This window comes from Erpetoichthys calabaricus, chromosome 1 (assembly GCF_900747795.2).
Source record: "Erpetoichthys calabaricus chromosome 1, fErpCal1.3, whole genome shotgun sequence".
In the NCBI taxonomy this organism is placed as follows: domain Eukaryota; kingdom Metazoa; phylum Chordata; class Cladistia; order Polypteriformes; family Polypteridae; genus Erpetoichthys; species Erpetoichthys calabaricus.
In genome coordinates, this window is record NC_041394.2 from 160,198,320 (window position 1) to 160,270,408 (window position 72,089).

The 72,089-nt window shown below is 38.2% G+C and overlaps 1 protein-coding gene and 1 pseudogene across 1 annotated transcript; one reads left to right on the forward strand and one right to left on the reverse strand.

The window, feature by feature from the left end:
- Positions 1-11,198: 11,198 nt before the first annotated feature.
- ppp1r10 (protein phosphatase 1, regulatory subunit 10) lies at positions 11,199-45,378 on the forward strand. Its single transcript, XM_028808075.2, has 19 exons — positions 11,199-11,308; positions 11,423-11,722; positions 19,367-19,484; positions 20,379-20,465; positions 20,915-21,050; positions 21,161-21,212; positions 21,641-21,733; positions 21,915-22,052; positions 28,166-28,268; positions 28,773-28,876; positions 29,013-29,113; positions 29,280-29,412; positions 29,511-29,660; positions 29,810-30,056; positions 30,478-30,553; positions 32,072-32,272; positions 38,718-38,841; positions 40,293-40,673; positions 44,241-45,378. Exons 3-19 carry the CDS (start codon positions 19,378-19,380, stop codon positions 44,345-44,347), a joined length of 2,340 nt encoding a protein of 779 aa, XP_028663908.1. The 5' UTR covers positions 11,199-11,308; positions 11,423-11,722; positions 19,367-19,377; the 3' UTR covers positions 44,348-45,378.
- LOC114641190 (uncharacterized) lies at positions 35,431-35,539 on the reverse strand (annotated as a pseudogene).
- Positions 45,379-72,089: the final 26,711 nt, after the last annotated feature.

A 72,089-nucleotide genomic window follows, 5' to 3' on the forward strand; every position in this document is an offset into this window, starting at 1 on the left:
TATCTTTTTTTCATAGGCAGGAGTAGCAGCTTTGATTACTGCCACAGGATAAAGAGATGAGAAACTGAATAGAGGAGGATCAGTAACAGTTCATAATGATTGGTACATTTTTATTTTTGAGCAAATGATTGACAAGCAAGACTGCAGTATGAAAAGCCTAATCAGCAGCTCTTATCAGGGTATGGCAGACTTAAACAGTTAGTTTGCAGCCAGTGATGGACACTCTGTACCTAGATGTTTGACCTCTGGCAGTAGTTTCATTTATACTTGGAACTCTTAGAAGATCGACATCTTAAAATTGTAATGTACTGTACAGTCTAGAATGTACTTCATGTATTGATAAGTTCTGTTAATTAAATAATACCAATCAATCGAAAGTTTAATTTGTTAGATTAAAGTTTTTGAAATCAGGCCTAAACTAACTGGAAGCCAGTGTAAGGCAAATGTTTCAAATATAGGAGTCATACTTCCTAGTTGTTGTTATTATCCTGGCAGCTCCATTTTGAAATAAACCCCTTCACCTTTAAGAATATAATGTTATAAAATCCACAAATACAGTACATAGACTTGGATTGCCTATGAGTAATGAATTTCTCTGGTCAATTCTACCACAATTTAATGTATAAATTAACCTCTTTCTATACTGCATACTGAGAAAACATCTTTATTAATAGTATATTTATTTTTAGCTAAAAAAACCAGGTTTAGATATTGTTTAAATATATGTGGTAAATGGCTGGTATCAAAGACAATGTCCAAGTTTTGTACTGATTCAGTAAAACTAATGTTTACTTCTCTTAAAATAAAAGTGATAAGTCTTTGCTCTTGTCTTATCATTCTCAACAATCAGAAACAATTCTTTTTTCTGTATTTAAAAACAAGAAGTTATCACACATCCAATCCTCAGTCATTGACACAATTAATTAAAAGAATAGAAGAAATGTCCATAAATGTATTAATTTGATCACCAGAGATGTTACATTTTTAAATGTATCTGAGCAACACCAGGTATTGCTATTATAATTAGTAAAGAAAATTCATTATCATACTTTTCAAGGTTATTGCTTTTGATTTGCTTATTTCTTGAAATATTTATCTGGGAACAATAACAATTTAATTCAAATATGTTGTTCTTATCTCAAGACAAATAAGCTAATACCAAATAAGGGCATATTTTTTCTGATATGAATTTAGCTTCTTATTATTGACTCATAAATATATATCAGTTTGTTATAGGATATTTAAGATATTAAAAAAAAGTAATTGATAAAAAGTGACAACCTTTCTGTATTTATCTAGAAGAAACTGCCAGCATTGTAAGAGACCATAAATCCATGGATACTGTGGAAGACAAATACAATGAAGGAACTCTTTGTTATCCAATAGAACTTTTACATAGTTTTCAAGGTTCAGGATTGTCACAACATATTCTTAAATTCATAACTTAAGCTCCTGATATATGCCTCTAAAAAGTATTTCCCCATTACTTTATAATGAAATAAATCATTTAAATCCTGTTATTTTTATTGATAAATGTATAATAACTGAAAAAGCAGATGGACAAATGTATTTATTTCCAAGGCATTTTTCATAGGTATATACCAGTGGTTCCCAAACTTTTTTTGGCCATGCCCCCACCTAGGCCTCTCTAAAATCATGATGTCCCCCACTGTAACATATACCTTATTCTTATTATTACCTATTAAAAAAGTGAACTCCTACTCACGTGGAGGAAGCCCATGATGTCATTAATTTGGTCTAAACAAGCTTCCAAAGAACATGGAAACAAAAGAGGGAAAGTATAGTTGAAGTACTGACAAAGAAATCACTAAGAAATTGTTAAAAAAAATAATATAATATGAAGTAATATGAAAATACAGCAAATACAGTTTTGAAAACATATAATAAGAGACGTCTGCAAAAGTGGCGAAAGTATGAAACCAAATAATCACCAAAACAGAGGTCAAAACCAAAATGGAAACACAAAAATCATAATCAAAATTAACATTGAAATAATCCACATATAAAATGGAATTCCAGAGCCCTCATTAACTCTAATGATTCTTGTTTTAAAAAGATCCTGTACCAGGATAACAAGCTACTTTACACTACCGTCTTATACTGTATAGGCACAGTGCTATAGTCAAGACCACCTTTCTCAAGATCACAACTACTTGAGATCAAATCAAGGCTGAGTCCAAAGGAGGTCAAGATTAAAGAGTCCAAATGATAGCGAGACAGAGTCTAGGCCGATATAGTAAAAATAGTGTTCTCTTCAAGAACATGCCTTAACTAGAATTCATTGAGATTCAGCTATGCCGTACCCCTTTGGATTCACTTTAGTCAATGGATATAAGCATTTAAAAGGATATCACCAGTCACTGAAATTTGATGAACATGTACATATTGGTTCTAATCCCAATCAAAAAAAAATATACAAATTTTTTTAACAGTTAATTTTTAAAAAATATTTTTACAGAGTGATGTGTGAGATTAAAGATGTGTTTTTTTAGATGTTTCATTTTTATTTGTAACTAGTTAAGTGGGGCAAAGCATGATGCAAGACAACAACAAAAATAGTTGGGATGCCAACTGGGTAAAACCCCATTTAATTCAATGCCACAAAAATAAAGCAAATATTTCAACATAATAAGCATTCACCGGTGCTGCAAAGGTCAGCAAATTGCAGTTGTTTATTAATATGTGAAGTGTCTGCATATTATTCCTTGTGGCTAATCAGGTCCAATATGAGTTGCAACTTACTGGGAGCATCTTTCCTTTATACCAGACGGACCAGAAGGGGTGGAAGGGCTCCATTGCCTTTAAAGGGTGATTTCTCAATGCTGTGAGGGAAAAGGGAGACAAGACTGTAGACAACAGCACCTCCTCGCATCCCTGGATAGTACCGTATACCTTAGGTCAGTGTTTCCCAACCTCAGTCCTGGGGACCCCCTGAGACTGCAGGTTTTTGTTCCAACCAGATTCCTCTTTTATTCTACATTCAGAAAAGCACAGCAGCATGATTTTTACATTTATAAGATATTTAGAAATATTTCTGCTTTTGCTATAGATGTAAATGCTTAACTCTCTTTTGATTTCATTATATTTTGCCCTTTCTCCGTGCAGTTTTTCCCCTTTGTTGTATCTTATTAATGACAATTAAAAATAAGCAGAGCAGACACGTTGGCAAACAACACTGAATAATCAAAGGCTGCAAATACTTTAGCATCCATCCATTTTCCAACCCGCTGAATCCGAACGCAGGGTCACGGGGGTCTGCTGGAGCCAATCCCAGCCAACACAGGGCAGGAAACAATCCTGGGCAGGGTGCCAACCCACCGCAGGACACACACAAACACCAAGCACACACTAGGGCCAATTTAGAATCGCCAATCCACCTAACCTGCATGTCTTTGGACTGTGGGAGCAAACCGGAGCGCCCGGAGGAAACCCACGCAGACACGGGGAGAACATGCAAACTCCACGCAGGGAGGACCCAGGAAGTGAACCTGGGTCCCCAGGTCTCCCAACTGTGAGGCAGCAGTGCTACCCACTGCGCCACCGTGCCACCCATACTTTAGCATCACCCACTAATTAGTAAATAATGGATAATTAAACAATTAGACCACCTAGAAAAGAAGAATGAAAATCAAGATGAAAATATTGTTAAAACTAAAAAAATACATTATACCCATATAACTGCTTGGTACATTTTAATATATATATATATATATATGTTTTTTACCAAACTTAGTTTTCTAATTTCTATATTGTTCCCAAAAAAACAGAACTTGGGAAATAACAGTTCACTTAATTAGCCCAGGAGTCCAATTAAAAACAGAAGCTCTGTTGGAACAAAAACCTGCAGCCACAGTGGGTCCCCAGGACCAAGGTTGGGAAACACTGCCTTAGGTGAACCCTGAAGGCGATCCTCAGGCGCACATAAGTGCACCCTAGCTACATTGAATAAATATAAAGATATTTGAGATGTAATGTTTTCTGCCCTACTTGTACTCTTTGCATTCCTCCTACGCCAGTCCTCAGTATCTTTGTGTGTCCCAGTTTCTCTTACTGTGTGTTTCTTCTCTTTACTGTGTTCCCATAAAACCTGCTTCTCAGACTCTCTCATTTTGATGTTCCTTGCTCGCCTCCTGTCTGCTTTTTGGTAGACAGGCCTTTATTACCTGGGATAAAAATATCATTCATATTCTTGCAAATACTTCCCATCTTTGAAGGCAAGTTGAGTTGGGTTGCAACTCATTACTATTTAGCAACCCAACATTCCTCGATATGTTATTCACTTTGTTGTTGTTGCAATTCTCGATTTTAACTCCTTTTTTTTAAAATTGTCACAGTGAGGAATTGGATTTTGCACCCCTAATGTATCATGTCATCATCCCTACCGCTGAGCCAGCAAAGCAAAACTGTCAAATTAGATTGCTCAGAGGTACCAGGTACAGACAAACACAAACACAGAAAGTAGTGTTTTATTATATAGTAGATAATTGAAAAATCACAGTGTAGGGTCAAATTAGGCTATATTATTTATTTCAAGTTTGGCTTTTCATGTGACATTACATTAAACACTCTTTAAAACATGGAATAATATGTAACCCCACCCTCATGAAGTTTGTTGTTCCGCATTAAAATAATAGTCACATTAAGCTGAACTGAAACTTCACATTGTTAATTGTAATGTACCACCCAGATCCATATCCTCATTTTAGCATGTTCTATCGGTAACATTCTCTATGATAGTAGGAAGTAAAAAGAAACAGACTACAAAAATAGAACTTTGAAAAACACTACACACATGTTAACACATAACGCAATCTATTAATCACTTAAAATGCTGAAACTGTATAAACTAATTTTGCCAAAGAATTTAGCTTTTAAAACAATTTGGTCCCTGCTTTTCGCAACTTTTCTAAATAATTCTTGCACTACTGTCTAATATGTTTTATGACTCTTTTCCCTTGCAGGTAACGTATATGTGTACATCTCTGCCCTAAAATGCCAATAATCCTCAGGGTCCCTTACAGTATTACAGAAGTGCATAGTTGCTCTTGAGAAATAGGAGAACTTATTAAGAGCTCTGTGTACATTTTAAACATTTCATTTTAATTTTTAAATATAATATTGAAAATTAGGACAGACAAACAGATAATTGCCAAACAGCTTGACTTTTTTTCTTTTAATTTACAAAATTAAAAACAATAGGTTAAATTTCAAAATACCTATTTTTATAGCCAAACCATGTTCAAACCTCAAACGTTTTATGACCAAATAGTCTGTACAGTAATGGGAAATATATATCATATCCAGCTAGTCAAAAAGGTTTTGAATCAGTCTAATATTGTTTGTCAGTACTGTACTTATCCCAATCCTGATAACAAAATGCATTTTCAATCAAACAAAGTCACAGTTTTAGTGACTACTGTTGTTTTTAAAAAATTAAGCCACATTTGTAGCAAGGAAGGGACAGATCAAGTTGTACTTTTACAGACTGATCAAGAAAGCAGTGTTCTAATGGGCAGGGATCAGTACAGTTGAAATATACACAGTGTAATTAATAAGGCCAAAAGGCTACTCAAAAATTAAAGTCTTGTCCTAATTGTCACTAAGTTTTTCATTAATATTCTTATCCAGAACAATCCTGAGTCATTCCCTTGTGTTCATAACAATCAGATGTGGTCAGTTCGCTTCTAAGAAAGGTAACAATCAAAATTATTACAAAGAAAAGGAGAATAGTAATAATTGCAAAAGCTAAATAACATTTACCAGGATATTCTCAAATGTGAATCTATCCAGTGAAAGTGAAAGTGCACCAAGAAGTTAAGCATAGCAAGTTCACACCTGTACTAAAGGAGTCCTAAAATGAATGTGCCTGGAGTTCAGAGGGCAAAAAATTGACTTTAAAGAAGGCAGCTGGGCTTAATCATGTCTAAAAAACATATTTGGCCAGATCAATGGCCAAAACCAAGATAGGTCAGAGTAGGAATACTCCCAAACTCAAGACAAGTTTACGACAATAGAAAAAAATGTCTTCAGTCTGGACTATAGCCCTACCTGTATATAGACACAACGTGATGGCACAGCTTATCACATGATCTCAGTGTCATGTGACCAGCAAAAGGCATAGCAATTGTAAACATACATGTTGCAAAAAGTCAAAAAATGCACAAGAAAGGAGTCTGCTATAACTAAAAATAGTTTTTGAAGCACAAAAAATATTGTAAAGTATCTCAAATCTACGATACTGATCCTGCCATGCCGTAATCTGTGGGCAGATCTGAGGACAATATATGTTAATATCACCTGGAAAAGGAATAAACAACTTCAAACAATATGGCACCAGCCATAAAAAAATATTTCAGACTGGCAGAGACCATGTTGTTGATTTTCAATAAATTTGCAAACCTTTCTGAAAATATATTTTCACATTATCATTATTAAGTGTTGATTGATGGGCAAAAATTTTTAATTTATCTGTTTAAAATTAAATGTACAATACAAAAAATGTGCAGAAAGTGAAGGGGCCAACAAACTTTCTGAATCCACTGTATATTCTATTCTATTCTATTATTATCACAGTTCATTCACTCTGGCTCGTCTTCATGATGACCAGGTTGGGGGCACAGGGAAAACTCTAGAGTATGAGCAAAGAACTCATAGATGCCTTAAAGCATATTTTTCTTCTTTTCTCAGGAAAGGTAAAGAGAATGGTATGTAAGGGGGACATCTACTGAGGAATTCATAAGTACCTAGCTGAATGACTGCCCAGTGAGGCCAAACAAAGCCACAAAAGCTGCAGCCATTTCTGGTCAAATAGCCCTGAGACCGGGAATAAAATGAGATACAGGAAGACCAGAGTTCCATTCATTTCCTGCTATACTTGAGTGAAACACCATCTTATGCTAGGTGCCAACCTATGAGTCACTCACAAGGACTAGTGGGACAAGAACTTAGAGCAGTAATCCTTGTAGTGACAGTGAATGTAAAAGAGCCTAGAAGGGCTCTAGAGAGCATCTGGAAGAGCTCAACAAATATTCTGGGAACTATAAAACTAGAATACTGACTGTTAATGTGAACATTGCTAAATAAAGCCTCTTTATTTCTTTTTAGAATTGAATATCTGGTCTATGAGATTTATCTGGTTTGTAGTGTCCTACCCCAATCACATTATTCTGTATTACATTATAATTCAGTTATAAATCATGATATTTTAAAATCTGCAGGATTTCACTAATAAAGAATGTAATTCTGGATCTAGACAACAACATTTGAAGTATCAATATATAAATGCTTCTACCCACTATCCATTTGAAGTTTGTGTGTTTTCTCTGAGTCTGTGTGTTATACCTTTTGTGTCCTCAGGTTTTCTTCTCACGTCCTAAAGACTTGCAAATGAAGTCAAGTGGCAACTCAAAACTAGCTGCAAAATTGGTTCCTGGTTTGTGTCTACTGTTGCTGAAGTAGGCTTCAGCTTTTTGTGTGCAAAACGGATGGATGGATGGGTTTAGATGACGGATGAATCAACTGATTTTTCTGAGATGGTTGTGATCATTGAATATGTAATACAACATAACATAATACAACATAACATAACATCTGCCAACTCACTTTTTGAACACAGCCCCCTACACATTTCTTTTCCTCTGTAGCAGCATGGCAAAAATTTGTAAATATAGTAGCAGTCGCTCACTGTAATCTAAGTGCACATATCTGGCATTTCTGGATCATCCATGTAGATCACAACATATTAAGAGTGATGTAAATTATAGAAAAAATGCACATTTATATCAAGTAACAATGGTGAGAACAGACTTAACTCCACCGCCACTCAGTTTCCAAAATTATGATCTGAGGTAAAGCAGAACATAACATAGTAACATAGTAATAACAACTTAGACAATGTACACATGGCATACGTAACGTTCTGCTACATTCTTCAACTAAGGTAAACTGATATAAAAACTGTAGAACTTCTCTTTTTATTTATTTTAACCAAGAGTTATTTATTTTATCCAAGAGTCAGTTATTACATTTTTGTGTATTAAATAGCTTTGTAACAATGAGACATATTCAAAAGTAATGGTGGTAAAAGAATGCAATTACATGTGTTAGTAGACTACATTAAACATGTGCTTTTTAACAGCACTTTACAATGTAATTTGAAAAGAGTACAAATAGACTTGTGGTAGCTCAATAGTTTTCATACCCAGCAGATTCCAATTCAAATGATGTGAAAATTGCATCAACTGATGAGCGTTAATGCTGGTACATCTGTTGCTAATTGTTATTCAGCTTTCTTAAACATAACATTTTGAAAGTACATCCAATAGACTAGTATCCAATAACCAATACTAGCATAAAATCAGTATCAGTACCCTATGAAAGGAGAAAATGAACTTAAATAAATTCCCCATCTAGCTATTAATACTAGTTAAAACATGGTAATTCATTAAATTTATATTTATAAGTGAGAATTTGGAAATTAAAGATTTATTGTATATTGGGATTATAAATGGTAAACAATTGGCAAAAAGATCAGGAGCTTGCCATGATTGTTTGTGTATATCTGGGATTGAAAGATCAAGGGAGGCCAAGTTATTTCATACGTGCTGACAGACAGACAGACAGACATGGGCTTTCACAATAGGCACTTTATGCATTATACACAAACATACGTAAAAATGAAGATTACCAACCTAAACACTTTAAAGGTCAAAAGAAATCTATTACTCTCTCAAAAAGGTCAGTACACAATAAATATGCTGTATGTATTTTTCTATATATTCAAAAAAACTTAACATTTATAAAACCTTATGTTGCAGATATACAAGAAAATGAACTAGGATTATAACATAACCTAGTGATCTTGGAGGATGCTTCCCTCCATAATTTCATTGGTGAGGCAGTAGTTTTGTTAATTCTTCCTACACAGGCCTCAAGGAGTACTACATTTAAATAGGAAGACCATTTAGGATGAAGAAAAATCTGGTAAGAAAGTTCCTGATTTAAGGCAATGAGACTTTTAGTAGCCAAGGAGCTATATTTTTATCAACCAATAATAATAAAAAGCTCTACCTTCAATAACCTTCACCATAATGAACACATTGTAATAAGGTGTAGGACTGCCATCTCTTTTAATAATTATTATGTTTTACATAAGTTATAAGGGCATAAATAACAATCATATGGTTTTATTTGGGTCCTAAAAATTACATAATTTTATTAACAAACAAAATGTTAACAGATTTTTATCTTCTAACCTTCACCATAATGAACACATTGTAATAAGGTGTAGGGCTGCCATCTCTATTAATAATTATTATGTTTTACATAAGTTATAAGGGCATAAATAACAATCATATGGTTTTCATCAGGTCCTAAAAATTAGATAATTTTATTAACAAACAAAACGTTAACAGATTTTATCTTCTTATTTATTCAACATCAAATATGGCAAAATACAGAAGCCACGTGTTAAAAGGTAAGGGTGAAACCTTCTTTGATTTCAACCATTTATTCAGTTCACCCACACTTAAAACATATGGAACTAAATAATTGACTTAACATATACATCTTTAAGATGTGAGAGTAAAACTAGGTTACCTGGAGAAAAACCCATGCGGACAGAGAGAAAATGTGAAAAAACAACACACAGTACCTGGACCAGAATTTGAATCCAGGAAAACTGGAAATATGAAAATGAAGGATACCTTTTATTAAACAGAGATGGGTGTTTTATTTCATAATTTATTAATAACTTACTTGTTCCTTCAATTATTGAAGAAAAGTGGTGTATGTGCCTGTCATGAACTACAGCACCCTAGATCACTCTGTCAATGTTGCTGCAATGTCCTTCACTGCCGTCCAGTGTCACCAAGACTTTTTTCCTGACAAACATGCTCTGTGCTTGATTTATTCCAAAGACGAATAACGTGGCGCAACAAGCCCACACCTTCAGTCCTTTGGTTGTGTATGACCTGGGGCATTGAGAACCAACACTGGTTCCAATAAAAAGGGAAAGTGAAGGGGGGCCCTGTGGGGTTAATTAATAAACATATATTGGGGCCATCCTTGGGCTCCTGGTAATCATGGGCCTAGGGAATCTTATCATGTTTGGCCTGTATATGATTTTTTGTTCTGCTTGGACTGTATGACCTATTGCCTATCAGTGTGTGTTTCCTGTCAGCCACAGCATGCGCCCATGTCACTCCCTCCCGTGAGAAGGTCCTGAAGGCCAATTTTGTGATTGAGGTACCCCACATGTTCATTTCATGAGTTGTGTTAAATGTATTGTGCATAAGCTGTTGAATGAGACCAAGATCAAGGTCCTGGTTTTTGCAAACGTGTGTGATAGACATACAACATATAGCATTTTACATAGATAAAGCAGATTTTTCTACCTTGGTGGTATAGTTTAATTTCAAGACAGATCCATTTCTGCATGGAGTTTGCCTATTCTATTTGTGGGCATTCTCTGGTTTACACTATTTTGCTCTGATATTCTACACATATTCCTGTTAGGTTGAGTACTTTGAAGCTGACCCATTCTGTGTGGGTATGGCTTTGTGCCCTGTGATGGAATGGCACTCCATTTGGACTTGAGTCTTGCATGGCACCTGAGGCTGTGGTTCCTTTGGGACCTTGCAAGGAGAATTACGTGTTCTGAAAATGAATGGACTTTGATGCCTGTGCCCTTTTGTCATGCTCTTTTTTTATTAATACGGCTATCTCCAATTTACTTAAATTGTTCAAACATACCTGCAGTTTTAGAACACTGTGGTGTATGAAGATAAAGATAATAAAGTTGTCTTATTTTATTCGATCCGTATTGGTGCAGTAATATATGTATTGTGTATATATAACCTTGTGAAAGGTTACGAGTACAAAAAAATTTCAGTATACTGAAATATAGGAATAGTTTGTAATCAAGGCATAAAATAACGACTAAGGTGTAAAACTCGAAATAATTTCCTTGTCCTTGGCCGCACTGGTCCCGCTTATCATGGCTGACAAGAGCCGTCCTTTCTCGACCTATGCAGTGATTTCCTTGTCTGTTACACGTGCTTTTGCGGCATTTCCGCCATAAAGCAGCAACAAGGCGGGCAAGAGTGTGACAGCGAAACAGCAGAGGCGTCGAGGTGGGAGGAGGGCTCTTGTCCCGTGTCTTGTAGGTTGAGGGGAAAACGACCAGTGCGCGACGGACTCGGCGGTAGCAAGGAGGCGTGCTGATGACGTCATCCTTATAAAAGTAGCGACCCGCCCAGTTTTCCGCCATTCTGGGATTTTCTTTGAGGTAAGTAGGGTGTTGCTGATTGCTTTCGAATATGAAGTGCGTAGCGTTTAATTCGGAATTTTTCGTTTCGATGTAGTAAATATAGTAGTAATCGAATTGTGTTTTTCCTTACAGATTTGCTTTGAGTTAACACAAGGACGCAGACCGAACAGACGACAGAATATCATCTTGATCATTTTTTTTTCTTCACCAGCGACGGACATTTTGATTCCACTTTACTTTCTTGTTCAAGAAGAAAAGCTGCATAAAACCCGCCCATTAAACAAAGCAAATTTTTTCCTTTACAAAAGTTTGCTTTATACAGCCATGACAGTTTTCTCTTTTAAACTGTTATAAAAGCAATCAAAATTCGTGTTGCTATAAAGCACAGTTATAAAAAAACAACCTGGGCGCTGAGGAGAAAAGTTTTTGATAGTAAGTGTCAATTTTAAACCAAATTTAAAACCAAATTTTACAGCTAAACAGTTGCATTGAGCAGGAAGTAATCATAATCCAGTGATAATCGAAGAGTGTTTTAAAGGTTAAATGAGCTCACACACAATAGACTGCCTGGCTGATGCATAAAGTCGCGCATCATTGTGTGTGGGACAAGTTAAAACAACGACTAAACGATCATGTTGGTCGTTTCAATGAGCAATCTGTACATAAAGATTGCAGAAGTAGGTATGTGCTAACATGAAATGTGATCGCGCTTTCGTTTGGTGAATAGGAGACCGCAATCTGTACATAAAGATTGCTGTTGAATAGGAAGTAATGCATACAATTGTTTGCTGTATGTCCATCGTACTCCGTATTTAATTTAACTTAAGTTTGCGTTTTTAATGATTATGAAGCGAATGTAGACAACTTACTCCCCAGGGTCAGAAGCCTACATAATCTGATAAAACTGCGGTCGCTGGTGAGCAATACGGACATTACACCGCAGTCTTTGTGCTTTAAAATGGCGGATGGGTTGTCTTTGTGCTATTTTCGCCGGATTGGGATGTAGGAACGACCTGATTTTTCTTTCACAAACGTGTGGACATTTTATATTCAATTGAAATCATTGCTGTCTGACAAATGCTGAACGGTTGTATGTAATTGTGTGTGTGTGTGTGTGTGTGTGTTGTTTTTTTTCTTTTTCCCCTAACATCCAAAAGTCCCAAAATGGCTGTCATGAAGAAGCAGGGAGAGGCCGTGACGTCACCACACAATGGGCGGTACTGCACTGTTTCTATTGAATGCCTAATCCTTTCCGTCTTCATTGACGGTTCCAGGGAATTAATGAAAATCCTGGAGGCAGACCTGCAGACACGGCGCCTGTAAGACAGTCCATTGTGGCGCGCCTCATGTTTGCAACATGATGCATAATTTGTGTGTTTCATATTTTCTTCATTTTGTGTACCCTGTTTAAATGGATATATGCATTTTGTATATTTATATCCTTCAACTTGATCAATGACACTTTACTCCCTTTGTATTTTCTTTTTAAGATGTACACTGCTATGTGTTAGGTGTTTTAATATGTGGGAGTTAACTAGGAAGAAAAAACTTGTAATACCAGTTTAAAGATACGAAATTTCAGGGAAGAATCCATTATGCATTTTAGTTTAAGGAGGGATGTTAATTTAGCATTGTTAGCTGGGAATTTACTATTGGACATGTTGTAAGAGCCCACATGCTTGTTTTAGATCCCATTAATAATTGAGAGTTTAAATGTTCAGTTGGAGTTTAGGGGGGATTTGAATCGTCAGTTTTAAGTTCTTCACAAAGAGCCAACAGTTTCAACTGGTAAGCCAAATACCTTTATAGTATTAATTTTACATTTCACAATTTCCATTCCTGTCTTTTACAATCACTAATTCTATACATTTTCTTTTGTTCATTTTTACGTCATCGGTGGGTAAAAGTTATATGCATGCAGCTTGACGTGTGTACAATATATGATATAAGATATGCCTGATGACACAGGCTCGCATTTTTCCTTTTTTGCAGTACTGGTGCTTTGAGTCCACTTAGAGTGCACTTATTAAAAAAAATATGTATATTTTCTAGAGTAATGGCATATCGCACATACATGCTGAGAATTCTGTTAAGGTAGTGAACTACACTTTAAATTCATATTTGATTATCCTTGTATAAACAGTGCACATCTATCTGTTTTGTACAGCATTATTTGTAATAAAATCTGCCTATTTTGTATAATAGTAATAGTCTGTTTCATTAAACTATCCTTGAAGAAACATCAGGTTAGATTGTGTTGAAAATAAGTTTTTGCCTGGGGGTGTCTTCATAAGTAAGAAGGAAAGGAATGCATTTTTCTAGTTTATGACTTGTAATATGCATTGGCTTAAATGTCATTCATATCCTCCTTACCTTCACAGCGCCCCCCCCCCCCCCAGTGCATAGTGCATTAAATATTGTTTAAGGTCTTGCTTAAAGCATATCTGCTTGCAGCAAAATATGACTGAAGTTTTGCAAGTGAAGGTTGTAAAAACATAAGTGCAGTTATTTGTGCATGTGTGTATTTTTTTAACATGCATGACAGTGTATACATACACATCTTTTATATTACTAGTTTTCAGTAACATTTAGAAGTATGCAAACTGATTAAACAACTCGAGACCTACATTACACAGAAGGTTCACTGAGCTCCATATACCTTAAAATAGAGAATTTCACACCTTTAAGTGTTGAGGTAAGTGGGAAGTTCAAGATTAATGTAAACCAATGAAAAGGCTAGTTCTGTAAATATCTTCATTTTTAATGAAAATCCATAAGGTTTTGAAACTACACTTTCAAGACAAACTTGCAAAACCATAACCTTACAATCTTTGTGGAATTTGGTGTACATCATATTAAATACTAGTGGGCAAAGAAAGGAATATTTTAACAGATTCCTCATAATAGGAACTGCAATAAAAGACTAAAAATGTAAACTAATTAGTTGAAAATCATGTGTGAGATGTTGACAGTTTCAGTCCAAATTGTTAAAACACATTTGATCTGGCAACTATGTAGCTTGTTAAAGTGGGCAAATCCATAGGAAAATCAAATACATTAGGCTTAGGATATTTTTTTGTCTTGACTAGCTTCATAATACCCTTATAAATTAGGGGCCATTAACTTGAGCAATTGCTTTTGTCTTAAAAGATTTCCAAATGCAGCATTTGCGTTACATTTCAAATAAGTTTTGGTTTTATTTTAAAGACATCTGTGGTGAAACATGTTAATTCTCATAAAAAGTATATTTTATCTTTCAGATTACTTTTGACATTTCAAATAACAGTTTTGGTTTTATTTTAAAGGCATGTCCATGGTGAAACATTTTAATTCACGTAAAAAGTATATTTTATCATTCAGATTACTTTTGCTTTGCATTTTACCACAACAGTGTTTTCAATAGTCCTGAACCTATAAGTACTTAATACCATATGTTTACTGCAGTTTTAACACCAGTATGTGGAAGTAGTCTCATAGATTTGCTAGGCATGGATGCATACACAATGTGCATTTATGTTTAAAAGTATACTTTTCCCCACATACTGTTTTTTTTTTTATTGTACTGAATCTGTAGCAAGTGCTTATTTCACGTCCCAAGTTTACAACGGTTACAACTGAAAGTAGTTCAGTATGCATCTAAGCATACTACTGAATGTGTTCAGGTTAGAAAGGACTGCTTTTAAGAAGCACGTTTAATCTTCAAAGGTTGATGTGATGAACCTCCTTGTATGAACTCTGCATTTCATTTCTTTCAGACAAGGTCCATGTGCAACATCAAATAACTGGTATGAGAGATCTAGGGAGGGAACATTTAAAAAAAAAAAATTAAATCCAGTACATAACGTTTTTTTCTTTTATTAGAACTATCCTTTGTCTGCCAGGAATTTTGGCATTTTGCCTATTGGAAGGGGGGGGGCGGGGTGCGGGTGTTGTATTTTGAGGAGAATGTGAAACTGAGGTGTGTATGGTATGCTATAAAATCTGCAATCCATTCAGCACAACAGGCTGAGTTAGTTTGCCAAACCTGGTAGGCTTACACTTAAAAAAACAAACAAAAAACCTACGTGATTTTTTTTTTTTTATGAATGGACATTTGTTTTACACAATTCATATTGCATGATAAGAATGCGTCCCATTGTGCAATGTTCTAAGCTTTCCAGACAATTTTTTGCAACTTGTTTTCCCTGTCATACACATACACCACTTTTTTTTTTTTTTTTTTATCTATAGCAACATCTTTTGACCCTAAATATTACTGCATATTTAAATGGGAAGAAAAGACTCCTGCACTTTGTGTCAGTAACAGTGCCTTGCTCTTTTTGAAAGTTGTAATTTTTTTTTTTTTTTTTAACTTGGATTCTGTTTTCATAAACAACTTTTGGTTAAATAGGGGTGTTATTTGCAAAGTCTGGCCACATTGTACTTTGTAGTGTTTTTCTGTGATGTGCATTGGGCATGGTAGGTAATGAAGCTCACAACAAGTCCTTAATGTTCTTGGAAGTTTAGCACACTTGTTAGATTGGATTAAGATGACTGCAAAGGAGTGCATTACTCTGGTTCTTTTTTACTGATTATAGTTAACATAAGTAGTGTTTTGTATACATTAAAGGCATATTTTTTTAGTAGTTTTCGTTAAAGTAGGTCATTTCAAATTTTTTTTGTACAGTTAAGATTCCTCTAGTATTCCTGGTTGGTCTTTTGAATTTGGACCGTGTTGAAGGTCACACCTATACATATTATGAGAGTTTATATGAGGTCAGCTGATATTTTTAATAGTTTTGTGGTATTTGAGACAGAAGTAAGTTTTTGAAGAAAATCATGAAAATTTAATCCTGTAAAAGACTTCATTTTTTAATTTTTTTTAAACAGATGCCACATCTGCTTATGAATTGGATCAAAGCAACTCAGTTTTACTAACTGAGCTTAAGCTGACATAAGACCCGCAATGTTTAAAAAAAGATGACGGAGACTGGAAAGCCTATTGGCTATAGTGCCATTTTGTGGTGACCTGTTGTGGGAACACTCACTTTTTCTTTTAGGGAGTTTTAATATTGACTTAATTTTAAGAATCCATTTTTGTAATGTTGAATATAAAATTAGTTTGTCTTCAGTTTCACATGGACCGTTAGAATAGTTTTTATATTCACCTGAAGGAGTCTACCTGTAATTGGCAGTTATTTCATTAATACCAGATTTTGTCAGTTTTAAAATTACCTTTAAACACAACACAACCTTTATGAAATAATGTTTACATTCTTGTTAATCTATCCTTTAAAAAGGTAGATGCAGTTTCAGGGTTAATTTTTTTATCATAAAAATACAGGAACTGATGCACGCTGATAGTGTGACCAAACTATGCTGATGGTATCCTAAAACCTATATGCACCATTTATATATATTTGGTTAAGTAAACTTTCCCACTGAACCGCACAAGGATTATAAATCCCTTTTTTAACGTTTAAGAATTGGCTTCTAGATAAATGTACACTATTTTAAATAAGAAGTTAATACACATTGGATAATTTCAGTGAGCAAACCTTCATTTTGTTTATTGGTGGAGCCTGAACTGAACATGTAGGGCTTTCTTTGCAAGCTGTTTTATAAAGCCACATGTTTAAGCATCACCTGAAATTTTTTATGAGTAGCATGTCTCCTTACAACATTTGTGGAGCTTTTGTTTGTCAGATTCCACATTTATGGAATTTTAATCCCAAAGCAGACATTTCTGATATATGGTTAAGGACTAGAATAGAAATAATGAGCAACATAAATTCTTTCAATTTTTTGTTGAAATCAAAGAAGAAATGCTTCGAATTTTTAGTACAATATGATTTCTCCAGGTACGCAGATTGGTTTGAAATTGGTGTGCCTTTGTTTTTTAAACAAGTTGTTCCAGTCTGTTGATCTTGTTTATTCAAACACTTGTTAATATGCATGTGAGCAAATTGTGTTCTCTGTCATGTCCATCTCATCAATAGCTATTTTTTTATGGTGAAGTACTTCAGGAAAATTTTCGAAAGTTTTTTTTTTTTAGCTTGTTGACTTAATGTGCAGTGAGGAAGAAGAAATGTAGACCTTGATTAAACAAGTTTGTTCTGATTGCACTGTGAATTTGCAGCACTTCATTTTAGAGGCAGTATCATGTTTTAGCATATGAAACATTAAAATTAAGGATTAATCTGTATTGAACTTGCTTGTTCAACCACATCTGACTGGTAATATGTCAACATGTTGTAAGGCCTACAGTAGATATTTTCTTGACATCCTGTATCCTTAGAAAAAAGTCTATGAAAATTGTGGGACACAGAGAAACTGGATATTTGTGTTAACTGGTATGTGGCTAATAACTGGTACTTGAGGGCACACCTGTAATTCTGTTTCCATTGTATTCTTTGTCTTACCCATTCTGTAATGGGTGGGGCTACATGGATTTCTGTTCTTCTGTATTTAGGTATTCTCTCAACATTTCGGGTGGTGTTTAAGTTCAAATGGCAACTCTGAATTTGCAGCAGTTTACTGTTAATGTTGTCTGTATTTGTTGTCTTGTATCTAATGTGCTTTATAAAATTGAAGTATAGCTTGCCCCATTCTTGTATAACATTTAATGGTATGTATTAACGAGGTTGAACCTATACGTCATTCACAGTATTATCAATGATATATAGAAAACGTCAGTCATCTTTTATCTAACCTAATGCAAGTCACTGATTGAGTTTATATATACTTTTCATATTCTAAATTAAAAAAAATTAATGTAACTTTTTAATAAAGAATTTTGTCACTTTGGGGAGGCAAAGCACAGAACTTCCATTTTTAAAATTTACTTTAAAAGTTTTTCTTTACATGTATTCCCTTACCCATTGATGCATCAGTGAAGTTGGGTAGAAAGTTATTTTGATTGCATTTGTCCTTTTTATATTTTGTCAGTTTTTATTAGATTTTCCAATTTTAATATCTTTTATGTCCCCACACCCTCCCCTAAAAATCTTTACATACAGTAACTGCATATTGTACAAGTCCATTTTGTGTTTAGAAAATAGATCATGAATAAAGATTTGTTTATAGTGCCTTTTTCTGTAAAGACCAGTATTTAATAAACTGAGTTGATGAAATGAAAGGTTACCCTCGGAACAGTTCTTAAGGAGTATTATGGAAGGATTTTTTCAACTGTTGACAGCCAAGTGATATTAATCCTAAATTGACTCTTGAATCATTTATGGACCTATTCATCACGCCTCAGTCCTAGAGTCAGACCCGATGACAAGTGAACTTAAGATTTTTTTTTTCAGGGTTTCTCACAGTTTTAAATCATTAGAGCTGCCTTCATGCTCTGTTGTAACCTTTGGTAGTAGTAGTTTTAAACAGTTTACTGCTGCTGCCCACCTAGATGGACAGTACCTTTTGACGTTAATGAATTCCTGTAACTTTGATTTAGCCTCTCTCAGCACAGCCACTTCAACCACACATTCCAATCTGTTATTTGATAGTTGTGCATAAACAGTGTAGTGCTTATCCGACAAGCCCATGTTGCAGCTAAACTTTGCAATCACATGATTAATAAAAAAAAGTATTTCTGCATATTTTTTTTTTCTATTTCCATTGTATTCCGGCCACAGTAGCATATGTACAGGTTGTATGTATTATGTTATTTTTATATTTGCATGTGTAATTTGTTGAATAACATTGCATTTGTGCCTTGGCATCTGTAAGCACCTTCGGCAATAAATGTTTTTAGCACTCTGAAGTCCTCCATTTACTAGGTTTTCAATTGTTTATGAGCTAAACTCCCAGTAATGTTAAAGAAGTGCTTTAGTAAGCACCAGCTTGTATGCCAGTCCCTTGTTACCAGTTAGGATTGCCAGAAAAATAAGGCGGTGATCCATGATATTTCAAAACTAAAGTTTTTATAGAGAAGTTTCAATCAAGTTTTTTTTTTTTTTTTTTTTTTTTGATCTTTATCCTGAGCAAGAATGATTTATTTTTGTTGAAAAACAGATTGAAGGACTTGTTAATCTGACTCAAAATGGCAAAATCTATTGTTCATATTTTTTAATCAATAACTTTATTGTTCTGTAGGGTCATAAACCATGGGGACAGGACCTGTGGACCCAAGAGAACTTCTTAAAGCTCTTGACTGCTTCTTGGGCAAGGAAGGAGAAATCAAGTCTGCAGAGGGAGTCTCTAAAATCTTCAAGTAAGGCTCACCCCTTTCCCCCCAACTGTAACTATAAAACTTCAGTAACATGCTGCAATGGCTAGTGCCACTATTGCATAGGTTCTTGGCAGTGGAGTAATGACTCATATTGTTTACTGTGTGTGCAGAGTGCACATTCTCCATTTCTTGGGTATTTTCCCATGTGGGGTACATCCAGCTCCCTAAAGAACGTGTACTTGATACAGTGTGAATAGGAAATGAATAGGTTAATAGTTTTAGATTTTTCTTGCTAAAGCTGTGAAAAGAGACTTTTTTAGTCAACCTATTAAATGTACTGGTGCATAACTTTCTTTGCCAGTAGTGAAAAGTACTGTATATGCTGTTCCTCTGAACATTGGCATATATTAAGGAGAATTGGATTGGTGAATCTCACTCAAGAATGTATTATAGAACTGCTTATTTCATCAGCTAAAAGTTTGGTTCACTTAGTTGTGTTCAGAGAAGGAATTATTTCTGCTTTAAAAAGTACTCCATACAGTACCTGGCAATTGTAAACTAAAATAAATGTCTTATTCAATGCATTCCACTTTTATATAATATAGCACAAAATTGTTCTATGGTGCTCTGAATACTTGTGTATTTTTAAGTACATTCTTGGAAATTGTTTCTCACCCTCACTTTGTACTTTGAGGATTTCCTATAGCTTATGAAATTAATTTTGAGCATCTGCAGTATGTACAGTAGTTGGTGTAGCAGTTTTACATTAGACTTGAATAATTGTTTAAGTACGTGTTCCCAACTTCTAAAATGCATTAAAAATTCATATTAGAATTGTAATTTTTGATGGCGAAAATTTAAGTTTTGTGTAAAATAAAATTTTTGCTTATGAATGCAAATCATTGGGAAAAAAATTTTTTTTTTTTTTTAATGCAGCTTAATGAAAGGCTCTCAGAAGATGGTCAGCAGATGTATTTATCTCAATATACTGCTGCAAACTAAGTCACAAGATCATCTTAACAAGTAAGGAACTCATATAAGTACAGACTTTTTCCCATGCAGATAATACATTTTTACTTAGTAGCTGTGCTGCCAAAGTAATATTGTAATTTTACCAATAAAGTGTACATGTTTGTTACTGAGTGAATTTTTTTTTTCTCCACGTGGTCATTGTATTTTAGTAGTTAAGACTTTGACCTGTTATATCAGACATCTTGAAATTAGTCAATAAAGACCAAACTGTGTGATCCCAAATGGGTAACGTAACATGTATATTCTTAGCAGATTGGCATTAACAGTTGTATTTTCTACTTTTTACTTGTAAATTACTTCTCTGGAAAACAAAAAATTAAGGTTGGTTTGAAGGTTCTTCATTGTAAAAAGTGAATTCTGTTAGTTGTGGTCAGTAACCCATTTGTAGTAGTTGATTTGTGGTCATTAAAACTAAACTTGTTTGTTCTGCTTGATGGTAGGTTTATAAGAGTCGGTGGTTATAAACTGTTAAATGCCTGGTTAACCTACGCTAAATCAACAAACAATGCACCTCTTATGCAGCTGATATTACAGACGTTGCAGATGTTGCCGCTTTCTGTTGACCATCTCAAACAGGTAAACGATTAGTGTTACTTTATTTTTTTGCTCCTGTATTTAATCTACAAGTGTTTATTGTTTAGACAAGTTAATATCCTTTTTAAACTTATGTCTTTAATTTTTAATAGAATAATACAGCCAAGTTGGTGAAACAACTGAGTAAAACTGGAGAAAATGAAGGTATTTTTTTTTTTTTTTTAAGTGGTTTTCTTATTTATATAGCTTCTTTCATGGTAATTGCACTCTTAGTAGAATATTATACCATATAATTAAAAAAAAATTGTAAAATGGAATGAAATTTCTCTTGAAATAAAAATTACTTGATCCTGATTTTTCAAGCTGGAATTTTAAATAGCAAATGTTTTTTGTGAACTTTGTTTTCATATCTTATTGTAAGTAATTGCAAAAATGTTAATCCATAATAAGTAAAAGCATTCTTGTTGACAGTAGATGTAATAATCGTGAATTGTCTGCATGTTTTGTCCAGATGGTTTTTAGCTGCCCAACCATGACCAGGGAGGGTGAAGCATGCAGTATTGTGTTAATTGTAATACATACTAAGTAGTCCACATTTTAAGCACATCCCCTACCCTTGTTCTGTCTGACAGAGCTCAGAAAGCTAGCAGCTATGCTGGTTGATGGATGGATGGCAATTATACGTTCCCAGAGTGCCACGGCAGCAGCATCCAATCCACATACAGGTAGGTTAGCTATTTTCTGTGGTCTTGATGCAGTTTTTATGCCAGTCAGATGCATTTTTAACAGTCATTTGCTGGAAACAGGGTTTCCTGTCTAAAGTAAACTTCTGTCAGTGTCCGCTGAAGAGGACAATGAATTTTCTTTTTTTAATGGATAGTACTGTAACTTTTTTAATTTATACAGATAAGAAGAAGAAAAAGGAAGAATCTAAAGTAAAAATAGTAGAAAAAGTGGAGACAAAAATGGAAGATGCCAACAAAAAAGATAAGCCAAAGACAGTGAGAACAACGGCACCAAGCCATGCGAAGTTTAGGTCTACAGGTTAGTAAACACTGTTTCAAATATTTATGATTGTTCTGTGAAGCTGTGAAAAACCTGTGACCTTCTTCATTCCATAGGTTTAGTTACTGTTTTAGCCTTCTTACAGAAAACTGAGCTCCATTGTAAGGTTTCAGTGTGTGTGGCCTAAATACATGAATTTATAACATGGGGAAAGATTACACTGTTATACTAACTATGAGGAATGCTGTGATCAGGTTTTTTTTTAAGACCAATACCAATCCCTGCTTTCATGTTACTTGATCCACAGATTACAATTTGTTTTTCTTTTATCTCTTTAAAAAACCTTTTTACACTAATCTGCATAACCAGACAAATGAAAGAGTTGCGTCCTATGTTAAAGTGGGTTTTTATAATTAAACTATATACCACGTGTTATCTGCTCATTTATTAACAAAATAAATTCTGTAGACCATAAAATACTAAAATGAAATTTCCTTAAAATACATACATTAATTAAATATACAAAAATATTTCCTTAATAAATACGATATAAAAAAAATGCTTAATTACAAGCTGTCCTATTTAATTTTTTCTCTAATGTACCTACCTAAAACAAGGCATAATACATTAGTTTTCACAATTTCTAACAAAAAAAGTGATATATGTATGTGTGTGTGTGTATTCACGCAATAAATTGATATTAGCAATAAAACACTGCTTAAATGTGTGTATATGTGTGTGTGTGTGTGTATATATATATATATAATACACACACACACAAATATAAAAAATATGCACTTGTAGGTTTAAATCGTTTTATATTAATGTACAGCTTATTTTGCTGTTAAAAATAACTTCATTTATACAGGTTTTTCCTTCAGTGCATCAGATATTCGTAAATCTTGAGGTGTGTTTTTAAAATTTAGATTACTATTTTAATTTACGTAGTACTTGTTTCTTGCCAGAACTTGTGCCGTATAACACACAGCAACAAAAAATAAACACACTACAAATCTTTTCAAATTTTTTTTTTATATATATATTATATATACTAGCAAAATACCCGCGCTTCGCAGCGGTGAAGGGTTTTGCCTTTTATTAGTATAGAGGTATATGTGGATGTATACTGTACATGTGTGTGTACATAAATATATATATATATATGTGTATGTGTGTGTGTGTGTGTGTATATATATATAAAAATATAAATAGCAAAATACCCGTGCTTCGCAGCGGAGAAGTAGTGTGTTAAAGAGGTTATGAAAAAGAAAAGGAAACATTTTAAAAATAACGTAACATGATTGTCAATGTAATTGTGTTGTCATTGTAATGAGTGTTGCTGTTTTTTATATATAGTGGAGTGTGTACGCCTGATGAGCCCAGAACGAGGGCGAAACACGTGTCGCGTACTCTTTGCATTTATTTGACAGTAAACTATTTCAACTATATATATATATATATATATATATATATATATATATATATATATATATATATATATATATATATATATATATATATATATATATACATCCACATATATACATATTACGATTGTTATAGTTCTCTTTGTATACCACGTTGTCAGTTCAGCACTCCGGTTGTAATATGACCAAGCTGTGCAAGCACACTCTTGAGAATGCAATGTATAGTTGTACAGGAGAAAAGCAATCTTGCCTCAAATCAATGGCAACCTTTTGTAGGTCTATGAACTTAATTTAAACTTTAGGTTTACACGGTGCTTTGTTTCCGACGTGCTGCATTCAGTCAGTTCACGTGAGCCACTCTCTTTCGTGATGTTGCAATGTCCACGGCTTTATTTAATGTTAGCTAAGACCCGGCACTTAAAAGTTTCTCGCTACAGCAATTTTAACTCCGTTACAAAGTGATCCAAATCTCGTTTGTACCTCGTGTCTTCTCATTAAACTTGTATCTCGCGAATATGGTATTGCAAACGGCAGTGGGAGCGTTTCTATAAACTTAATTTAAACTTAGGTTTACACCGTGCTTCACTTCTTATTGTTTCGCTGCCTTCTCAATTGTGTAATGAATGTTTTCTTCAGCGCTCTTTGGGACTCTTCCTTGTTTTGTACGTACTGCGTTCACAGTCAGTTCACGTGATTACGTGGGAGGCGTGATGATGCGATACGCAACTCCGCCTCCCACGGCCAGCGAGCTGCAGTCCATTACAGTATATGGACAAAAAAGAGGTTCCAGTTATGACCGTTGCGCTTTGAATTTCGAAATGAAACCTGCCTAACTTTTGTAAGTAAGCTGTAAGGAATGAGCCTGCCAAATTTCAGCCTTCCACCTACACGGGAAGTTGGAGAATTAGTGATGAGTCAGTGAGGGCTTTGCCTTTTATTAGTATAGATGAGCTCCTGCATTTTAAACAAACACTCTGTCCAAACTTAAGACGTGTCCGTTTTTAAGGACAAAGTAAAAGATTGGAATTCCCTGAAGTAGCTTTTCTTGCTTTTTTTTTTTTTTTTAACCGTAAAGGATAAAAGTCAAATTGCCTCTCACTTAATGATAAAATAAGCTTCCACTCACTGATGTTTGTTTACACTGTAGGAAGTTTGCTGCAAAAGAAAGACACGTGCTGGCTTTGGTATGTAACACCTTGTGTAAAGCAGCACTGTAACTAAATTACTATAAACTTTAAAAAGCAGGGGCTGTAAAACAATAGTTTTTTGTGATTGGCCTTGTTACTGATGATCTTTTTTTAGTGAAAATTGTCCAATTTTGAGTGGCAGCCACTGGATCAGAGCATCCCTTTTAAACTATCCATATGTTCATGGATAAAAGAAAAAAATATTGGTGCATCACATAATCCACATGTCTGTTATCCTGTCATATGCCCTAAATTTGCAAAATGCATGCATTTTTTGCTAAAATATTGACAGGAAAGACCAGTGTAAATCGTCAACTGGAAGGTTCTTTGCTGTAATGTGGTTTTGAGTTTAAAAACTGATTCACTGTCATTTTTCACTGGCGAGTTTGTCCTGTCGTCGGTTCAGAACCACTGTGTTATGAAGAATGTGTATTGTTGTTCACTTCATAGGCTGTTTTTTTTACCCCCCAAGTAATTAATATTTTAGCAAAAGACATGTATTTAGCACATTTTGAGCAATATCACTGGATGCTGGACATGTGGATTACGTCAGGCATGTCAAACTCACCACCATTGGTGGGCCGCTTCGACTGCCATACGTGCGTTAGCGGGCCACACTGTAACAAATACTGTTATACAAAGTTACTGTAGCTTTCTTTCCAATACTGAAAACTTTAAAAAATGTAACACTTAAAGTTTAAAGAAAAGCAATTTATTTCCATACAGTCTCCATACAACAGTGTAGAATTAGAGTCTTAGCTTTTTAGCTAGGTTCTTATTATATTATATTCATTATATTCATTGTTTATATAGGAGTCTTACAGTGTGAGATTTATTTCTTTTGTCCCAACACTTGGCATCTCTTGTTAGTAACCAGTTCGTCAATATCAGGCTTGTAATCTTCTGCATCTGCAACTTGTATGAAGGATGAAAAGTGCTCGACAATAAGTCTTGAGCGATGTGGGGTTTTGGTAGCTTTCATTAACGAAAACAATTGCTCACAAAGGTAAATGCTTCCGAACATTGACAGTACTCTCGATGCCAACTTACGGATCTGCACATACGAGGGTGGTAGGTAAGCATACAAGCCTGGCACACCAACTTCGTTGTATTTTGCCTTCAGAATAGAATCTGACTGCAGTTCATTCAATTCCATTTGCATATTCTCAGGCGCATTCTCAATGTTGTAAGAGAACAGCGCAATGCCCTGTTTGTGTGAACTGAAATCACGAAAATGCTCTCTGAATTCATTGCTCAGTAATTCAAGTTGGAAAACCAAATCCTCCAAAAATCAAATTTTACTTTACTAAGTTTACTTCAAAGCTTATATTGTAAAATAAGCCGATATGCAAAAAGCCACCTGACCTACAATAATTTTACAAACTCAAAATCACAAAAGTATGTTAATAACTCACCAACTTCTCGCATCCACTTCAGACCTTCAGCTGTAGTCTGCACTAACTGTTCGTTACAATACTAGCACAAAATTACATGAAACTAGAGCAAAAAAACGTGAAAATATGCGGGCTATTACTACTCGTGATGGTCAGTTCTGCCCAGTGGCCAGTCTCAGCAGCCCAGCCAGTAGTGTAGCCTTAGCGGGGCGGCTCTAGGCTTGTGGTGGCCCTGGGCAGAGAAAGAATCGGTGGCCCCTTCGCCTGGCAATGTCAATACGGTATCTTATGCATGGCGGATGGCCACATCCGTTGCGGACACTGCATAGCCACCTCGTGCTCATGACACGCTTCTATATGTGCGTGTCCGTAACTTGAAAACCAAGTGGCGGCCCATGATATTCTCATTATGGCAAAACGTGTTAGTACAGTAATCCCTCCTCTATCGTGGGGGTTGCGTTCCAGAGCCACCCGCGAAGTAGAAACCATATGTTTATATGGTTATTTTTATATTGTCATGCTTGGGTCACAGATTTGCGCAGAGAGACAGGAACGTTATTCAAACACTGCAAACAAACATTTGTCTCTTTTTCAAAAGTTTAAACTGTGCTCCATGACAAGACAGAGATGACAGTTTCGTCTCACAATTAAAAGAATGCAAAAACGTCTTCCTCTTCAAAGGAGTGCGCGTCAGGAGCACAGACTGTCATAAAGACAGAGGAAAGCAAACAAATCAATAGGGCTGTTTGGCTTTTAAGTATGCGAAGCACCGCCGGTACAAAGCTGTTGAAGGCGGCAGCTCACACCTCCTCCGTCAGGAGCAGAGAGAGAGACAGAGAAAAACAAGCAATCAAAAATCAATATGTGCCCTTCGAGCTTTTAAGTATGCGAAGCAGCATGTCGCTTCACAAAGCAGCTGCACAGAAGGTAGCAACGTGAAGCTAATTTTTCTGCATTTTTAGACGAGCGTCCGTATCGTCTAGGTGTGCGAACAGCCCCCCTGCTCACACCCCCTACGTCAGGATCAGAGAAAGTCAGCGCAAGAGAGAGAGAGAGAAAAGTAAGTTGGGTAGCTTCTCAGCCATCTGCCAGTAGCGTCCCTTGTATGAAATCAACTGGGCAAACCAACTGAGGAAGCATGTACCAGAAATTAAAAGACCCATTGTCCACAGAAATCCGCGAACCAGCAAAAAATCTGTGATATATATTTAAATATACTTATATATAAAATCCGCGATAGAGTGAAGCCGCGAAAGGCGAAGCGCGATATAGCGAGGGATCACTGTACTACATATAGCTTGCTGCTCCAACTCTGGCGAATTTGTAAATACAGCGTACTAATTAACAAGAAACACAATGTTTTTAGGCCACATTGCCGTCAGCTGTGTCGTTATTTTCTCTTTGTTTTATATTTAATATATATTGGCGTGGCGGCCCCTGGGATTTGGCTGCACTGTGCAGGTGCACAGTTTGCACATGCCTAAGGCCACCCCTGCTGCAGCCTAGCACTTCAGTTGTGATGCTGCGGCTCATTAACTTTGGACAAGATTCGTGGCTATATTAGCAGATGATGTTTCCGGTACCGTAATGCCATGGGAAAACGCGCTTTTGTCAGAAGGCAGAAGTAAGAAAAGTCAATAAGTAACGCCGAAGATGCAGAATGATTCAATCACAAACGATAGTAATCATTTTGTACAAGTTCAGGGCTAACTAGGATCTGTCATGCGGGCCGCACAGATTTCTGTTGCGGCCCGTGGGCCGTGTGTTTGACATGCCTGGATTACGTGACACAAGTTAATAGGATATCCTGCCGCAAAGTCAACACTTTGTATACATTGTGAATGACAGCTTACTTTCTTAATGGTGCATGAGTGACGACTCAGACTAGCTGTTGATTAAAATTTCTCAGCATCAATAGCAAGAGAATGTCAGCTTCAGTAAAATTGTGGAAAATAGCTGCCATACAGTATGTATGATTCATTAGAAGTCAGTTTGTTAATTGAGTATTTTTCATTTGAAAATATGGGATTGGGCAATTAAAAGAATATATTTTTTGATGGAAAAGATCTTTTCTGATAATTTTAAAAGCTATTTAGTAGAGTGTTGAATTTGTTTTTTTTGTTTTTTTTCCCTTCCAATGACAGGACTGGAACTGGAAACACCTCCTCCAGTTTTAATAAAAAAGATTCAGCCCCCGCCAATTCAGCTAGGTGACAAATATAAAGTAGCTCCACTAAAAAGGCAAAGGTATGTATTTTATTCTTAGTTTACCAGATTATAAACTATCTTCGTTATTCAGGCTGCTTATTCTAATTGTTTCTGCATGCAGTTTCACTTTGTCAAATGTGAATTTTGAAAGCACTGTAGAACCATCTTTAAAAGACATTACTCTTGGAGGATTTCTGCATATTTAGACAAGAACTTATCGCCTTTGTACACTACTGTTGGGGGCACTGATTTTTAGACAGTATGATTTAAAATGAAGAATTTACAGTAATTATGCTTTTGGAAGTCCTGGGCATGAAGGAGTTAAACAAAGAAGAAATGCTATTTTGAGCAGTAATCAATTAAAATTAGAATGTTCTAATAAATGCTGGTTTTTTATAAGAAATTAACAGTCACATACTATAAAAATACATTTTTGCTTAAGGTAATTCATTGCAACTATTTCTAAATAGATCATTTAGCTTTTAGAACAACAAAATGTTTTTTAGGCCAGCTGTTACATATAGTACATCTTGATTTTGGCAGCTCTGCTCCAGTTGAGACACCTCCAATAGAAAAGAAATACAAACCTCTCAACACTACTCCAAATTCCACTAAGGAAGTTAAAGTTAAGATCATCCCACCACAGCGTGAGTTGTTTTTTGTTTATATATTTCTCTTTTTACAGAGAATTTAGGTTTTGTCTATTTTTATATGCACTTTGTTTTGTGATGTGCGGTCTATTGCTTTTTTAAGTTGACCTCCTCCTTTTGTTAAATTCTACAGCAATGGAATGCAGTGGCTTTTTGGATGCTTTGAATTCAGCTCCAGTTCCAGGAATAAAGATTAAAAAGAAGAAGAAAGTGGTGTCTCCAACTACGCAGAAGGTAAGACAGTGTACTGGTACCTTTCTTGAAAAATCCACTTTATCCAATACTGTAAGCTTTTTTTTTTTTTTTTTTTTTTTTTTTTTTTTTGAGTTTCCCAGAAACCAAAATCGGTAACAGGGTTTGTTTTTTTGTTTTTTTTTTTCCTTCCTCCATTCACTTCTAGCCTTGTCCATTTGAGACCAAAATGCCACAGGATCCCAGTCCTGTAAAGCCACCTTCTCCAGTTGAGGTCATGGACATAGATCAGCCAGGCACTCCAGTTCCAGCAGTGGAGGTACCAGAGCCCATGGATATTGGTATGTTTTTATTGACCATCTGTAATATTAAAAATATTGGCAGCAGTTGAAATTTTTTGAAGTATTTGTTTTGAAATTAATGTTAGTAATCCTTGTAGTTCCTGATGAGACAAAAGCACTACCAGAGGCACGTAAAGAAGATAACACTACGTCAATTCAGAAATCAAAGAAGAAAAAGACAGTACATTGGGCAGAAGAGCTTACTCTGCGGCAGTACTACTATTTTGAGTTGGATGAGACAGAGAGAGGTAACCAGACTTGCTAATCTTTCTTGATACTGATCTAAATAGTTTAGTTCACACTTCTTAAGGGAGCAAAATACTTTATTTAGCAGATTTGTCAAAAATAACAAACATTTACAGCCAGGATTTTTTTTTCTTTTTATTGTAAACTTTAGTTAATGTCAACAAAATCAAGGACTTTGGTGAAGCTGCCAAACAAGAGATGATGAAGGATCGTCGAGCCTTTGAAACAGCACGGCGACTGTCTCATGATGCTATGGAGGAGAAGGTGGCTTGGAGTTGTCCACGTCCTCTTTCAATTCCTGAGAGCCTTGTTGTTCCTGGTAGTGGAAGTGAAGAGAAGTTAATACAGCAGGAAAGGGAAAAGGGGATCCTCCAAGAGATCTTCCTGTATAAAGAAAGGTACATATTAAGTTAATTTCCCTCTGGGGAGAATAAAACTGAATTGAATCGATCCTTTAAGACCAACTTATTAGTGAGCTAAACTTATATTGATTCCATAATTGATAGTTTCTCAATTGTACAGTATACAGAATTTAAACAATTTTTAGATCTTAAAAATACAGTAAAATGCCTTTAATTTCTATAGTGTATCCAGTAAATCATAAAAGAACCATTAACAAATTGTGGTTCTCTTTGTTTTACCTTCTTAATTTTTTCATTAAAGAACTGCTTTGGTATTTCTGAAGTTTGCTAATTTTTTTTCCATCAAGTGGCATATATTCATTTTCTCTGGAAAGTTTAAGTGAATCTTTGTTTATAAATTCAGAAGTCCTTCCCAGCAGATTAATGATCTCCCCCCCACTCTTTTCCTTTTAATCAGTGTCCCAGACAGCCCCCATGAGCCTGATTCAGAAGCATATGAGCCAATACCACCAAAGCTTATCCCCTTGGATGAGGTAAGTCTGGTTTGTAACAGCAATCTAGTTTGTCTTCCAAGAACTCTGCTGTGTTATAGATGTAATATTTGTTGGTACCCTTTAGCTAACCGCATTCTTAGAAGAATGAAAACTTGGTTATGATGGTTAACAGGCAAAGTCAGTTATTTTCGCGACCTAAGCCACATGGCTGCTGTCTTACTCTTGGGCCTTCTACAACATATCTAACAAAGTGGTGAAATCCTTAACTGTGTAATTAATTTAACTGATCCTTGATGCTTTGTGAAAAATGACCAATCTGATGTTACATTCTGTGTTAGTGACCAGTAGCTTGGCAAAGTAGTAGTGGTTTCAGCAGGATATCAAAACCTAAACCAGAATAGGTGAGGGTCAGTGACACAATGGTCATTAATAAAGTTTTAATTTGAGTAAATAATTCATAGTTGCAGTATTACCAGCCTAATCAATCGATCTGGATGGTGAGTCATTTGTCAGGACTCACTAGTATATGCCCTGAACAAAAGAGCAGATTATTCTGCAGTTTTTAGCAGCCTGTAGTTAAAGGTGTTCCTTTTCAGAGTAAGCAATGTCCATGAGGATTACATTTTTTGGGTGTGTGTGTGTGCTCCTTCCACCTTTTGGGGAGGGGGGAAAAATCCACAGTTATGGGTCAGTGTTTTCCAGCCCTTGTCTGCTTCAAAGTCCCCCAAGTTGTGAATGGTTTGAGAATTATTCTCTATGCACTCTAGAAACTCCATCCATACACGGGGGTTTCACTTTGGGTACTGCTTTTAGGCTTTTAATTTCTTACTCTTCTGGTATCTTTCATTGAGTTCTGGGTACTCTTGCACTAACGTTCCACACGAGGCCAGTTTAAACAGTTAAGTTTCTTGCCCCATACCCTGCGCCCCACCCCTCCACAGTATTGAAAGACAGATTGTTATTAACTCCTCAAGTTTTAGCTCTACACATGACAGGAGAACTTTGATTTGGTTTGAAGAGAATACTAACGAGTCAAAGTGAATCTTAGTTTTACATATTTAAAATGTAACAGTTATATTATTGTACTTGAATGGTAATAATTGGTATTAAATATGCAACATAGTGTCATAAATGAGTAATTTGGAATATCTACTGAGGAACATGGTCCAGTATCTGCATATTCCTGGAAGCATTGCATTTTTGTATAACTAAAAGCTTAATGTTTTGTCATTTTTAGATTTACTTATGTTGCTGACAAAAAAAAATCTCTTCACATTTTGAATTCCGTCTTCATAGTCTCATGGGTACCATAAAGTCTTGATTCAGTGCTCTTGCCACATAGTTACGTGTGATTGTTGAAAATGCCTTCAGTTGTTTGTGAGCACATAAAATTGCACAGTGTATACCTGCATTTGATTAACTAGCTTATAGTGTGTGGTCCCGCCCATAAGCAGGTTATGGATCTTTAAAAGGTTGCCATGTTATTCCTTGTACAGCTGATTATTAAAAACTAAGAGCATAGTGGTTTTACCAAGGTTTACTTTTATCTCTTTGCAGGATTCTACATTCATGGATGATGGATATATGGACCCTGTGGATCCAGCTGCCCCTTCTCAGTCTCCAGATAATTCAACAGCAAAGCTACCACCCATTCTTGCTAATCTTATGGGCAGCATGGGAGCTGGCAGGAGCCCTCAGCAGCAAAATGCTGGAAGTACACCACCAGTCAATGTTCAAGAGCTCCTCTCCACTATAATGGTAAAGAAACAGGGTTTTGTGGCATTACATTTTATCTTCTGTTCTAACACAAGGTTTAATTTCTGATGGTACTTAGCATCTTGCATACTTCACAATATCCATTTGAATTGTATGGCCAGTTTTCTTATTAGTACTTAATTTTGACAGTATCTTTTTGCAAGTACGCTTTTTAAACCATATTTGTCAATTAAATCTGTTCTGTTTAAGTACTTTTAATGTGATGTACATTGAAGATACTATGAATGTGGATGTGGTAGATGCCAAGGTCTAAGAGCTGTTTCCTTAAGTCTGGGGTTCCCAACCTTTTTCATTCCAAAGCCCCCTTGAGAGATTTGCTTTAGGCTGAGGATCCCTCTACCTATCGTCTTTTTTTTCTTTTGGATGCTCCCGTTGGGGGTCGTCGCAACGGATCATCTTCCGTAGCTTTCTGTCCTCTGCATCTTGTTCTGTTACACCAATCACCTGCATGTCCTCTCTCACCACATATATAAACATTCTCTTATGCCTTCATCTTTTTGTCTTGCCTGGCAGCTCTGTCCTTGGCATCCTTCTCCCAATATACTCGGCATCTCTCCTCTGCACATGTCCAAACCAACGCAATCTCGCCTCTCTGACTTAGTCTTCCAACCGTCCAACTTGAGCTGACCCTCTAATGTACTCGCTTCTAATCCTGTCCATCCTTGTCACTTCCAATGCAAATCTTAGCATCTTTAACTCTGCTACCTCCAGCTCTGTCTCCTGCTTTCTGGTCAGTGCCACCGTCTCCAACCCATATAACATAGATGTATTCTGTCTTGTTCCTACTGACCTTCATTCCTTTCCTCTCTAGAGCATATCTCCACCTCTCCAGGGTCTCCTCAACCTGCTCCCTACTATCGCGACAGATCACAATGTCATCAGCAAACATCATAGTCAATGGGGATTCCTGTCTAATCTCGTCTGTCAACCTGTCCACCTCCACCTTGAATGCATCCCCCATTTCTACCGCAGACCTCATCACGGACACACTTTCCTCGTACATATCCCGTACAACTTCTCTCCCACTCCCGACTTCCTCATACAATACCACAACTCCTCTTAAGGCACCCTGTCATATGCTTTCTCCAGGTCCACAAAGACGCAACTCCTTCTGGCCTTCTCTGAACTTCTCCATCAACACCCTCAGAGCAAACATTGCATCTGTGGTGCTCCTTCTTGGCATGAAACCATACTGCTGCTCACTAATCATCACCTCACTTCTTAACCTATTTTCCACTACTCTTTCCCATAACTTCATGCTGTGGCTCATCAATTTTATCCCCCTGTAGTTACTACAGTCCTGCACATCCCCCTTATTCTTAAATATCGGCACCAGTACACGTCTTCTCCACTCCTCAGGCATCCTCTCACTTTCCAAGATTCCATTAAACATTCTAGTTAAAAACTCCACTGCCGTCTCTCCTAAACACCTCCATGCTTCCACAGGTGTCATCTGGGCCAACGGCTTTTCCATTCTTCACCCTCTTCATAGCTGTCCTTACTTCCTCCTTGCCAATCCGTTGCACTTCCTGATTTACTATCCCCACATCATCCAACCTCTTCTCTCTCTCGTTCTCTTCATTCATCAACCTCCCAAAGTACTCTTTCCATCTGCTCAACACACACTCCTCGCATGTGAGTACATTTCCATCTTTATCCTTAACCTGCTGCACATCTTTCCCAGTTCAATCCCTCTGTGTCTATCCATTCAGTACAGGTCTTTTTCTCCCTCCTTAGTGTCCAACCTCTCGTACAACTCATCGTATGCCTTTTCTTTAGCCTTCGCCACCTCTCTTTTCACCTTGTGCCTTATCTCCTTGTACTCTTGTCTACTTTCAGCATCTGACTATCCCACTTCTTTTTCGTCATCCTCTTCCTCTGTATATTCTCCTGTACTTCTCCGTTTTACGACCAGGTTTCTTTTTCCTCCTTCCTCTGTCCAGATGTCACGCCAAGCACCCTTCTTCTTGTCACCCTTACTATATCTGCTGTAGTTTCCCAACTGTCTGGTAATTCTTCACTACCACCCAGTGCCTGTCTCGCATTCTCCCGAAATTCAACCTTGCAGTCTTCCTTTTTCAACTTTCACCATTTGATCCTTGGCTCTGCCCTCACTCTCTTCTTCTTCTTCTTCTTCTTCTTGATCTCGAACTTCATCCTACAGATCACCATCCTATGCTGCTTAACTACACTTTCCCCTGCCACCATGCAGTCTTCAATCTCTTTCAGATTGACTCTTCTGCATAGGATGTAATCTACCCGTGTGCATCTTCCACCACTCTTGTACGTAACCCTATGTTGATCATAAAATACATATTCACCACAGCCATGTCCATCCTTTTGGCAAAAGTCACTATCATCTGACCTTCATTCCTCTCCTTGACACCATACCTACCCATCGCCTCCTCTGTCCCTTTACCAGCATGTCCATTGAAATCCGCTCCAATCACCACTTTGTCCCTTTTGGTACACGTCATCACTTCATCCAACTCACTCCAAAAATCTTCTTTCTCATCCATTACACATCCAACTTGCGGGGCATATGCACTAACATTTACAGTATCCTCATATCTCCAATTTCCAGCTTCATAATCATTACTCTGTCCGACGCTCTTTTCACCTCCCAAAACACTCGACATACTGTTCCTTCAGAATAACCCCTACTCCATTTCTCCTCTCATCCACACCATGATCAAACAATTTGAATCCACCTCCGATCCACCTGGCCTTACTCCCCTTCCATTTAGTCTCTTGCACGCACAATATATAAACCTTCCTTCTCTCCATCATATCTGCTAACTCTCTCCTCTTACCAGTCATACTGCCAACATTCAAAGTTCCTACCCTCGGTTCCACTCTCTTTACCTTCTTCCTCCTCCTCCTGCCTCTGGACATCTCCCCCCTCTTCTTCGGCCAACAGTATCCCAATTTCCGCCAGCACCCTGTTGGCTAATAGTACTGGTGGTCGTTGTTAGCCTGGGGCTCGACCGATCTGGTATGGAAATTTTGTATTGTTCTAATATTGATTTGGCAAAATTTTACACCGGATGCCCCTCCTGACATAACCCTCCCCATTTATTCGAGCTTGGGACCAGCACGAAGAAACGCACTGGTTTGTGCATCCCCTGTGGCTGGGGTTTAGCTTACAGCACTCGGTATTCCCAGGCGGTCTCCCATCCAAGTACTCACCGAGCCCGAACCTGCTTAGCTTCCAAGATCGGGCATATTCGGGGTGGTATGGCCGTAAACTACCTCCCTCTACCTATCACCTTCTAAAAAATGACAGATCTCACATGTCTATAATAAACTGATATACAGACCTACCAGTTAAGTGCATGTAAGAAAACGATATAAAACAAAGTGCTTTTATGATTTTGGGGGGGGGGGGGGAGGGGAAATGGGCTGCTTTTAATAAATACATCTCTATTATAAAAAAAAAAAAAAAATCCTGGGAGGGAAAGACTAGGGAGACGAGACATGATCTTCACGTGAAGATCACGGAAGACACTTGAAAGACCCGCGAGATGAAAGAGATTGGCTACGGAGCATCTCGCAGGGACCTTAAACATGAGACTTTGTGCCAAGAGATTGACCCAGGACTGTCTCGCGGGGACGTAGAACATGAGATTCTTGTAAGACATACCCTACTTAGAACCAATATCAAATAAGACCACGGGTAGCAAAACACTCGGTTATGTAAAGGCTTTGAGCACACACAGATCCAGGGCTTTCAACGCATATAAAGAACAATACGTTATAGATGAAACGTCGACGACTAAGCAAAGAAGAAAGAGCAGCTCGGAGAAAAGAGACCCAAAAGCAATGGAGAGAAAAAAATGCAAAAACAATAATCTAGGTGCAAATGTAGAAAATAAGGAAAGTAATAATCAACCCAGAACAAGTGGAACTGGTGGAGGGGGGGAAGCACGTCCAATCAGGCTCAGAATTGAGACAAAGTAGAAATTCATAAAGACGTTCAAAAATGTTGGTGCCTATACACATGGCAGAGCAGGTTAGAGATTATGAAAGCAGTGGAATTCGAAAGGCTCAAAAAAAAAAAACGAGATACAAATGCCTAACTTTTTCCCAGCTTGCTAGCAGCAGAAACCCAGCGGATGATCCAAAAAGTGACAAAAGGACAGCTGCTATACAGGATTTTAAATGATAGACGGGTAGCACAACAACAGCAGATGATCCGACGGCTTCTCCTTAGCATGCGTTCAGCCGCACTACCCCTCCCCTTGACAACGTGAGCAGCATTATACGTTCTGCGAGAATGAGGTGTAACCACGCCCGGGGCCGGAAATAAAGGACAAGTATTGTTTTTACAAAAGTTTTAAAGTAAAAGTGAAAATAATACATATGTAACAATTACCATGAAACCATTTCTTTAAATTGTATATCCAGTAAACCAAACCCGGGGGTGGGCGAGCGAAGCAAGCAGGGGGCAGAGCCCCCTAGTTTTAAATAAATAAATGCAACATATGCATGTCTATGGTAGCCTTCGACTAGCATTTGAAAAATGTGTTTAATAGGCGTAATTGGCAAGTACACTAATGAAGTAACAATGCTGATATTAAAATACCAGGTGAACTTGTTGTCATAGGCATTATTTTTTACAGCTTTTTAAGCAATTGTATGATTTTTATTTTCCCCATTTTGCAGTTGACCCCAGGGACCAATAACCCACTTCCTTAAGTTATATCTTTTGAGGTTGATTTATTAGGCTCCAGTTTTTCATTTACGTAGCACCATGTTCAGTTGTGAATTGTTAAGAAGACTAATTCTTGTAACACCAGACTAGTATTGCCCAGGGTTACCCTAAAGTTTTTAAAGATTAATCACCTCTGCACTGTTCAATGCAAAGCTGACTCTTTATAGCAGGGTAGACGCTGACTTTGAGTGTTTTGTGATACCAAAGTGCTTTATGTAGGTGTATACTTCAACAGTATCATAAGCTGGCTTGTTTAGCATGAGGGATAGCAAGTTCATTCCTTGATTTCCTCTGCATGCTGAACAAGTTTATATGCCACAGAATATCTGAAGTAATGTTGGTTAAACTTGACTACTACACAAGAGTAGTACATCTAGGCAGTCAAGAATATTTGTTAGCCAGATTTCACTTTTTACACAAAAATGTAATTGCTCTTTACGTTGCATTCAGATGTAATTTATCAAATTGCATATCATATATAATTTTTAAGGGCTTGCAAGTAAGAACTGTTACTAGACAAGAAGACTACCATTGGTAATATATGGATGAATAAAAATAATGGTGTATGAGGCTCTTGTCAATCACCATATGTTTTTCAGCATGTCTTTGTATTTGCTAGTTATTTCCACATTTCCCCTGTTTTATCACCATTCTTTGGGTTTACCGTGCAAACCTGTGGGATTGCTGTTTCTGATATTTTGAAATGATAGTTTGTGATCCATAGTTTAGTCGAGTTTCTTAGATCACCTCGAAACCATGTTGGAGTATGATTTTTTTTTTTTTTTTTTTTTTTTTTTTTTTCATTTTTAAAAAGTGCCGTTTTATAATTGCATTCTTTTTCCTGTAATGCAAAGCGAAGTAAGAGTTGAGCTAGTGTTCATCATTTTCAAGGAGACAAAACATTATTTTGTATCATTACAAGAGGGACATAGGGGCTCTAGAGCCATTCATTTTTTATTAACACTGTTTTTCTGTTTAACATATGAGGCATGTAACTGTTAAGGATTTCAAAATCAAATGGCATCGTTTTTCTACTTAGTCACTTTCCTTTGCAATTTTCCATGTGTCGTACAAACTTTTTAATGTCAGAAGCAAGAAAATTCTTCTGTTTTCGCGAATGAGTTCCTGGGTTCGTTCTTCATTCCTCATGGTCATGGCTGTAGCTAGATGTCCAGACACTCTGCATCCGTCACACTAGCATGGCCATTTTAGAATATTTCAATCCACTCATAGTCCTCATGACACACCTGCCCACATAAAATGTGTGACATAGATTGCACCAAAGAGGAACGGTGCTCTGAGTTTCACAGCCATCTACACCACAGGGTGACGGCTCTTATACAAAACTGCAAGGGAAGCCGGCTTGCCAGACAGAACTAGTCACATGACACTCTCGGACACATCCAATTACTACTACTCCCACCTTCGCCTCTTTCAATGAAAATATTGAAGTGCGGAAACTTTTTGAACGTCCCTCGTAACTGTGTCATTAGTGTAATTTTATGCTAAAGTGTGGTGCATCCGAATCTCAATATTAAAAATACTATCAAAATGAATATGGTTCTGCAGAAATGCAAGAAGTATGCACATTTACTGTAAACAGTTCTTGGTACTCTTGCTATTGTTTTTGATTTGTATCTTTACATAATCAGCTTAATTTTTCTAGTGAAGATTCTTAATTGGTTATAAATTTGATCAATATTTTGTCCTTAGGGAGCCCAGGGGAATCAGAAGACAGAAGACCTAATAAAGCAGCCTGACTTTTCTGATAAAATCAAGCAGCTTCTAGGATCTCTACAGAATCAGAACCAAAGCCAAACTCAGGGTTCTGGGACAGGTGAGTAGGTTAGATTAGTTGCATATAGTGTTATGTCTTTTGTCTAATACAGTGCAGCCTGTATTAGTTCTAAATTTGTTTAAAACATTGTAGCCCGTCTCCAAAGCAGTACATTGTCATGCTGACTGTCAAGCGGTGTGTATGTGTGTGTGTGTGTGTGTGTATATATATATATATATATATATATATATATATATATATATATATATATATATATATATGTATATATATATATATGTATATATATATATATATATGTATATATATGTATATATATATATATGTATATGTATATGTATATATATATGTGTATGTATATATATATATGTATATATATGTATGTATATATATGTATATATATGTATATATATGTATTTATGTATATATATGTATGTATATATATATATATATATATATGTATATATATGTATATATATATATATATAATATAAAAATAATATATGTGTGTGTGTGTATATACAGTGCATCTGGAAAGTATTCACAGCGCATCACTTTTTCCACATTTTGTTATGTTACAGCCTTATTCCAAAATGGATTAAATTCATTTTTTCCTCAGAATTCTACACACAACACCCCATAATGACAACGTGAAAAATTTACTTGAGATTTTTGCAAATTTATTAAAAATAAAAAAAATTGAGAAAGCACATGTACATAAGTATTCACAGCCTTTGCCATTAAGCTCAGGTGCATCCCATTTCCCCTACAATGGAATAGAAGCAAAGTGCTGTGATGCGGTTTGCATATTAATAGCTAGATATCCACAAAGGGAGAAAGTTAATCGCGTATCTTGAAACCTTCCAGGTGTCATCATCGGAGGAAAATGATTAGACATCCGCGAATCAAAGGCAATATATAACAAATGAGGAAGGGGGGTGTAAGAAAAGTGGATCAGTAATGTGGGGTCCCCCTGAACCTTGCTAACTTACCCCTCTTTCACTCACTTACCAACCCCCCATATATTGCCTTTGATTCCTGTATGTTGTAATCATTTTCCTCTGATGTTGATGTCAGGTAGTAGTTGAAAGCCCAACTGTAAAAATGTGATTCATTTTCTCCCTTTGTGGATTTCTAGCTATATATTTTGTTTGTGTATAAATTTTATTGAACTGCTTGACTTAATTGTGCTGCCCCATGTTTTTTTTCTGTAGTATGGAGTTTTCTCCATCAACTTGTAATATACCAAGCGGGTTCATCAGGTGTTGGTAAAACTACAATTGCTCTGTTGGTTCCCTCTTGGGAATGCAGCTGGCTTTCTGCATTTTGCACGTCTTGTATTCTACTGAAAGGCTAGTAAATGGAGGAAATGTCCATTTCTTCCTACATTAGCTAATCGCTGTTCTCCAGTATTAATCAGTTAAATAATTAACAAAAATGGCAGCTTGGTTAAATTTGAGACATTTCCAAACTTTTTTTTTCTTTTTTTGTAGCAAATTCAGGACTGCTAGGACCTGGGCCAGGTGCTAACGGAAGCTTTCCTCCTACTCCAAAGAATGGTCCTCATTTTTCACATGGTACACAACGTTCACATTATCAGGGGCCTCATGGTGGGGGCAGTGGGAGTGACGGAGGACCTCCTGGAGTGCCACGAATGATTGGACCACCACCTAACCAGCAACGTGGTGATGGTTACTGGGATCAGCCATGCGAGTCTATGAGGGGAGGACCCCATGGCATGAGAGGTGGCCCTTACCATCGTGGGAGAGGGGGAAGAGGTGGAGAGCCAAACTTCAGAGGGCGACAGAGCCGGGGAGGTGGTGGCAATGGTGGACCACCAAGGGGTGGAGGGCCCAACAACCAACATATTGCAGGTAAAAATGTCACTTTTTAAACATTAATTTCTCATTGATTAGAAGTCTTAAGTGCAAATTATAATGTAATTGGGTGTTCTCATAGGTTCAAGGTTTTCTTGTAGTCTTATTTCCAGAAGAAACCATGAAATTTGTCTTCTCTTTTCAGACAGAAATAAAATAAACACAGGTTTGCACAGATATCCAAAAATGTTTACATGACTTGAAAAAAATGTCTCTTAGCAGTTTTGAGTGTGCATCTATCTAAAATTAGGTACATTATACATAATTGGGAAAAGTATAGTTCTTTATTATCTGACATTCCTTATTAAAAACATAGCAGTGGAATATGTAATTTCTGGGGGCATTTGTGTGCATTTTTAAAGTGACTGTTCTCCCTGATTTAATGAAATGGTGTCAATCATCAGTTGAGATGACTGTTTTTTCAACGTTATCATCAGACACACATTTACCAAATCATCGTCCGCCCCAGTAATTTTAGCTGCATTGTTTAGTAATCTACTTGAGTTTTTTTTTTACCTTTGATTTGTCTGACTAAACCAAGCAATGAAGTTGAAAGTGACAGCAGACTGAATCACGATGTGATAAAAGGACATATGGAGACATCTATCCACTTTTTAAATAGTCTTTTAGTTTACGGAGGAGAAACTAACACTTGATGCATTTAGTGTTTTTTGCATTTGTATTGTAGTTAGGAACTGCCCTAAATAACAATCTTAAGTATTTGTATCGAGTTGCTATTTCTACCGTATAGTGACTGTATTTTAATGTTTTCTAAATACCTTTGACTTTAACCCTTTTAACTTCATATCGTTTTGGACCCACATGCAGCAGGGTTGAACAATAATGCAGACATTTTGAAAATGTGAATAAAACCATTCATGTTCTCACTGCTATAATACAAGTACATTGTTGTTAAAATGCCATATTGCAATGTTTTACTTCCCTCTGAGGTGGCTGAATTGCTGCATCACAGCAACACCTGCTCCCCCCCGCTTTCTTGATCGACATACAGTTGTGTTCCAAGTGAGAGCAGCATTTTGGCATTCAAATGATGCCTCATTCCACTGTGTGTTTTTGTTTTTTTGGTAGTTTTTTTTAATCTTTCATTTATTGGTGGTGTAATTCTTTAGATTTTTTTTTTCCCCCATACAAGAGTTGTTTTTTAGTTTATTTATTTATTTTTTTTCTTCTTCTTCTTCTTAGGGAGTTGGGGGTGGGTTTTGGAGGCCTTGCTATCAAAAAACAGACTTGTTAAAGCCCATTGAGGCATTCCTTGTGTGTGATTTTGAGCTATACAGGAAATAAATTGTTGTAATTTGGTTATACAGTAAAATGTATTTACCATATATAATCTCACAAAGCTCCCCCCTTCAAAATGATAGTCTTTGGTTTTCAATAATGGATTTGTAAGCTATGAATACTTGCTTGAAAACAGTAAAGGTGAAAAGAGTCCTGTTTATCCTACAGTTTTAAAGCAGTAAAGCTAGATGTATTTTCCATATTTCGTGGGGTTTTTTTCCCCTCGTTCCTGACAAATTCACTTGAAACTTTTGCAGTGTTTAGAATTTTATTTAAATAAGAATTAACATTGCAAGTGCATTTATTAATACAACTTTTACAACTTGATTCCGCTGTAAAAAGTACAGCATAAATAATTCTCCAAATGGAGTTATGCCTGGCTTAATTAATGTATAAAATGGCCAAAACTGAGGTGGAGTTTAAAGGGTTAAATGTTTTTTTAAATTGTATGTGATTCTGTCATTGACACTTCACCTGTGTGTGGATGCCTTTTGCATTTACTGTGTTGTAATTATTGGAGGAAAGCTGCTTTCTCCTATAGTCTAGTCTCAAGACATTAAAGGTGCACAGTAGACAGTAATTGTGCATTTTATATAAAAGTTCATTCTTCCCTTATAAAGCCTTGCTGCTTTGAACGAGTAAGCATGGGTTCTGCTACTGACATTGGTGGATACTTTTTTTTTTTTTTACTATAATATTTCACTATATTTAGTATTAGTGCAAATTATCTTTGATTGTGGATGATTTCTAATTAATTGAATATATACTGTTGTCTTAAAGGACATTCTTTGTTGATTCTGTAAATAGCCTGAAATATTACTTATGCCAGGAGTGGGCAAAGTCAATCCTGGAGGGCCGCAGTGGCCGCGGGTTTTTGTTCCAACCCATTTGCTTAATTAGAAAACAATCCTTGCCAATAATTACATTTCATGGCTTGTTAGTGCTTTAACTCTGTTATGTCAAGTCATTCTCATATCCTATATATTTTTTTTCCATTCTAAGGATATCATCCAAATACTTTGAAGTGTAAAATGGATGGGTAATTCTCAATCCTTCACTTTTTTCTCTTCCGTTTCCTTCCAAGTATTTAATTAAACCAAATCGTGCACGATAAATACACACAGGTGTAAAGGGTAACAAGCAAAATGGATAACGACTGGTTTCTTTTGTCATTTGCATCTTATTGCTAATAAGGAGCAATTAAAAACAGAATGCAGCTGTTTAAGACTTAAATTAGCAATAAGGGTTCAAAATCTTAATGAGGGAGACAACTAAAATGAAGCAGAAGTGTTTCTAGAGCAATAAGTGCTTCTTATTGAGCAATTGGGTTAGAACAAAAACCTGCAGCCACTGCGGCCCTCCAGGAATGACTTTGCCCACCCCTGTTATGCAATCCAGACTTTTCTCTGGTATATGCACACATACCTGCAATGACTGAAGACTTTTAAAATAATAATTAAAAAAAAAAAAAAAAAGTGCACAGAAGTCTGTTTAATGTTTCAGATTTTTTCCTAAGGTTACATCTATTTCAAACTAATGTTGTAAAGTGTGCTAACAAAGTAGCTGGGGTTATGGTCTCAAGTAAAAGATCTTGTACCTAAAAAGCTACACTATTGCACATTATTGAGACATCACAGAGGATGGCATTATATAATGCTGAAAAGAACCAATGATTTTCTCTCTCCCCTGCAAGAAACTTAAGCTCTCCTGTTTAGTGCTGTAGCGAAATTTTAATTAAATGTGGTAGAGAAAAATGAACACAAGTAGAAGTAACAATGCAGCAGTTGACGGCGTGCAACCTAGAAAGTAAGCAGGGACCTGAAGTGGTTCATACGTCTGTTACAAGGTCACCTTATTCATCCAGGTGGCACAGAGCCAGCGTGCATTAAAATAAATCCTGTAGCTCTAGTACTCGTAGTATGACTCTCAAATTAACTGGTAATTAAACACTGTTGTATTAATGTTCAGAAGATTTTTTTTTTTTTTTGGCTGTAGATGGCAAATTGGTTGTAATTTTTATTTGCTTTATTTTTTGTAGCTTTTATGTTAACTGTTTAAAGCCTTTTACTTACTGATTTTAGCCAAGCTTTTAATTGGATTAAGCTGATCTGAAGAATGGCATATCTGGACTTTGCTAATGAGGCACTTTTATTTATTTATTTATTTATTTATTTAGCTAAAATTGTTCTGGTGGGAGTGCACATAATGTCCATTGACTTTTATGATTATAGCTAACTAACCACCTGCTATTCTTTCTTTCAATAGATATGTCAATGCGTCCAGTATGCCGTCATTTCATGATGAAGGGCAGCTGTCGTTATGAGAGCAACTGTGCGTTTTACCATCCAGGAGTGAATGGACCACCTCTATGAATGTTTGTGGGCTTCGTATGAACTTTGGGCCTAAGAACGTAGCACCTGTCTGAACTTTAATTTCTGATGCTGCTGCAGTGATTGAGCATCCATCCATGCCTTAATGTCGGACTCATCATTAGTGGTGCAGCTAACATTCTTAGTGGGGCTGTTCTTTTATCATTTCAACATTATGATGGTCTTTTTTGAACAGCTTGACCAAATCAAGATCTTTTTGTGTATATTCACTAAAATTCCCATAGAAATAGGAGTTCATTTTCCAGATTGAATGAGGGATTACAAATGACACTGAATGTCAGCTGTGTATATCCACTGTGAAATGCATATTTTTCTGCCTTTCTTTTTAATATTTCTAATGAGATGACCACATTTTTAATTGAAAGCAAAAAAAAAGTCTTTGTAGTTAAAACGTGAGGTGACTTTTGCGATTTTCAAAGTGGATCTACACAATATTTTAAAGTATTGTTCAACAATAGTATACTTTTTATAGTATATGGCTCCAGATTTCTCCATTCAAATAGAAAAATGATTTCTTACAAAAAAAGTTAGTAGTTTTTGTTTGTTTGTCAGAAACAGTTAACAGAAAGTTAACTTGATATGAATGTTGGTAATTACATAAATTACCTTTTTTAGCCAACCTACTTGGAGGGGGAAGCATTTCTGCCACATTTATAGGTGAGGTTTTTGAACTGTCCTACCACTGTGCAGCAGCAGCACAACATAATTAAGCTGACTTTTTAATGAAAGCAGACTACAGTATTACACATTTGAAATATTTATTTGCTCTGTGTATATTTTTGATGTATATATTGTGTATAGACCTGTGTTTAAAAATAACACTTTTTGTTTTACATAAAGGTATTTGACCACTAAGCCAGTAAGTTCTGGTGTTCAGGTTTACGCAGACATTCAAGTGCTGTGTGCATAAAAAGTTGCTGGGCTGTCAGTGTTCTCCGAACAAGTCTTGAAATGTCTTTGGACCCGCACATTCAATGGTGGCTTAAGTGCTTCTGCTGATCGTGATCCAGTTTGACCCCCCCAACCCCAAACAAAAGCAGACCCAGGGCTGCCAAAACTACATTGTCCTGATCGGCATGATTTTAAAGAAAACGAATTATCTCTGTTTGCCTTTCTCCCCCCCCCCCCCTCATTAAGTTTCATAATTTTTTTTTCTCATTTTGCAAAGAACGAGTATTGATGGCTTGGAATATTGACTTCTATTTAAACACCAGCAGATTTAGTGCTCCACCAATTAGTTTTTCATTCCTTCCACCCAAACACACACACACACCCCCCGATTGAAATGCTCTAAATTAATCTGCATTAGTGCAGCAGGTCACCTTTTAAAACTGTCCAATTTGAATCCAGTGATTTGTTTGGGTTTTTTTTTTAATAAATAAACTTGAGTTGTACTGATGCAAGATTTAGATTAGAACAGATCAAGATGTGGCACAGAATGATGAACTGCATTTCATTTGATTATTTTTCCTCAATATTTAATTGACAGGAGACTTGTGGTACTGTATGTAAACACACTGATCCTTTGACAGTATTCTCCACTACTCAAAAGGTTTAACAATACAAAACGAAAGTTTCAAACATCTAATGTGTAGAGTTCTTATAGTTTAACTGAAAAATGACAACGTCACAGTATACACTGTAGTCATACAATATTGACATATCAAAACTGCAAGTTAGTTGGGTCCATCAGGTGAAGCACTTGCCATGAAAAGCAGCCTTTGCCTTTTAAACACAGTAGCATTTGTACTGGCCTCCACATGAGTTTTGTTAAACCAGGGGGAAGACTGAAAATAAAGAAGCTGCTATTTTTATGAAAAAATGTTCCTAATTTGGCTGTATAATTATGACACTAGAATTTGTCATAGGCTGCAAAAAGGTGCTCAACAAACTCTTGTTTTCTGTGAAAACGTGTTGCTGTCTCTTCTGGGACTTTCTTTCACCTTCATTGAGATGTAAATATAATAATGTTTTGTATATATTTTGTATATTTCTTAATAAAGGTAAAGATTGTTTATAGCTGCATTTTGTTGTGTATTCTATTCAGTTACACTAAAACAGTGGTAAAATACTATTTAATCTTTAAGTATTTTTTAATATTTTAAAATATTGATTTTGTGTTAGTTTTCTTTAATTTAAAAAAGTTAATTATTTCTGATCTTTCTGCGGTTCTGGTCACGGCTGAAGACTACACACATTTGTATTTTGTATATTTACATACTGCATTTTAAAACTACATTTTATATAGTGCCTTTTGTTGAGTACATGTGCAATGCTTACACATTTAAATATTGTGTATGATGGCTTTATCCAAGGTGACTTGCAACATCTTGGTTCCATTTCTTTTGTTTTTCCAATTGGACTGGGTGTTGGGCAGGGTCATGAGGTCCAGTGGCGCTGGTGTGTTTGTTAGTGAAGAAAGATTCACTGATCTTTGCCAAAAATGCGATTATCTTTGCGGAGTCAATGGAGGCTCTGATTGGGGCTTTTGAGAGAGTGAGCAAGGAGGCTGAGTGTCCTGGATTAAAACAAAGATCCAGGCCTTTAATGACCTCTTGGGCACAGCCATCAGCAGTGTGCCTGTCTGTGGAGAGAATGTCGACCTTGTCAAGAGGTTTACTTACCTTGGCAGCAGCATTCATGTCTCTGGTGACTCCTATGAAGTCAGATGGATTATGGGGGCTCATGAAGTCACATCTCTCTTCACCAGCATCCCCAACACTGCTGCATTAACAGCTGTAAGGAGGAGACTGGAAGAAGACAGCAACCTTAACCCAGATCAAGTCTGCTTGCTCTTACACCACCTGCTTCTAATACTGAGGTGACTTTTACAGACGAGAGACATGGCTGTGCCATGGGTTCCCCAATGTCACCCATTGTAGCCAACTTGTACATGGAAGAAATGGAGGAGAAAGCACTCAACTCTTTTTCCCCAGGGATGACACCAACCCACTGGTTCAGATATGTTGATGACACCTGGGTAAAGATCAAGATCCGGGAGGTACAGGCCTTTACAGACCACGTTAACTCAGTGGACACCAACATACAATTCACCAGGGAAGACTCCAAAGATAACCGACTGGCTTTCCTAGATTGTGCAAGTCATCATTGGGACTGAGGGAAACCTATAAATAGAAATCTACAGAAAACCCACACACACTGACCAGTATCTTTTATATGACTCGCATATACCCACTACAACACAAACTGAGTTATCATGACTCTACACCACAGAGCAGAGAACATCCCCACTTCCACAGAAGCTAAGAAGAAGGAAAACGTGCATCTGAAGACAGCCCTTAAGACCTGTGGATAGCCCAAGTGGGCCTTTAACACGGCAATCTTGTTCCAGAGAAAGGACAACAGAACAGTCTTGAGTCCCAGGACCAACTGAAGAACCTGGTTATTCCATACATGGCTGGTGTGTCCGATAAGTTAATGATTTTTGGGGAAAAAAACCACATACCTGTCCACTTCATACCCACTAACACGCTGAGACAGAGACTCGTCCACCCCAAAGACCAGATACTGAAACAGAAGAGCAGTGTAATATATGCCGTTCAATGCAGCGAAGAGCGTCCTGAACTGTACATTGGAGAGACCAAACAGCTGCTACACAGGAGGATAGCCCAGCACAGAAGGAGTAACGCCTCGAGGCTGGAATCTGCTGTGTACCTCCATTTGAAGGATAAAGGACACTCATTTGAGGACATTAATGTCCAGATGTTGGATAGAGAAGACGAGCAGAGGTGGAGGCCTTAGGCATAACCTGTCTTCAATTTATCATGCTGCCCTTTCATCCATCCCCAGGGCCCAATTCACACCACCACCAGGTGGACCACTGTTAACGGCCCACTCTAGGGGGGTAGGAGGGGCTGTTAACAGGTGTGATGGTTACATCTACCCACACCTCCCCCTTCCTTTTTTACTCAATGAGCCTAATCGGGGCAGGTGTGTAGTGAAACTAACCTGGAGGATAAAATTATGGTCTCTAAAGATTCCTCAGACTGACGAAGCTGCTTGGATGAGCAGTGAAACGTATCTACCTAACAAGAAAGAATTCCAGTTGCCATGACTCAACTACCAGATACTTTCAAAGTGTTTGCAAAAACTATGCAAATAGTTTTATACAGTTTATGGAGGAAAGTATTGTGCTCTTTTGAGAATAAAATTCAACTTTTTGAACTGAATTCTAATTGCTAGGTGAGCCAGACTTACAAGTTATTTGATTAATATACTTTATTAACCCCCTAGGGGACTTTTTGCATGACTTTTGGGGGTCAGAGTGCAGCACTCCTGGAGTAGTTTTCAGGTTAAGGGCCTTCCTCAATGATCCCAGTAATGGGACTTGAACTGGCAACCTTCCAGAGACCAGTGCAGATGCTTAGCCACAAAGCCACCACAACTCTGCCTGCGATTGACAGACACTTTTGTTAGTACTGATGGAAATATGAATTGGAAAGGCTACAGAGCAATTCTGGATAAAAACTGACAATTTTGGCTGGGAAACTGAAGTGGAAAAAATCTGTTTAAATTGGATAATGATCCAAATGTCACTGGAAAAATGTTACAAAAAAGCAAAATCTTTGGGTGGCTCAGTAAGATTTTTGACCTTCTTCAAAGTCTTAGGGTAACTGAGGAAGGGAGTTGAAGATTTAACAGTTTGCCAGACAACATGAGCCATTTTCTGAGGGAGATCATCAACATTAAAAGAAATAAACATTTGAAATACATCAGTCTGTGTGTAATGAATGAATCTAATATACAAGTTTCACTTTTTGAATGGAATTACTAAAATAAATCAACTTTGTCATGATATTCTAATTTTATGACCAGCACCTGTATTTTTAGGAAGTCACTGCACACTGGAGAGATTCCGAAGGACTGGAAAAATGGCAAATATCATCCCATTGTATAAAAAGGTTGACAGGGCAGATCCAAACAACTATAGGCCAGTAAGCTTAACATGCATCAGAGGAAAATTAATGGAAGGAGTTATTAAGGATAAGATCGAGCAACACCTGGCAAGGACAGGAGTTATTCTGAACAGTCAGTATGGATTCAGAAGAGGGAGGTCGTGTTTTACTAATATGCTGGAATTCTATGAGGAGGCAACAAAAGGATATGATCAAAGTGAAGCTTATGATATTATTTATCTGGACTTTCAGAAAGCATTTGATAAGGTGCCACATGAGAGGTTGGGCATCAAATTAAAAGAAGTGGGAGTTCAGGGTGATGTTTTTAGATGGGTGCAGAATTGGCTCAGACACAGGAAGCAGAGGGTGATGGTGCAAGGAACCTCATCAGAACTGGCCGATGTTAAGAGTGGTGTTCCACAGGGGTCAGTGCTAGGGCCGCTGCTATTTTTAATATATATAAATGATTTAGATAGTAATATAAGTAACAAGCTGGTTAAGTTTGCAGATGATACCAAGCTAGGTGGATTAGCAGATAATTTGGAATCCGTTATATCATTACAGAAGGACTTGGATAGCATACAGGCTTGGGCAGATTTGTGGCAGATGAAATTTAATGTCAGTAAATGTAAAGTATTACATATAGGAAGTAAAAATGTTAGGTTTGAATACACAATGGGCAGTCGGAAAATCGAGAGTACACCTTATGAGAAGGATTTAGGAGTCATAGTGGACTCTAAGCTATCGACTTCCCGACAGTGTTCAGAAGCCATTAAGAAGGCTAACAGAATGTTAGGTTATATAGCACGATGTGTGGATTACAAGTCCAAGGAGGTTATGCTCAACCTTTATAATGCACTGGTGAGGCCTCATCTGGAGTATTGTGTGCAGTTTTGGTCTCCAGGCTACAAAAAAGGACATAGAAGCACTAGAAAAGGTCCAGAGAAGAGCGACTAGGCTGATTCCAGGGCTACAGGGGTTGAATTATGAGGAAACATTAAAAGAGCTGAGCCTTTACAGTTTAAGCAAAAGAAGATTAAGAGATGACATGATTGAAGTGTTTAAAATTATGAAGGGAATTAGTACAGTGGATCGAGTTATTTTTAAATGAGTTCATCAAGAACACAGGGACACAGTTGGAAACTTGTTAAGGGTAAATTTTGCACAAACATTAGGAAGTTTTTCTCTACACAAAGAACGATAGACACTTGGAATAAGCTACCAAGTAGTGTGGTAGACAATAAGACGTTGGGAACTTTCAAAACTCGACTTGATGTTTTTTTGGAAGAAATAAGTGGATAGGACTGGCGAGCTTTGTTGGGCTGAATGGCTGGTTCTCGTCTAGAGTGTTCTAATGTTCTAATGTTCCATGCTTTGACGGATCAAACAGGGATTGCCGGTGGTATTAATATTTTGGCTGATCGGTTTATGAGTGTATGTACTGTATGTTGATATGCATGTTGGTGTTCAGATATATGTGGTTTTCATACAAAAAAGGGGGTGCGAATGTTTCCATATGTGACATAATTTCATTATTCGTAGGAAAATTTTAAACTTGTAGTGGTGTATCGGCAGCAAAAAATATAGGAATAAATTTTATTAGGGTTTAAAAAAAACGTTAGGGGGGCGTGATTAAAACTGTTATGAAAACTTGGGTCGCAAATACTTAAAGGTTGAGAAACACTGGCTTATACGTTCTCCTGGATTTGGTGGCTTTCCCCTTGAAATTTTAGTTTCCTCCACATTACCTGGTTGCGTCATGGCTGGTTTGGTCTTGTCTTGTCTCCATAATCCTGCTGAATATATATATATATATATATATATATATATATATATATATATATATATATATATATATATATATATATATTCTAAATTGGCCCTAGTGTGTGCTTGGTGTGTGAGTGTGTTTGTGTGTGTCCTGTGGTGGGTTGGCACCCTGCCCGGGATTGGTTCCCTGCCTTGTGCCCTGTGTTGGCTGGGATTGGCTCCAGAAGACCCCCGTGACCCTGTGTTCGGATTCAGCGGGTTGGAAAATGGATGGATGGATATATATATATATATATATACTCACACACAGTGATAAGTTGGTTTGCAAGCATGGTTCGGGAGCGTGCTCATAATCCAGAGCACTCGTATATCAAAGCAAATTTCCCCATAAGAAATAGTGGACACTCAGATGATTTGTTCCACAACCCAAAAACATTCATATAAAAATGATTAATAAAAAATATAAAGTAAAAATAAATAAAACAAATTAACCTGCACTTTAACTTTGAAAACAATATGCACACTCACGTGGTCACAATGCTGTAGTATACAGTGTATGCTTGTATGGATGTTGACTATACGAGTGAGGCACGCCGACTGAGACTGAGCATGGGAGATGATTACTCACAATCCTGCAGCAACAGAGACAGAAGAACCATCGGCTCAATTGTGATCACATTTCGCTCGGCAGATAAAGCTATACTGTCACGCTTGAGTCACAAAGTTGCACAGGTTCACTCAAGGTTTTCAAGAGACAGAAACTTTATTCGATTACTGGCGGAACAAAGACAGGTCTCTTTCAGGAGCGATCTGGGCTATTGTCAAAACCGGTCGCCACAGCTCCACCTTTTGATCAAAAGAGCACAAAATCTTCCTCTTCAAAGGAGTGCGGTGGCTCAGGAGCCCCAGCTGGAGCAGAGAATGTTTGGGGGAAGAGAGACAAGGCAGTGAGACACTAGGACAGCCGCGGTATGGTCTTTTAAATGTTGGAAGCCCTGTGCGAGATGCAAATGACACGGCACGGTGTGGCACGGCAGCAAGCAGTGGGCTAACAGCTGATCCCACAAAAAGGAGATGAAAAGCCATGTTTGTTTCCCATTGTATCACTGTTTAAGAGGGGGTTTTGGAGGAGCAGCTACGTCCCATTGGGGCTGCATTCACCGTGTTCACAATACATACTACTCGTATTGCAAGACTTCGCTCATTTATCAAGTTAAAATTTACTCAAAATTTTTGGTCGTCTTGCAAAACACTTGTAGACCAAGTTACTTGCAATTCAAGGTTTTATTGTATATATATATATATAATATATTATATATATATATATATACATATATAATATATGTATATCCATCCATTTTCCAACCCGCTGAATCCGAAACACAGGGTCACGGGGGTCTGCTGGAGCCAATCCCAGCCAACACAGGGCACAAGGCAGGAACCAATCCCAGGCAGGGTGCCAACCCACCGCAGGACACACACAAACACACCCACACACTAGGGCCAATTTAGAATCGCCAGTCCACCTAACCTGCATGTCTTTGGACTGTGGGAGAAAACACATCAAATCTCAACAGGAAAAAAATCATGCTGGATATCTATACTGATATGGACTGGGTAATGTGTTAGGAACGAAAAGATACAACATAGTTTGATTATCAACCTACAGAGGGCTGAATTCAAAGACACACCAGAAATCAAAGTGAAAAATGATGCAGCAGGCTAGTCTATTTTTCTGAAATTTCATTGCAGCAACTCAAAATCGTATTCAGCAGTTTGTATGGCCCCCACGTGTTTGTATGCATGCCTGACAACGTCAAGGCATGCTCCTAATGAGACGACAGATGGTGTCCTGGGGGATCTCCTCCCAGATCTGGACCAGGTCATCACTGAGCTCCTGGACAGTATGACGTGCAACCTGGTGGTGTCAGATGGACTGAAACATAATGTTCCAGAGGTGTTCTATTGGATTTAGGTCAGGCGAATGGGGTGGCCAATCAATGGTATCAATTCCTTCATCCTCCAGGAACTGCCTGAATACTCTCGCCATATGAGGCCAGGCATTGTTGTGCACCAGGAGGAACCTAGGACCCACTGCACCAGCATATAGTCTGTCAATGGGTCCAAGGATTTCAACCCAATACCTAATGGCAGTCAAGGTGCCATTGTCTAGCCTGTAGAGGTCTGTGTGTCCCTCCATGGATATGCCTCCCCAGACCATCACTGACCCACCACCAAACCGATCATGCTGAACGATGTTACAGGCAGCATAACATTCTCCATGGCTCCTCCAGACCCTTTCACATCTATCACATGTGCTCAGGGTGAACCTGCTCTCATCTGTGAAAAGCACAGGGCACCAGTGGTGGACCTGCCAATTCTGGTATTCTATGGCAAATGCCAATCGTGTGGTCTATGGTGATGGGCATTGAGCACAGGGTCCAGATGATGTCGAGCCCTCAGGCCACCCTCATGAAGTTTGTTTCTGATTGTTTGGTCAGAGACATTCACTCGAGTGGCCTGCTGGATTTCATTTTGTAGGGCTCTGGCAGTGCTCAGCCTGTTCCTCTTTGCCCAAAGGAGCAGATACCGGAACTGCTGATGGGTTAAGGACCTTCTATGGCCCGGTCCAGCTCTCTTAGAGTAACCTCCATGAAATTGAGACTGTGCTGGGAGAAACAGCAAACCTTCTGACAATTGCACATATTGATGAACCTGCCATCCTGAAAAAGTTGAACTACCTGTGCAACCTCTGTAGGGTCCAGGTATCTCCTCATGCTACCAGTAGTGACACTGACCATAGCCAAATACAAAACTAGTGAAAAAAACAGTCAGAAATGATGAGGAGAGAAAAATGTCAGTGGCCTCCACTTGTTAAACCATTCCTGTTTTGGAAGTCATCTCATTGTTGCCCCTCTAGTACACCTGTTGTTAATTTCATTAACACCAAAGCAGCTGAAACTGATTAACAACCCCCCTCTGCTACTTAACTTGCCAGATCAATATCTGTGAAGTTTCATGGACTTGATGCTATACTCTGATTAAAAAGCGTTCCTTTAATTTTTTTTGAGCAGTTTTTATATATACATATACTAAATGGTTTTCCCCTACTCGCTTCGCCCGCCAACCCCCCCAGCCTGCACTATGCGCCAGCCACTTCGTGTCTCTGCTGCTCTTGTTGTGAAGAGGGGGGCTGAATGCACCCCAAGGAGACATGGTCACTCCTCTGAAGCCCCCTCTTAACCGGTGATATAATGGGAAACAAATAGTTTTTTTTTTTACCTCCTCTTTGCTCGATCAGCTGCTGGTGCTTCAAACATTTAAAAGCCTGTACAGCAGCTGTCCTACTCTTTGTCTTTTTTTTTTCTGGCCCCAGGTGTGGTTAAATCCCTTGGCACAAAGTCTCGTCTCGCTTGACGTGAGGTCTGATATTTTTTGGTTTATAATTTAGAAATGGAATAAGAATCTGAAAACCTAACAACATCACATTAAAGTTTGATAAATTCTGAAAAGAATGATACCAAACATTATATATGTAGGTTTTAAATAAGCCTGATTTAAAGTGTGACATAAAAATGCACTTTTAGGCTTAGGATTTTATAGAGTATATATATATATATATATATATATATATATATATATATATATATATATATATATATATATATATTTATATATATACAGTAATCCCTCGCTATATCGCGCTTCGCCTTTCGCGGCTTCACTCCATCGCGGATTTTATATGTAAGCATATTTAAATATATATCGCGGATTTTTCGCTGCTTCGCGGGTTTCTGAGGACAATGGGTCTTTTAATTTCTGGTACATGCTTCCTCAGTTGGTTTGCCCAGTTGATTTCATACAAGGGACGCTATTGGCAGATGGCTGAGAAGCTACCCAACTTACTTTTCTTTCTCTCTGTCTTGCGCTGACTATCTGTGATCCTGACGTAGGGGGTGTGAGCAGGGGGGTTGTTCGCACACCTAGACGATACGGACGCTCGTCTAAAAATGCTGAAAGATTATCTTCACGTTGCTACCTTCTGTGTGCAGCTTTTAAGTATGCTGCACGGTGCTTCGCATACTTAAAAGCTCAAAGGGCACGTATTGATTTTTTTATCTGTCTCTCTCCATCTCTCTCTCTCTCTCTCTCTCTGCTCCTGTTGGAGGGGGTGTGAGCTGCCGCCTTCAACAGCTTTGTGCCGCGGTGCTTCGCATACTTACAAGCCAAACAGCCCTATTGATTTGTTTGCTCCTTTGAAGAGGAAGATATGTTTGCATTCTTTTAATTGTGAGACTGAACTGTCATCTCTGTCTTGTCATGGAGCACAGTTTAAACTTTTGAAAAAGAGACAAATGTTTGTTTGCAGTGTTTGAATAACGTTCCTGTCTCTCTACAACCTCCTGTGTTTCTGCGCAAATCTGTGACCCAAGCATGACAATATAAAAATAACCATATAAACATATGGTTTCTACTTCGCGGATTTTCTTATTTCGCGGGTGGCTCTGGAACGCAACCCCCCGCGATGGAGGAGGGATTACTGTATATATATATATATATATATATATATATATATATATATATATGTTACATAGTTTACTGTCAAATAATGCAAAGAGTATGCGACACGTGTTTCACCCTTATTTGGGCTCATCAGGCATACACACTACACTGCACCCCTCTTGGGGATCAAACCTCGGACGTCAGCATCAGAAGCGAAGCCTCTTTACACTGCACCATGGCGTGTGGTTCATTTATTTGACAGCCTGGAGATCGGAGTAATTACGTTCTTAGCATTCATATTCTGAATATCTGCAATGAATATATATATATATATATATATATATATATATTATATATATATATTATATATATACACTAGCTGACCCCTAGAGCTCTGCCCACGTAGTAGTGAAACAGGTGTGGCACGCGGCTGGGGGTGGTACCCAGCTGGGACACCCAAGAGGACCGGAGGAGGGCTCACGCCTCCTCCAGACCATGAGGGGGCGACTGCCCTGGATGCTGTGGGGACCATGGGTACAGAGCTTTGAAGCTCAACCCTGTAGGGCCCCATGGTCACCACCAGGGGTCGCCCCAATGCCTGGAGAGCCCTGAACCTCAGCACATCCACCACACCAGGAAGTGCTGGGGGGAAGAGGAGCAGGGACACCCAGAGTGCTTCCGGGGATGCAGCCAGCACTTCCGCCACACTTGGGCGTGTCAGTGGAAGATTGCCGGAACACACCTGGAGCACATCCGGGGGACTATAAAAGTGGCCACCTCCCTTCAATCAGGGCTGGAGTCGGGTGGAAGAGGACAAGGTCTGGGAGAGGAAAGAGGCGGCCTGAAGAGAGGAAAAGCATTGTGGAAGGGCCTGGACTTGTCGGGTGATTGGTGCTGTGGCACTGGGTTTGCGTATTCACCTTTGTATATACGTAAGTGTCAAATAAACATGTGTTGGGTGACAAGACGATGTCCGTCTGTCTGTGTCCGGGCTGTTTCCCACACAGGACAAACTTTAAAAATCAACAACAAAAAAAAGAAAATGTAATTCTGGCCAAGCGAAAGGTAGGTACGGTCCAAAGTCAAACGTTGGCCCTGTATCTGATTGTGTTTCCCTCTGACAGGAGAGTGTCCCCCGTGTGGGTAGAAAAGCACGTGGCCGTGATATCTCTGGCAATCAGCAGCTGACCTCTAAAACACATGAAGCTCTGATCTCTCTCTCAAAAACGTCAAATGTTACTCCTTAACAATTGGTAAGTGATAATGTCTGTTGAATAAAAATATATTGCTAGCTAAGTGGAGGCAAAGTATGCTCCAACATGTGACGAGAGGTAGAGCAACTCGAACAGAGGCTGGTGTGTGAGTGAGGAGGGCCCTCCCTGGCTCCCTACTCCTGATGTCCTGTCTCCCCCTCCCCTCGCAACCGAACTAAAAAACCCGATCTAAATCCATTAAGTCATTCTCTCATGAAAAGTGGACAGACATACAGACATACAGACGTTGGATTTTATATACATACTAGCCATTCCCTGTGGCTCCGCCCCCATAGTAGTGAAACAAGACAAATTTTAAAAATCAATAAATAAAAAGGTATCCATATTACTAACCGAGAATGGTAAACCGGAAGGCACGGACGCAGGTACACGGCGATGGGACCAGGAGACATAGTGCGCAGGCGCCTACAGTGTGCATCTCATAAACCGCAAGTGAAGTCTGATCCACCGCGAACGAAGGAGTCACGGCCCAAAAACGAAAGAGCTCAACTAACGTGAATAAGAAATGAAGCAACAACGTTCCCATAGCTAACGACTAACAACACAGCCACACAAAAAAGAGGATTCTGCGCTGCACCCCAGAGTCAAACAGAAGAGGCTACGGAGGCACCACAGGTCCACAAAGATAGTACGGAAGGCGTGGGAAAGTACGAAAGTCGCAGGCGCCTACAACGTGCTTCTGAACTAAACGTCCACACTACACAGCATGGTCCACGCGCTTCTAACACACCGCAAGCATAAACACGAGATAGTACAGAAACCACACAGATCCGGACTCCACAACATATGTGAATCACATTACAGTAATACAATATTAAGCACATTACAATAATACAATATTGACAGTACAACCACAGAAAACACAGGCTAACCGAGAATGGTAAACCACGAGCCCGCCTGGATAGAATCAATGAACGCAGGCGCCTACAACGCGCGTCTGAAATGCCGCAAGCAAAGCAGGCACGGCTCCAAAAAGAAACAGCTTGACTGACACATATCCACACTACACAGCATAGTCAAACCCGACATAGTACGGAAGGTGCAGGCGCCTACAACGCGCTTCGAAAGCACCGCAAGCAAAACCCGAGATAGTACAGAAGCCAAAAGATCCGGACTCCACAGCATATGTGAATCACATTACAGTAAGACAATATTGTGAATTTCCCATTGGGATTAATAAAGTATCTATCTATCTATCTATCTATCTATCTATCTATCTATCTATCTATCTATCTATCTATCTATCTATCTATCTATCTATCTATCTATCTATCTATCTATCTATCTATCTATCTATTATAAGTACTCACAGAAAACACAAACAGAAGAAGCTTCGGCGTCCTGCCCCACAGTCAAACCAGAGAAAGTACGGAGGCCCCAAACGTCCACAAAACACAGCATAGTCAAACCCGACATAGTACGAAGGGCGCATGCGCCTATACACCGCAAGCGAAGGAGCCACGGCTCAGAAACAAAAGAGCTCAACTAACGGAAATAAGTAATTTTAACAGTACGTGCAATTATCCATATTACTAACAGTAAACAACGTATAACTAATGGAGTCACGGTCACGGCTCCAAAACGAGAAACACCATTAACCCGGCCGGATTACCACAACACAGTCTTAACCAACTTTATGTAGCCTTCTCAAGAGCATACAAAACCCTACACGTCCACACTACACAGCATAGTCAAACCCGACATAGTGCGGAAGGTACAGGCACCTACAACACGCTTCTAAAGCACCGCAAGCAAAAACCCGAGATAGTACAGAAGCCCAAAGATCCGGACTCCACAGCATATGTAAATCATATTACAGTAATACAACACTATAAGTACTCACAGAAAACACAAACAGAAGAGGCTTCCGCGTCCCGCCCCAAAAGAGTTCAACTAACGGAAATAGGTAATTTTAACAGTAAGTGCAATTATCCATATTACTAACAGTAAACAACGTATACCTAATCAACAAATCCCAAGGACAGACCATGGACAGAGTCGGCCTTTACCTTTCTGAGCCTGTATTTAGACATGGGCAACTTTATGTAGCCTTCTCAAGAGTTCGGCATGCATGTGACGTTAACGTCAAGATTATAATAACTCCATACCAAGGAAAACTCATTCAAGGACAACACGCCATCTTTACTACAAATGTGGTGTATGAAGATATCCTTTGTGCGTCATCTACACCTTTACACTCCAATATATCTCATACATAGATCTGCGCAAACTCAAAGACATTCTATACTTACATAACATAACAATTAAACTGCTATTGTCATTTACATATATTACATAGACCTACAGATGTCGTGACGGTGAACATGATACATATGTAACAATTACCAAGACAGACAATAATCTCTTTCAAATCTATTGCGGGTTACCCAAGACCAGGGGTTGGCGAGCGAAGCGAGCAAGGGGCGGAGCCCCCTAGTTGCTAGCTAAGGCGGAGGCAAGTTACACTCCAAAATGTAGAGGTAGACTGACTCCCCCACTCCTGATGTCACGCTTCCCCCTTCCCTCGGCCTGCAGCCCCTGTCTCAGATTAGCGTGAATATATTGCTCCTGCAAGCAAACTAACATACTTAGTGCGATGAGTCACAAAATCAACTGGAATGTTCAAACAAATTCTAGAAAAAAAGCCGATTTAAATCCGTTAAGTAGTTCTCTCATGAAAAGATGACAGACAGACAGACGTTGGATGTTATATATATAGACAGAGATATACACACAATATATGACCAAAACTTGGTGGACTCCTTGACTGTTAGACCTATATAAGCTTGTTGGACATCCCCATTTCAAAACCATGGGCAATAATATGGAGATGGTCTACCATTTGTAGCTATGGCAGCCTCCACTTTTCTGGGAAGGCTTTCTATAAGATTTTGGAGTGTGTCTGTAGGAATTTGTGCCCATTTAGCCAAAAGAGCATTTGTGAGGTCAGGTACTGATGTCAGATGAAAAGATCTGACTTGCAATCAGAGTTCAAATTCATCTCAAAGGTGTCCCTCCATATAAAACTCATCAAACCATTTCTTTAAAGACCTGGCTTTGGGCGCAAGGGCACAAACAAATTGTTGTCACAAAGCTGGAAGTACACAATTGTCTAAAATGTCTTTGTATGCCATAGCAGTAATGATACCCCAAGCTCTAACCAAGAGGCTTAGCCAAATCTGAAAAACAGCCTCAGACCATTATCCCTTGTCCACCAAACTTTACAGTGGACACAATGCAGTCCCAAAGGTAGCCATTTAACCCATTTCATAAAGCTTCCGGTACACAATCCTAATACTCATGATGCTTCCAGAGCGCGTTTGAAACTCTATTGTGAGTGACGTCACAGAGGATGGGAGGTTTTTACAAACTATGCGCTTCAGCACTCAGAGGCCCCACTCTGTGAGTTTGTGTGGTCTTCCACATCATGGCTGAGCTCCTAGAGGTTTCCACTTCACAATACTATCACTTATAGTTGACTGGAGCAGATTTAGCAGAGATGAAATTTCATGTGAGGCATCCTATGACTGTGTCATGTTTCAAGTCAATGAACTCTTCACTACAGCCAGTGATTGCCAATGGAGAAACACCTGAACTCACTTATTTAGAGGGGCGTCCACATACTTTTGGCAATACAGCATGTGTACTGTATACACCAATCAGCTAGAACATTATGACCACTGACAGGTGAAGTGGAATGACATTGATTATCTCATTGCAAAGGCACCTGGCAGTGAGTGGGAAATATTTTGTCCTTGAAGTTGATGTGTTGGAAGCATAAAAAATGGGCAAGCCTAAGGATTTGAGTGACTCTGGCAAGAACCAAATTATGATGGCTAGACGACTGGGTCAGAGCATCTCCAAATGTGCAGCTACCAAAAGTGGTCCAAGGAAACAGAACTGGTGAACCAGGGATAGGATCATGGGTGGCCAAGGCTCAATGATGCACGTGGGGCACGAAGGCTGGCCCGTGTTGTCCGATCCAATAGAAGTGCTATTGTCGATCAGATTGCTGAAAATGCTAATGCTGATTTGGATAGAAAGGTGTTTGTTGCGTATGGGGCTGCGTAGCCGTAGACTGCTCAGGGTGCCCATGCTGACCCACGTCCATCAGCAAAAGTGCCTACAATGGGTGCATGTGCATTGCTTACCTGGGGAAGATATAGCACCAGGATGCACTATAGGAAGAAGGAAGTGAGAAGCTTTGGGCAATTTGGGTCCTGCCATTCTTGTGGATATTACTTTGACACGAACCACCTACCTAAATATTGTTGTTGACCAAGTAAACGCCTTCATGGAAATGGTATTCCCTGATGGCAGTATCCTCTTTCAGCAGGATAATGTGCCCTGCCACACAGCAAAAATGGTTGAAGAATGATTTGAGGAACACAAAATTGAATTTGATGCATTGACTTGAGCTCCAAATTCTCCAGATGTCAATCGATTCAAGCATCCGTGGAATGTGCTGGAGGTCCCACCTCGCAACTTACTGGGCTTCAGGGATCTGCTACTGATGGCTTGGTGCCAGATACTATGGCATACCTTCAGAGGTCTAGTTGGAGTCCATACCTCGACAGGTCAGGGCTGTTTTGGCAACAAAAGGGGGATCTGCTCAATATGAGGTAGGCGGGTCATAATTTTATGGCTATATGACAGTGGTTACTGAATTATTCAGGCTCTGAGCTATATTGGTGTTGTCTCAGACATTCCTTTTGAAATTAAAGTACACTGTCAACTATATAAACATATATGTATACACACACACACACACACACACACACAAACACACACATATATATATTTGCATAGTTCAAGTCAGCCAGTTTTGAGTGTGTGTAATTCTATAAAAAATACTTTTAAACTGAAAATCCAAAAGTGTTTTTTTTCCTACCACAACATCTGGTAACCTATGTACATTCGGCATTCCCACTGTTGAGTATTATTAAATTTTAATAAAGACAAGAGCTAAAAGAGCTAAAAATCCTTGAAATATATTTTGATGGAAACATGTATGGTGGTATGTTGTGTTTACTGTAATGGAGTGTAGGAATTAAACCCACACTGGACAACAGCACCATCTACTGGCATAAAAATAACTCATAGGAATGACATTTGTTTCTGTCCCAAGCTGCTGAGGCCACCAACAAAAGAGTGAAACTTCCCTTCAGCTAACAGCCCCTCTATTGAGTGGCCAACAGAGCAGTTTGATTGAAATCAGAGATTCCTGTGATTCTTCTGACTTGACAAATGGAAAAAGTTAAGGTTCCAAGTTCAAATTTATTGTCATGTATACATAGCACAATTGAATTTTACTTGCATTTCTCCTCATAACAGTTGACAAGAATGCAATATCAACAAAGACAGACACACACACAAATGTATACACAGCATGCAACACATATATATTATATATAATATAATGATATGAAATATATATTTCCTAGTATTTGTTAAACAGTATGTTAATTAATTCATTAGTAGAATATGCAATAAAGAGGAGAATATTTTCAAGTCATTTGCCTTCATGAGGAGGGGAATTCAAAGGAATGTAATGTTTACATTAAGAAACTTCATTGCTTAGTCGTTGACGTTCCATCTAGAATGTATTGTCCTTATACACTTTTATGAGCTGAGAGCACAGGATCTGTGTCTGCTAAAAGCCTTTACATGACTGAGAGTTTTGATGAACATGGTCTTATTTGAAAATGGTTGTAAGTAGTGCATAACTTGCAAGAATCTCATGTTCTACATCCCCGCAAGACAGTCCTGGGTCAATCTCTTGGCACCAAGTCTCATGTTTAAGGTCCCTGCGAGACTCTCTGTGGCTAATCTCTTTCGTCTTGCAGGTCTTTTAAGTGTCTTCCGAGAAGATCACCTCTCATCTCCCTGGTCTCCCTTCCAAGATTTTTTTTTTATAATAGAGACATATAATGAATACTTTTGCCCAAAGTGGAATGTACTTTACAAATTTGCTTTTTGAGTGCAATGGCAAATTGAACTAGCCCTCTGAAAAACTGTCAGGCAACTTTTACCACAGTGGACACAGAGATGACCATAAATGTCTCATCATAGTTGTGAATGTGATGGCATCAAGATATGACCCCTTAAGTGGTGTGGCCAGGACACAAGTGGCAGTCTTTTAGCCCCAACAAGTAAAAAGAATAGCCAGAATGGACCAGCAAAGGAAAATCTTCAGTATCTGGACTAACTGGGGTTGTGTTATGCAGAACTGAATACAGGCACTAGGGGTAGGTGGGCAAGATGGAAACAATTCCTCACAAAAAAGAACATCCAAATAAATATACACTTTCAAAATACCAAAGCATGTATGCACATAGAATCCCCTAAATCATTTAAAGAAACAAGTGTAGAACACTTTAGCTTTAATTTCCAAAGGTATGTCTGTAGTACTAGGGTGTTGTACCGTGTTAGCCATTATGAATGTAGAGAAAAGCCAAGCAAAGTGACACCTTTTACTGGCTAACTAAAAAGATGCCTCGAAAGCTTGCATATTGTAATCTTTTTAGTTAGCCCAATAAAAGGTGTCATTTTGTTTGGCTTTTCTCTACAAAGGTATGTCTGAAACAACACCAATATAGTTGACAGCTTGAACAATTCAGTACCCACTGTCACGCAAAACAAAACCTGCTTGCCCTCTGTCAGAAAACTAAAGTTAATGAAGACTTTTACTTTTCCACGTTACACACATCATACACGGTCAACTCAGCCAAGGAATGGCTGAACAATCAAATCTAAACAATGTCCTGCAATGTCACAGTAATTCTAACCCAAATCCTTAGATTTACTTGGAGATGGTGAATCAAAGAAATCCCCTGACAATTTTTCTCAGCTTAAACGTTTCTGTAAAGAAGACTGAAATAAATTTGCAAAATCCTGATATGCCAAGTTGATAGAGACATATTCAAACAGACATACTGTTTTAACGAAAGCAAAAAGTGATCCACAGAGTTTAAGTTAATGGGCATGCAAACTTATATTACTGAACATATTGTATTTTTACTAAATATGATCCATTTGTTTTTCACTTAAATATTGTTGGTTATAAAAATCTTATCAAAGCTGAAGAATAGTTCTAATAAGAGATGTTATGTTTTTAGATTTGGTAGCAGGAAAAGATGAAATTTCAATACAGCTGTGCTAAGAACAGCTTTGTACTTACATGGACTGAGTGGTGGGCAGGTTCATGGGGTCCAGAGGCTGTGGGGCATCTGTTGGTGAAGAAATGTTCACTGATCTTGACTTTGCTGACGACGCTGTGATCTTCATGGAATCAATGGAGGCTCTGATCGGGGCTCTCAACAGACTGAGCGAGAAGTTGTGAGTGTCCTGGATAAAAAACCAAGATCCAGGCCTTTAATGACCTCTTAGGCACAGCCATCAGCAGTGTGTCTGTTTGCAGAGAGAGTGTCGACCTTGTGAGAGGTTTACTTACCTCAGCTGTGACATTTGTGTCTCTGGTGACTCTTTCTATGAAGTCAGTAGATGTATTGGGAGAGCATGTGGGGGGGGGGGGGTGTCATGCGCTATTCCACCGCAGGGCGCACACACACACACACACGCGCGCACACACACACGCACACACACGCACACACACACACACACACAAGGGACAATTTTGGGATCGGTAATGCACCTAAAATCTAACAAAACTTTTACTTGAAATCAACTAAAGATGGAGCACATTTTGTGTACAAATGTGCGCAACATGATTTATTGCAGCTCAAATATGTAAACCCCTCCAGGCTTAGGAATGTTCCAAATTTAGAGTGTACCTATGAGATGTACTGAAAAAGTCCCCGTTTACCTTGAATATATAGTGGGTTTAGAAAGCATTCAAGCCCCTTCACATTCTACACACTTTATTGAGTTTTAAATTTGCCACCTTTGCCCATGACTCTACTCTCCAAATAGTGACAGCCTATCCTTATAAAGGGAAAACATGCTTTCAGAAAGGTCTGCAAATTTATTAAAAATCAAAAACTAAAATCTCTCATTCATAGAAGGATTCAGACCCTTAATTCAGTACTTTATAGAAGCATCTTTGACATAAATGTCCTGGCTACCTCTTATGTCCACATTCTACTGCATGGTTCTATGGGTTTAATGGGTCATTTTTATCTAATGTACAGATAACAATGACATTCTTACTTGTACTAAACACTATTAATGTATCTAAAGAACATGCAACATGTCATTTCTTCCAGCACCATCATTTTGTATCTCACAATGTCTGTCTTCATCTGTTACTGGCATCTGCTCTGTCATTGTATGTATTTATTTTTATTTGTGTAAGCTCTTCATTTTATAATTACTATCAATTATTTGTATTACAGTTTATTATCTTGTTAGCTTGAATAATATTTTTATGTGCAACGAATAGTGTCCCAAGCAACATAAAAGACTGATAGAATGGGAGGTAGTGACACTGTTACCGTATTTTAGCCACTCCTGCTCCTGCAGCTGACTTGTAGGGATTGATGTCTCCGCTTTAGCTTTACAGCTTTAACTGTCACTTCTGGAAAATTGCATTCCTTCTGGTACAGCTTTCAATAAGATGTTAGATCATGACTCTTATGGATCTGTAACCCTTGTTGCATGGTCATCTGGGTATCTTTCATATTTCCTCATCTAAATCTGAAAGTTTAGGAACCTTGTGATGAAATGTTTTACCCCCTAGGTAGATGTTATTTCTCCTTGAAATAATCTGAGACTTGTGTAGAAATTCATACTTTCAGTTAAAAGTAACCTGGCCCTTTAATATCGTATATGTTTACATCACTCTGTTAAACATATAATTGTGTTTATCCTTAGGAGTTCAACAAGGTGAATTGGCACTGGATCATTCCGAGCTTTACAAGTTGTTAGTTCTGAATATAACTGGAAGGCAATGAATAGAATTACAAGCAGGAGTAATATGACCAGACTTCCTTGTTCTTATTATTGCCCTTACCATGACATTACGTATTATGGATCTGAGACAGAATGTGGTTTAGCTGCCTTGAAGAAGGAATTGTATTGCACAGAAGTGAGTACATCAATTATTCCCTTCTGCATAGTAGGAAATCATTTTTGTTTTGCTTTTCGAAGGAGGACAAAACATATATTTGAAAGGCACATAAGAAAAATAAAAACTAACCAAATTGTCAGCAGGTTTACAGAGAAAAAAATAGGGTCACAGTGAAGAAAGTCGAAATTAAAATCGAAATTTCCACTTTAATCCCATGGTTTATGTTGTCATTGAAACTGAACATTGTAAACATCACCTTAAAATCGATGTCTGATTTACTAGAGTTTCTGAAACTCCATCTTAACTAAAGCAGCACGTTAAATGCTTCGTACTGCTATATGGTTGCGACATAAGGACACTTTCAAATGACCTGAGATGAAGACTAGACTCCTTTGGTATTGCGTCTCTTCTTAGAATCCTTGGGTACCATTGGTTTGACTTTGTGTCGAATGAGGGGTTGCTCATGGAGTTCCAAATGAGGCACATTACTTGCATTGTGAGGGAGCGTCAGTTACGGCGCTATGGTCATGTTATTCCCCGAGAGTGATCCGGCTCGCAGGATCCTCACTGTTGAGGACCTGAGTAGCTGTACTAGGCCAAGGGGATGCCCACGTTAACACCTGCAGTGAGAAGAACCGCAGGCAGCGATCGTCACATTAAGTACAATAAATTCGTGATGTTACAGCTTTCTAACCATTTAGAATCGTAAGATTTATACTTGATACCATTTAAATGAAAAAGTGAATTAAAGCATGTATATTACATTTTACAGATAAATTGTTAACTTCATTTAAATAATAAATACTGTTAATAATTAAACATGTGGGCGTTGCAGTAAGGGGTCATGTTCCCGGTGTTCCAGGCCTGGAGTTTGCATATTTCCTAGTGGGCTTCCTCAGCATGTTTTCGTTATATACCAGAGACATTTAGGTTAGGAGATTTCGTGATGGTAAATTGACGCTACTAGTGTATGTATGTGCTTGCATTCATGCCCCGTCTAGAGATTATTCCTGCCTTGCGCCCGATGGTTGCTGCTAGGGTTGTGGCCCTGGGCGGATGGATGGATGAAATAATTAAACATGTATAACAGCCGTAACATAGCAGCCCCCACTTTCTATTCATCAGTTTCCTTTCTCCACATATCCAATCACCATACAATCAACATCCTCGTGAAAGTAAAACTAGCTACAAACTTGGAACACTGAGTGTTCAAAACGTTTAAGAAACACTAAAAAATCTTCGTTATACTTATTTATTACATCCATCAATCTCACCATCTGTAATAAATGTAAAACCAGCTGTAAGCTTAGAACGGCGATTCTTCAAAACTTTTAAGGAATATTGAAAAATCTTCGTCATACATGTTTAATTATTCCATCCATGCAGTGTCGCGCCTGTCCCAGCAAACATTAAGTGCGAGGCAGTAACAACCCTGGACGGGGCGCCAGATCACTGCATGTGCACCAGTAGTGTCAGTTAAGCAACACCAAATCCTGTAACCTGAATGTTTTTGGAAGGAAACTGAAGAACACCAAGGAAACTAGTCAGGGAAATATATAAACTCTCTGGGCAGGGAACACCAGGACGTGACCCCCTTACTGCAAGGCAAGGCAAAATCAAAATTTCAACTTTAAACATGAAATGGACCTTTTTTTCTTCATTGTACCTCTACCTTTTTTTCTCTGTGGCCCTAATAAGCTACCGCAACAATGTTACCACTGGAGAATTTCTAAAACAATTTTCTATGACATTAGATTAAATGTCCTCCAACTTGCAGGGAAAACCCAGAGGTTTGTGGCAGGATTGGCACTCCCAGCCACTGTAAAAAAAAACAACCTGACACTGTTCCGTGTGATGCTGAGCTGTCACTTGTGGCACGGCTGCACTCAGATCTCAATCCGGATGATTCGCTGTGTAGTGGGTGTGGCAACGCACTATAACCTGCGCATGCTCCCAACCTCTAATAGGTTAAATAGTTTAAACCAGTCTGTCATTTAAGTTAGCAGAAGTACCGGTAATGCCATGCTTGTCATTAGGTTTCACAGACAATTAATATCATATACTGAAAGTTCATCTAAGTATCCTATCATTTCACTTAGCACAAGTAAAGAGCCAATTGCTCCCTGAATTACACAACTCTGTGTTTACAAAATGTTTTATGAAGACAGACTGTTCCAGAGTCCTGAGTTCAAACTCTGCCTGTGCTGACTTTGCATGCTATCCCTGTGCATGTCTCTCTTCTCTCAAGGGGAGAGCAGCAGGGCCCAGGGTGGTATTGGTGTCGTCGTGGGACAAGTGTGGGCAGGATTCTTGTGTGGAGTGTTGTCGACAAGGAGAAGTGGTGAGCTGATAAAATAGCTGATAAACTAGCCTGTGCAGTTGTTGCTAATGTTATCGGTACCTTCAGGCATAGGTGTAGCCAAGGGGGGTTTGCGTTTGAGACCTTTCTGAAATCTATTTTATGACAGTTCCAACTGATTGATCATAGATTCGTGCCCTTTCTCATGCCCCTCTGAAATTAGTTCCTAGCTACACCCCTGCCTTGTGGTTGAAATCTGTTCTTTTTTGCTCCTGGATTTTACTTACGTTTAGAAAAGACCCTTTAGTGTCACATTTTCATCCTGCATCTTTTACTTCCTTTTCTTTTCTCACTCCCACTGTGGTAATTTGTCATTACTTCTATTTGTGCTCCACCAAGAATTTTTTTTCTCCAAGCTAGTGATATCTTTTTCCCCTACAAATGATGACAAAGTATGGGGACAGACGTGCCTCCAGTTCTGAATAATACATTTGCTCTACCACTACATTTAGATGTCATCTTAAATAAAAGTAAGTATTTTCTGTGGCCATTTATCAAAATATTTATAGATTGTGAAGCCTAAGGGCATGTACAGCCACCCTAACCGGACCCAGACAGACGCAGGAGGCACAAGTGCAAGCACATGCTTTTATTTTTTCTTCTTCCCTCGTGGGAAACGCCTTCCAGTACAACACAGTTCACTAAGCACAGCACAACACAATTATCTTCTTCTTCTTCTTCTCTTTTCTCCTTCTCTTTCTTTTCTCCTTCACTCCTCCTGGCAAGCTTTGTCTCCCTCCTCCCAACTCTGGCTCCTGGAAGAAGTGGCTGCTGGCTCCTTTTTTAAGGCACCTGGAAGTGCTCCAGGTGCTCATTGTTCCGTTTTTGGCAGCACTTCCGGAACTGCCCATAAGGGCTCAGCAGCAGCTGCAGCATCCCCTAGCGGATCCCAACAGTGCTGTATCCAACTCCGACTCTCATGGAGCCTTGCGGGAGTCCGAGGCACCGCAGCAACCCAGGGGGCTGCCACCTAGCGCTCCAGGGGAGGTAATGCTCTGGATACGCTCCTTTAAAAAAGTCCTTCCAAAGTGGAGGCGTCCCGGCCGCAAACCACAACATGTATCCATCCATCCATCATGTGAGAAATCAGTCTTCAGCCTTGATATTGGTCTTAATCTAGAGTTTATGACATTATAGGCATAGCACAACTCATGAACTGAAGGTGTGGGCTACCTTGGGCATGTAATTGGGCTTTGGATCCTTTACATGGCAAGCAGATGCATTGCTGCACATAGCTGGCAGGAAAAAAAAACAACTACGTAGGCATGTGGCATTGCTATAGGAAAAGAACCTTGGTGACATCTGCTGAAAGTGAGGCAACGTGCAGAAGCTGATTACGTTATAGGAAGAAAAAGCATGACAGGCCCCATTTTCCACTGTGTCCAACTTTCTGGTACTCACAGATTACTGGGACTCGGATCTCCAAGTGTGAAGTAAATTGCAGAAGCCGATTACATGGTAGGAAGAAAAAACAATGATAGCTCCTGTCTCTGTGATGTTGTGGTTCACGTCTTTCTTACAGCAAGCTGCATAGGCAAAATGATCGAGAAGGGTGACATGGCTACTGAATGTGAAGCAAATTGCAGAAGGTGATTACATGTTAGGAGGAAGAAGAATCTTCATCCAGTGCTCCACAAGCACACATGGCATGACAACCTGCTGATGCACGCACGCTATTGGAGCTGGAACCTCGATCTTGGGAGGACTGGAAGGAGGTCTACATGTTTTGTAAGGTATTTATATTTTTATGCATGTCTTCAGATATCAGATAGGACCCAAAGCTGCATATTCTGACTGACAAACAGTTGGTCCAAATATTATCACCTTATAACATTAATGGGATGTTGAATTTAACTACTGAAGAATGCGGGGATGGGGCTGGGTGGTCTTTTGGCCTTGAACTCCTAGGGTTTTCTCCAGTATCCTTTCCAGCTGGAGTCTTTAGTTTTGCCCATCTGAACATAGCTTAGCTGTTAAATCAGACATTAATGCTTACCATTGTGACCATTGGTGACTTACAGATTTGGGATCTTTCCATTTTACCTCTTTCACTACTTGTGAAACAGCTTGAACTACATTTAGATATGAAAAATGTGATAAAGAAATACATGTTGTCAGTTGTGTTTCCTCCCAGATTCCAAAGACATGCAGGTTAGGTGGATTGGCGATTCTAATTGGCCCTAGTGTGTGCTTGGTGTGTGGGTGTGTTTGTGGTGTGTTCTGCGGTGGGTTGGTACCCTGCCCGGGATTGGTTCCTGCCTTGTGCCCTGTGTTGGCTGGGATTGGCTCCAGCAGACCCCCGTGACCCTGTGTTCGGATTCAGGCGGGTTGGAAAATGGATGGATGGATGGATGTTGTCAGTGTTAAAGTCCAACACCTTAGTTATTAAACTACAATGCTCCAGTTTCCCAAATTAATATAAGCACATGGGAATATGTGAGTAAAGTTATATGACCTGACATGTGAAGACTGCCTGAATTATCATAAATACACATAATTTGACAGAGAAAAAGCATTCAGCTGACTACCAAAGATTTAATTTACTTTAAACTTTAATTCCATAAAGGACATTTGAGAATAAAATTGTCAGACCCAGATTGTCAAATTGGTAAATATCAACCAGAGATGTTTAGCATTCATAAAAATATGTGGGAGGAGGATTACTTTGAAACAGCCAAAATGTTTAATTTGTGCTAATAATGTCAATAATAACGAGCCTTACTACTGTATATTGCATTATAGATGTAGCTAGATATTCTTGGATAATCCACCTTAATAAAAGGATACATGTGTTTGTCTGGTTGCTGTCTCTGTCATTCCACACAGATGGCTTATCACAAACATTTGGACTACTAAAATGCATTGCATTTTTCATTCCAACAGATGGTGCATCATAGACATTTGTAGTAATGCTTGTTGGAATGGCAAATGCAATGCATTTCATTACTACATGCATTACAAAATACATCTTAATAGATGGTGCACTACACCACGTTGAGAACTAAGATTTCAACCCATCGTAGAGGGGTAGCACAGCAAGTGCCATATACAGTACTTAAAAACTTCATTGCTCACCCTTCATTGTTATGAAATGCCAGTTGGGAAATCATACATTTGCAAGAGTACATCAGTAATGAAGAACTCTGGGCTAGTCATTTTTTTGTTTTGTTAAATGATATAGTTATTCTGGTCAATTGTAACTTTTAATTCACTTTTGTCTTCCGTAGATCCTTACTCCACTCTGCCAAACCTAATTTATATTGACTTATCAATACCATTAGTTTATGGGAAATGAGTGAACGTCTACACTCTGTCATATTGATTTACGTATTTCCTGTCTAATGAACACTATTCTACCTTTGTATATAATATTGTGGTAATGTCATTATGTTGCTGTTATTGGATTTATGACTGTAATGCCAAGACTAATTTGTAGCAACTGTGCTGTTTTGCAATACAATTTCATTTATTCATTCTGTGCTTTTTTCCCCCCAATGATGACTATTACATTTTTCTCATGTGGTTATCCATCCAGCCATTTTCCAACCCGCTATATCCTAACTACAGGGTCACAGGGGTCTGCCAATCCCAGCCAACACAGGGCGCAAGGCAGGGAAACAAGCCCCGGGCAGGGTGCCAACCCACCGCAGTCATGTGGTTATGTTACAGCTAAAAACTGAATGCAACTGGCACAAAATAAAAAGCTCCATTAAAGTAAAAGCAGATATGCTTGATTGTAGTGGATTAATCTCCTTGATTTTATGTTTTTGCATGCTCTGCAGAAGGAATAGCTTTATACTGATTTATGCAAAACTGAACCTTTTTTTGTATTTTAGTAAAAAACTCCATATTTTTCGCACAGTTTTCTTTATGT

Bases quoted from the DNA above. Each gene is read 5' to 3' on its own strand.
- ppp1r10 (XM_028808075.2), top strand. From the start codon at position 19,378: ATGGGGACAGGACCTGTGGACCCAAGAGAACTTCTTAAAGCTCTTGAC. The intron at 21,213-21,640 runs GTATTTTTTTTT...TCTGTCTGACAG, and splicing joins TAAAACTGGAGAAAATGAAG to AGCTCAGAAAGCTAGCAGCT. The intron at 38,842-40,292 runs GTGAGTAGGTTA...CTTTTTTTGTAG, and splicing joins AACTCAGGGTTCTGGGACAG to CAAATTCAGGACTGCTAGGA.